General features: G+C 38.3%; 2 protein-coding genes across 5 annotated transcripts; both read left to right on the top strand.

The window, feature by feature from the left end:
• The first annotated feature begins 6,004 nt into the window (after window positions 1-6,004).
• On the top strand, window positions 6,005-6,873 carry LOC105053710 (uncharacterized). The gene has a single exon (XM_010934967.3). It carries the CDS (start codon window positions 6,087-6,089, stop codon window positions 6,687-6,689), a length of 603 nt encoding a protein of 200 aa, XP_010933269.1. The 5' UTR covers window positions 6,005-6,086; the 3' UTR covers window positions 6,690-6,873.
• A 25,635-nt stretch (window positions 6,874-32,508) lies between these two features.
• Window positions 32,509-56,483, top strand: LOC105053711 (protein RETICULATA-RELATED 1, chloroplastic). 4 transcript variants are annotated; one of them, XR_833499.4, is made up of 8 exons: window positions 32,510-33,071; window positions 33,150-33,248; window positions 33,340-33,560; window positions 34,628-34,697; window positions 34,836-34,915; window positions 41,194-41,258; window positions 42,833-43,036; window positions 56,107-56,244. XR_833499.4 is itself a non-coding variant. In XM_010934969.4 (8 exons), exons 1-7 carry the CDS (start codon window positions 32,562-32,564, stop codon window positions 43,032-43,034), a joined length of 1,239 nt encoding a protein of 412 aa, XP_010933271.1. In that variant the 5' UTR covers window positions 32,511-32,561; the 3' UTR covers window positions 43,035-43,036; window positions 56,107-56,483. The 4 variants fall into 4 exon arrangements, 3 of the variants coding, with proteins under 3 accessions (XP_010933273.1, XP_010933272.1, XP_010933271.1); XM_010934969.4 differs by having other exon boundaries at window positions 32,511-33,071; window positions 42,841-43,036; window positions 56,107-56,483; XM_010934971.4 differs by lacking the exon at window positions 33,150-33,248 and having other exon boundaries at window positions 32,509-33,071; window positions 42,841-43,036.
• The last annotated feature ends 15,606 nt before the right edge of the window (window positions 56,484-72,089 follow it).

Below are 72,089 nucleotides of genomic sequence, written 5' to 3'. Positions count from 1 at the left end.
GTCAACGAACGACAATATCGGTGCTACGCGCGGACAAGGTAACACAAAGAGCTTTTTCCTCATTTCCGATATATGTACTACAGGACCAGGACAGCCAGAGAAAGAGGGACAAAACGACAAGAAAAAAGAAAAAGGGGCAGCTACAAAAAGGGGTGACTACAAAAGAACTCTAAGGAGGTCCTGCTCCCTCTAACCTAGGGTGATCACCTCCATCCCCCAACCAGGACTGCCTCAGGCTCTCCACCGTTTCCTCTAGTTCTTCCTTCTTTTGCAGCATATCCTGGAGCGCCTGACGAAGTCGCCGGCTCTCAGCCTCCGCTTCCCGATGCCACTTCCGCAAAACTTCGGACTCCGCCTCTGCGTCCGCGACGGCCTTCCGCTCAAGCCCCAGTTGAATTTTTACTTGTTGCAGCTCAGCTGTCTTCTCCCCAAGGGAGACAGAAATCCCCTCGACGGTGCCTCTCAGGGCGTGGAGCTCTTCGGTATCTTGGGAGTTAGTAAGCTGCGCCCTAGTAACCAGCTGCCTCTGGAGACGAACGACCTCGTCCGCCGCTTGACGGAATCTCCTTTTATACTCTTCTACCTGCCGGCGCCAGCTGGCACGCTGCACATCATGGCTCATCTCAGCATCTTGAAGCTGCTTCTGAAGGTCAGAAACTTTTTGTGACCATATCTGCTCATCCCGCGCTGTGAGCCGGGATGAGTTCCCTTCCAGCTAGTCGATCCTCCTCTTCGCAGCTGACAGCTCCACCTTAAGGGCACTGATACTGGCTTCTTGAGCCCAAGTTCGGTCGCTGGGCTCTTCGTGCATTCCTCGAGCTCCTTTGCGAAGTTCGCCTTCCTCCGACTGTAGTCCATGATTGCCTTCACTTGGAGACTCCGGAAGTGGGCGGCCTCAGCGGCGGCCTCGGAATAGCATTTTTTCGACTTGCGGAGCTCGTCCTCTGACTTTTTCAACTTCTTCGTCAGGTGGAGGACCTCCTTTTTGAGCCGTTGGATAGTTGACTTCAGCGGAACCCCGAGGGGCAAGGGGAGTGCTTCGGCGGGACGCTGCCATCGGAAGATGCAAACGTCAAAGACCAAGCTCATTACGAGAAAAAAGGCAGAGAAGAAGGAGCAGGGGGAAGGAAAGACCATCCACAATAAGAAATTCGACTTTATTGATTAATTTTGAAGACAAGCGGAAAGAAAATATGGCGACGAAAGAAAGATACAAGATCGGAGGTCTCAGACCTCGAGGGTGGGGGGTGGAGAGCTCGGCGCGGGGGGTGCGACTGCGGTAGCAACGGACGAAGGGGCGGCCTCGTCGTCAGATTCCTCCAAAAAGTCGAGATCAAGGTCAGGGTATCTACTGGCCACCCTCTCTCGGCAGAGCTCGAACCCCTTGGTAAACGCCTCCAGGCCGAATTGGACGTTCAGCTCCCTCATCTCCGCGGAGGCCTTGAACTCCACCGCAAGAGTCCTGGCCTCCGAGATCAGAACCGGAGTTTGCTCGGCCAGATGGGCGACCTCGACCTCGCCTTCCTTGCCAACTCCTCCAGGCTTCGCCTCTCCTCCTCCCGGGCTCGTCTTTCCTCTTCCCGGTCTTGTCTCTCCCTCTCCAGGGCCTCCCGGAGGGCGGCCACCTCGGCCGTCTTCGCTTGAAGACGAGCAACCTCGTCTTGACAGCGCTCCTCCGCCCGCAGAAGATCCCTTCTCATGCGGCCCGACGCCTCGATATAGGCGAAGAGCTGGTGCCCGATCTGCAAGGACAGATAGAGAATCACAACGAAGATCGAGCAACTGTGCCAGTAAAAATCCGCTTACCTCAAGAAAGGACCCCAAGGTGTCCCAGGCCCGCTGCTCGGGATCGGCACGGTCGATCCTCTCCACGACATCGGACAGAATGCAACCATCGAGCAGCCGACGGATCAGAGCCTTGTCGTTGAAGGGGTTCTCCGATCCCCCCTCGGAGCAGATGGACTCGTCTGCGGCGGCTCGGTGGCTGCTCGGCCTGTGGGCCACCGACTTTCTCCTCCTCCCCGCGACGGGCGCCTCTGCGGGGCGGACCTCCGAAATGGGGACCCCGGTCGGCGGGCTCCTTGGGGGAGCCCGGGGGGCCGCTGGCTCGGCATCCGAAGGAATGTCGATTGCCGGGGTCGCCTGGACGGGCGCAGCCAAGCTCGTCTCCTCCATCCTGGCCCTCTTCGCCGAGCCAGAGGTCATCGCGCCCTTCTTTTTCTGGGCTCTCATAGCCTTGGCGAGCATCCATGTGGCGTCGGCGTCCATTGCTAAAAAAAAAAAAAAAAAAAAAAAGAGAGAAAGAAAAGAAGAAGGAAAAAGCGGCACCGATCAGTCCAGAGTCAAAAAAAAAAAAAAAAAAGAGAAAGAGAAGAAGAAAAAGAAAAGAAAGAGGAAAGAGGAAAAAAGAGAGAGGAAGAAAGAGAGGGAAGAAGAAGGCAAGAAAAGGAAAGATATATACTTGCTGGATCCTGAGGGCTCAGGCCGATGTTAAAAAGAAGCTGCTCCCTCAGTAGGTTTGGAAGGGAAGGAGCGGGGTAGCTCAGGAGCTTCTGGACGGCCTGAAGGTCGTTCTCTCCCAGGCTGGGAGCCCGGCGGACGGAATCCCTCAGAGACCCCCAAGGGGGCAGGCCCAGTTCCAAGGTCGGATAGTAAATGAAGAGAAATTTCCCCTTCCAGTTGTGAATCGAAGAAGGGGCGCCCTTCAGCAACCCCTTCTTATCGAACTGGGGGGAAAAGTACCACCAGTCCTTCGCTGAAGGATGGCGTTTGAAGGTGTAGAAATGTCTGAACAGGGAGAGGGAAGGCTGGACCTCGGCTATATAACAGAGGGAGAGAAACCCTATCAAAAATCTAAAGGAATTCGGGGCGACAGAGGCGAGAGAAATGTCTAAGAAACGAAAGAAGGTGGCAACAAAAGCAGGAAGCGGAAGCCGGAGTCCGGCACGGAATGCCTCCTGGTACAAACAAAAGCAACCAGGAGGGGGAGCGCTGGCCCGATCAGAGGGGCCAGGAAGCTCCAGATCGTACTCTGAAGGGACCCCGTACCGAGCCCTTATCAGGAGAAGTTCGTTCGGAGTCGACGAACAAGGAATGGCGCCCGGAGCGAAAACCGGGCGAGGCCCTGCCCCGAACGCGGGTTCGTCCGCAGAGACAGGGGCCTGGGGGTTTGAAGCAGAAGAACTCCCAGAACTTACGGGGGCAGAAGAATCGGAAGACATTTTTCTTTGGGGGAGAACCTAAAGGGCCCTAGAAAAGCAAGCCGAGAAGGGAGGGAGACGCCGGAGGTCAACCCAGGAGAAGACATAAAAGAAGTGAAAAGAGGAGAGGACCCTAGGCGGTAAGAAGAAGAAGGTGGGCACTAACCTATCTTGCTCTGGGGACCTGGGGAGCGAGAAACGGAAGGCGCCTACGGCTCGAGAGGGCGTTCGCTAGAGCAGACTCTCGGGGAGATGACAGACGTCAGCAAGAAATCAGAAACGGAGTGGGGCGCCTGAAGGGGGGAGGACGGGTTTAAATAGGCCCTGGGACCCAGCGCCATAATGATCTCGAATCCCCCCAGGCCAGTCCGCATCCGACGCGTGTCCCACTCCCCGTGGCAGACGGCTGAAGGCGGCTGGCGGTTGGCAGGGTCATAATTGCGCCGTACCTAGGCCAGCGTACCTGCGGGGTCTTCGAAGCATCCTCTCGTACCGCCCCAATTCGAAAAGACTCCGGCACGCGCTCATTTAATGCCAAAATATCTGGAAGCGGCGGGGCGCGGGATTCGAAGGGACGATTCTAGCTGTACTTCTGTGTACTTCCTTCGTTTGAAATTCAAAACTCGGATGTAGGGGGACTGGTGTTGGGTATAAAATACCCACAGCCGGAACCCACGGCGGAACCGCCATCAGCAGGTGCAGCTCCGCCCGGACTCCTACGGGAGCCGGGCTCCACCGCCATCAGCAGGTGCAGCTCCGCCCGGACTCCTACGGGAGCCGGGCTCCATCGTCATCAGCAAGTGCAGCTCCGCCCGGACTCCTACGGGAGCCGGGCTCTACCGCCATCAGCAAGTGCAGCTCCGCCCGGACTTCTACGGGAGCCGGACTCCACCACCATCAGCAAGTGCAGTTCCGCCCGGACTCCTACGGGAGCCGGGCTCCATCGCCATCAGCAGGTGCAGCTCCGCCCGGACTCCTACGGGAGCCGGGCTCCACCGCCATCAGCAAGTGCAGCTCCGCCCAGACTCCTACGGGAGCCGGGCTCCACCGCCATCAGCAAGTGCAGCTCCGCCCGAACTCCTACGGGAGCGGGGCTCCACCGCCATCAGCAAGTGCAGCTCCGCCCGGACTCCTACGGGAGCCGGGCTCCACCGCCATCAGCAAGTGCAGTTCCGCCCGGACTCCTACGGGAGCCGGGCTCCACCGCCATCAGCAAGTGCAGCTCCGCCCGGACTCCTACGGGAGCCGAGCTCCACTGTCGACATCAGCGCAGCTCCGCCGGACTCCCACGGGAGCCGGGCTCCGCTCTCAGTATCAACGGCTGGTAAGCTCAATCCGGACTCCTATCAGAGCCGGATTTCACCCTTAACTTTGTTTGCAGTGCAGCTCCGCCCGGACTCCTATGGGAGCCGGGCTCCACCGCCATCAGCAAGTGCAGCTCCGCCCGGACTCATACGGGAGCCGGGCTCCACCGCCATCAGCAAGTGCAGCTCCGTCCGGACTCCTACGGGAGCCGAGCTCCACTGTCGACATCAGCGCAGCTCCGCCCGGACTCCCACGGGAGCCGGGCTCCGCTCTCAGTATCAACGGATGGTAAGCTCAATCCAGACTCCTATCAGAGCCGGATTTCACCCTTAACTTTGTTTGCAGTGCAGCTCCGCCCGGACTCCTACGGGAGCCGGGCTCCACCGCCATCAGCAAGTGCAGCTCCGCCCGGACTCCTACGGGAGCCGAGCTTCACTGTCGACATCAGCGCAGCTCCGCCCGGACTCCCATGGGAGCTGGGCTCCGCTCTCGGTATCAACTGCTGCTCCGCCAGGACTCCTACAGAAACCGGGCTCCGGCCGTTACCGAGCTCCAATCGACAGATCCACGCCTCCTGACAGGCCCCCAAAATGGCCACGACCCTGCTCCACTTCCTGTGGCGGATTCCGTGCGGTACCATCATTCCCTGACAAGCCGCAGTAGCCATAGCCGCCCTGCTCCACTTCCTGTGGCGGACTTCGCGCAGCTCCACTATCCCCTGGCAGGCCACAGTGACGGCCACGAACCTGCTCCACCTCCTGCGACGGATACCACGCGATTCTCCTGACGACGGACGCTGCTCCACCCCTCATAACAGATTCCACGTGGCGAGTCGAGGTGATGCCCATGTATCTGCTCCATTATATTTCGCAATCAATTCCCCTGACCATGGGCGGCCCACTACCAGGCGGTTACAAACGTCGCCATCAGTCCGTTGCCTCCCCCGCCTATAAAAGGGGGACTCAGATACGTTATTCTTTAAGCTCTTTTGTCTTATCCCAAAACTCTGCTAAACTCTCCGTTCGAGCACTCCATTCTTGTTGAGGCAGAGAACTGACTTGAGCGTCGGAGGATCTTGTCGGAGCAACCCCACCTCCGGTTTAGACTTTCCTTGCAGGTCCCGACGGCGACCGCGGCTTTCTCAACTCCAGCTTCTCTGGCGCAGACGGATTTTTGCACCAACAGAGTGAAAAAGGGATTAGAGATTTCAAAACTATGAATTTTGAGCTGAGTTGTTATCCAATGTTTGACCCATTTTGGAGTCATATAAGGCTGCATTAGCTAAGGGAAAGGCATCACATAGATCCAATCTATGTTTTCAAGGCCAGACTCTCATGGGCCTAAAAACTTGAGAGGATCGGAGTTAAATTTGGTCAACACGGCACGTTTCTCAAAGCGATCCGAACTCCGTCGGAAGGTGAATCCTTCTTTCGCTCAAAGACCCGATAAAACGCGGCGTGGAGCGGAACACGGGATTAATCGTGGAGAACGCGAGTCAATTCGGCCCCGCTATTTAAACACCGTCATCGGTGGTGGTGGATAACCATCTACCCATCCCTTCTGGCGCTCCCCCATCTCGCGATGGCCGCCTCCGCTGCTGCCCTCCTCCTCGCCGTCCTCTCCCTCCTCTCCGCCGCCGCCACCGCGAGGCCCGGCGCCCACTTCCACCCCTGCAACACCCTCCTTATATCCTACACCATCTCCTCCTCCTCCTCCTCCTCCTCCGGAGGCTCCCTTGTCGGCGAGCCGGCCAAGACCCACCCCACCGGCTTCTTTGCCGTCTACCGCATAGTCACCCCCTTCCCTCCCCTCTTTGCCGCCTCCTCCTTCGGCGATCTCTACATCCGCCCTGCCCAGATCCGCCGCCCCGACCTCCCCCGCCGGGCTGCCGCCCTCCCCACCGAGCCCATCGCCACCGCCTTCGGTTTCAGCTCTCTCCAGGAGCGCGCCAAGGACATCCTCGTGGTCGTCGTCGGCCTTCTCTTCGGGGTCGGGTGCGGCGCCCTCACCGCCGCCACTATGTACCTCATCTGGTCCCTCGTCACCAACCGCTACGAGATCTGCGGCGCCGATGGGTACTCCGAGGATGAGGAGGAGGTCGACGAGAGCCCCAAGAAGTCCGGGTATGTCAAGATCCCCGCTACCGAGCCGGCCCCGGCTAAAGAAGGGCTTGAGGGAAATTAAGATTAGGGGCTTCCATGAATAGTGGCGGGGGTGCTTACATATATATATATATATATATATGATACATAAATTTGCATAGTCTCGTGGTTTGTGTTAATTTGTGTGATGTCAAGTGGCTCTCCTCTTTGAGGTTTGACTTGAAATGTTGCATTCTTAATACTTATGTCTGGAATTTAGTGTTTAATTCGCTGTGATTGTGATTTGCAGGACTCTTCTATTCCTTGGAAATTGATAGGTTTAAGTTGGTGGAATTTGGTTGGCTTTATTCTTGGATTTTACTTGTTTAACGTTTGGGCGTTCTCTCCTTTTGATGATTGTATTACAACGGTAGTATATTACATGCATTTACAAATGATTATTATCAATCTGGATTAAAAGAGAGCAAATTGATATAAATATGGTTCCAATATATAATGAGTTTAAGGAGCCTTTGTTGGGGATATACTGATGGAGACTTGTATCCCTATCCCTCAAAGCATAGTACATCTTTTAGTAAGCTAGAGAGAGGACAGTAATAATCTCCTTAGCAGTTGAATTTTGTTGATTTGATGTTATTCGCTCTAGTTTTGTTAGGGGCTTGCAATGCCATTGACGTCATGCTTCTTGGGGCAATGAGTTAATTAGGATTTTGTTGGCTAAATAGAGCATATGCTACATTAAGAGTTCAATGAGACTAGAGAAACAAAGATATAAGTGTTACGATGCAATATGGATTGGTATAGATCGGGATATTTTAGGTCATATATTTTATTTGTCGGATGTTGTGTTTCATTTGGTCCTTTGATTTATTGATGCCTTTAAGTTATAACCAATAAGGTGGATTTTCCTACCTACTGAACACCAATTGGCCATGTCTTAGCTGCTGGAAGCAGGAGCAGTGCTTGAGTCATTTTGATGCAGGTTGCATTAGTAGAAGTGCTAGGCTACTAGAGACCATATATGTTTCATGGCAAGTCCTTTCTTTCCTTGATTTGCCTTGACCAGGAATTTGGCACCAATGTATAGAGGGATCATAACAGGTTGACAACTGGTTGTGAAATCTGTTAGTCTATTGAGACATCTCAACTGTGAGTCATGCTTTGTGCCCAATCAATGTTTGTTGGCAAAAGCTTGGTGATGATGGTATGCGTTACTTTGTTATATATTATTTAGTTCATATTAAGGCTGGAAATATGATGATTCTTGAAGTATCTTACCTTAGACTTAGGTATTGGTTGGCTAGGAAAATCAACATTTAGTTTCACTGGCAATTTATTTTGTAAATATATGTTAGGATTTTAGTTGCTAGCTTATAGGTGCCGCTCTTGTACAGGGTTGAGGTAAGATCACAATAGTGTCACTTGAAGATAGATTTTCGACCCGAAATTTTGGCATGGTTGATTGCACATCTCTTGATCTCTCCTCATTGTTGCACACTCCTTTTCTCTAAATGGAAAACAAACACATATGGAATTCAATTATTATAATTGTTTCTCATGAAATTGCATCAAAGAAAGTGGACCAACACCATGGAGGCTTGTCTTGAAATTGTTACAAAGAGGCATGAAGAACTATGCACGGAGTTTGATCTTCAGAAAAGATGATGTGGATTTTTTTATTTAGATGATCTTGTTGTTGGTGACTGTGAAAAGGCCAGTCATTTAGTCTGGTAGAAGAAGCTTGTGGTGGAGTCAATCTGATGGGTTAAAGGTCTCATAAGAAAATTTAATTCCGGTGATACTAACAGATTTTTCTGTTGCTTCATCCAATGTCAGCATTAATCATTATGGTCAAAGGATGCCAAGATCTACTGCTTTGACCGCCTAAGGGATTGATGTCGGATTCCATTATTGGATCATGGATATTTAACAATGGACATAAACTTATCCATTAGCATGATATTATGGCAAGATTGATCTTTACAAGCTTAGCTGGATAGCTTTGAATATTTGATTAAGACAGTCAATGTTACTCAAACTGCGATTTCTATTTTTGTTATATTTATGTTGAAAGTGTCTTAGGCGTCATGTTGGATGGAGAAAGTGTTGGGTTTGTTAGGGTTGTGTTATGAAGCCGATTAAATGCTTTAATTTTAAGGCTGAGGGGAGGTCTGAAGTTATAATATGAAGACAGGTGACTATGTGCTGGATGGAAAAAAATATTTTCTTGTGATAGATTCCATATCCTCTCTTATTTCTTGTCTTCTTTGACTCGAAACTTTAAATACAAAATTGAAACCTCCAAGGACTTGTGTGTGGGCTTTGATTTTTTCATCCATTAGCAGCAGAAGATGATTGTAAAATCCTGTTGAATTAGATAAAAAAAAATACAGAATATGATTTGTTGGGGTTATGAAAACATGTGGCTTATGCATAGACTCATATTTAGTTTGTGAATGGTCTTAATGATGCTAATGATCAATGGTGCTTTGAGTAATATTCTTGGGGTGAATTTGGGAAAATGAAACACTGCACGAACATGAGAATCTTTTCTGTGCAAGTGTATGCCAATGCTTTTGATCATCTATTGTTTCTTTGGTGTTGAATGGAAATTCGTTTGACTTGACTTGTAACCAGTTTTTTCTGCATACCTGAATGAATTAAAGGTTAACATCACTTTTAGTGAGAAGCCTGTAAGGTTGATAAGCTTTTACTGGTGCATATTCAAAGAAAAAATATTCCATATTTTGCTATGCAGAATTTATTGATGGAATTCCTAATTAACTTTTCTTCAAGCTTTCCAGTTTTGATGGGTCCACCATGTCAAGTGGAAAAGGTGGAAGGTTGCTTGTATATGGATAATAGGACTTAGAACTCCATAAGCATAATTGTTTGTTGAGCCCAACTTTATAGGCTTTTGGTCTTTCTATGTCAATATAAGCTTATGGTAAAGTAGAAGATTGGGAGAGCAAGATTCGGGAACTGTGGAGTCATAGAAAGTAGTTTCTTATCATAGTTTAGATGATTTTGGATGGATGTGATTTGCTCATATTTTAGTTTTACCTTGCCACCTAAATTCATGCTTTTCTGCAATGGATTCTATTACGATCTAGGGGAGCCCCAACTTTGTCCCACAAATATGATGGAAAATAAAGTGTAGCCGCTGTATATGCTTTATGATTGTTATGACAACTTCATGCAACACTAGTGGGTATCATTTTTTGAGATTAACTAAATGCTTGAGTAGAGTATGCAGGAATTTTTTGAGGCAAGGGCCTAAAACCCTGTAGAAAGATCGTATAGTGTAAAAAATGTAATTTCATTGGAAATGCAAATGGGAATTGAAAATGAGAACTGATTTGAAATTGCTGTGCCAAGAGATGCCTTAGTTTTATTGACTGCTACCATGGATTTATCATACAAAAGAAAGGAGATATGCTTGAAAAGATAGGTCTCAGATTCAGAGTTTGGAGTGTGAAATGGAGAAGTATTTTTTCAGGGTGTCATTGTAAGCAATGCATCTGCTGATGACTAAAGAATCTATGACATCATAACATGGTCCACAACTTCAACTTCATATGGTTTAGGAATGATGGCAAATGAAGTGGGGCCAGACAAACAAGAAGACTAAGTCTGGATATATTGGCCAGACAAACAAGAAGACAGTCCAGATATATCAGATAAAGATGTTAAATTTAGGAGATATAGGGTTAGAAATATTTGTATGGTAGAGGAGCTGTAGGAGTTGCACCAAGTGAGAAGAAAGTGATGGAAAATTGATTGATGTAGAATAGAAATATTCAGCAAAGATCTAAAAGGCCTTAATAGAGGTGCTTCATTTTATATTCAAGGGTCAAGTGAAAAGAGAGAAAATCATAAAGAAACCAGTATGCAAGTTGTGAGAAAAATCTTCGAAAAGCTTGTAGTGTTATTGTAAGATAGCCCTTAATAACAATGAAATTCTACAGCTTATGGCATGGCTTCAGGGTTATAGGTATGCTAGCATGCTTGCCAAAGCCTAATATAGGAACCAACTAGATCATAGTTGTCTGCTCTTTTTAGTTCTATTTTCTTGAATTTTTTGAATTTTTAATGAGCCTTGTAGATTTTGCATATTTCTCACAATTTGGATGTGATTGAAATAATTAAAAAAAGAAATTGCAAATATCTTATAATCATCATACACCCCCCTAAAAGGAAAGAGCAAAAACTGTTGAAATTGTCCAATGATGCTAAGTTCCAAGCTTTGCAATACCAGTTTTGGTACCCTTATCAGTAACCAATTAGTCCATTGTCGGTATGTTTTGGTTTTAGGTAGCAGCACTAGGTACATGGGGTGTGCCAAGTACCGATTAGCTACTGGTATGAGTTGGTATACTCGATATGGACCGGCTTGGTCTGGTACTGCAAACCATTCTGAGTTCTCAACCTTGGTTGACAATTGTAAGCTGCTAACAAATATTTTAAGAAATGAATTGAAAGTAAAAGCATAGAATAAATTTAGAAACAAACACAACTTGGCTGTTTATAGTATTATAGTTATTATTATTCTCTGATTGTTACTGTTATTTAATATTATTACTTTATTGAAGTAATTAAGATGTAAAAACTTGGCCATTTTATTTGCTATTTATTAACATGCAGTAATTAAAAAAAATGAAATGCTGTCTGGTTTCATGACTTGTAATTTATGGCTTGAGATGTAAGTGCCCTCTGAATCTTGCATTATTTCTCACCATTTTGAGTCTTTCAAGGTCTAGTAAATCATAGAGGTTTCGCTCTCTAATGGCATGATGTTAAACTACACAAGTAATATGGTATGTTTCTCGACCAGCTAATCGGCCTTTATTTCATGGCAAGCTACATACTCTTGTCAAAGTTCACTTTGGTTTGACACCAATTCCTAGTGTATTGGCATCAGTTGTAGAGCCAATGCTAACTCAGACATCTCGGCATTGTTGATGCTAAAGAGCAGTAGGCTTTATTTCTTTTGATAAATATGAATGTGTGAAACGTAAAGGATGCAATGAGAACCCCCTTGGAGATGTGTATCGAGTTGTAGGAGAGTTATGGATTTCTGTACATATTATGTATGTGGTTCTGAGGTTTAATTTGGTTTATCAAAAAGTATATGAAAAATGTAAAAAATAAAGTACTCATATCTGGCCCAAAAAAAAGGGGTGAAAACCTACCTTGGAATTGAAGTCAATATTATGAATGTTGTAGATTTCTTTAGTTGGTATTTAGGGGTTTTCTTTCTTTTTTTCTCTTTTTGAGTTGTGTCCTTTTTCTCTCATTTAGTAACACCAAGTAGGAATTCTTCTCTCAAAATTGAAATGATGTGAATTATTCTTAATATTTATGTTTGTTGGTTCTTATGAAATATTTTTGCTGATTTATCAATTTAGTCTTTGTTATCCAGACCCTCCAATTTTGCCGTGGAGTAGCACTTTGATACTTGGCATTGGTATGGGTGCAACTCCTGGTTTTGGTTCCAACAGGGCCGCTTGGTTTTTTTTTCCTTCCTTCTGGAGGAACAGGTCATGTCAGTATGTTTGATGCATATTAATTAGAGTAGAGCCTGAAGCTGCTTGAGTCACGCTGGTGTTGTTTTTGGAATTTTGTTTAAACTTGGAAACTTTAACAGGCTACTTGCATTCAGTACTTCGTTGTGGTTAATCTGCTGGCCCACTATGCTTATTGACAAAGAATGCAAAATTAAAGTTATCCTTTCTTTATGATAACCTGCTAAAAGTCATGGTGTGCTACATACAAGTTCTCATGCAGACAGGTCTCCAAATTTCTATTTTAATGCTGTGAATGCAGTAAGAGAACTCTGAAACCTTATTTTGGAAGAAACAATGTGGTTCGTCCTTAAGGTAGATAGAGAGAATAAACTAGGTAGTATGATAGGATGACGTATGCTTAGGCATTAATTAGCTTCTTCTGTTTCTGTTGTTCAAGTCGTTGTTCTTGACATGCGTTGCAATTTTTATACTGTATTCTGATTTTCTTTGCTTCCAGTCATGATGCCAGCATGTATTTAAACATGCCACATTGCATGCATCCATCAATGATCGATCTTGTTAATATGAATGAGTCTTATAGTCTACAGCAATAATTGTAAACGTAAAATTGCTAAAACGTAAAATTGCTAGGGCATAAAGATGTGGACGTACAGGGAGGCTACGAGTTGAAGGAACTGGATATGAGAAGCTTCCTGAGGCCTCATGTTATTTTAAGCGCAACCGCAAGGTATTTCTGCATTTCTTACTTGCTTGGACTCGTCGATGAGTGTTTATAGACTTCTGGCATCTGGTTCTGTAAAAACGCAAAAGAAGCTAATTTTGGCACTGTCGTGATGTTCACTGTGTTTGTTTGTTTTGTTTTGTCTTTTTTTGTTTTTGTTTTTTGTTTTTGTTTCTGTTTTTGGTTTTTTTTTGCTTTGCAGTTTCATTTTCACTATGCTGCTTGTGGGTCTCGTCTGATGATTTGTAACTTGGAAACGGCTTCAATTTCCTGATTATGCTCAATTCCAACATTATTCGGTTGCTAGTTGGGTTAGGGTTGTTCTTGGAGGACACAACGAGTCGAGAAATTTAGCATTCCTTTCTTTTTGGTAAGGAACCCCATAACCTGCTGGACAAACTAGGCAACGACAATTAGAGCCTTTGGAAATGCAGGAACCTCCAGATGAGGTGTTTTGAAAGTTCATTGATCGTATAGGCAGAATGAACAAGCCATATATTCCAGATTGGAACAAGCTCTTCAAAATTTTATGCATTTTTTCCTTTTCAAAGTCTATAAAGTAGCAACTTATTTCCACTCATGCAACTGGCGTCACCGTTATTTTCTTTTGTGGTGTTTAGCACTGGGTTTATTCTAGAGGTGAGATACATTAGTACCGGACTTGATGGAAATACCGTTGCTTTATTTTAAAGGTGCTGAATTTCTTTGGCATCAATTCCCAAAATTTCTTAATCTAATGCGGAAATTGATTCGACTTCTTGGATTGATTTGCAGCCTTAAGTGTGTGTGGCGAGGGGGGGGGGGGAGGTGGTGTTGGTGAAGTCTAAAACTGGAATACGAATGAATGATTTTTATTTCAATCATTTAATTAAGAAGAATTTTATTTTTATTTTGATTTTATAGTAAAATAAAAATGATTCAATCTATTTAAAATTTATTTTTTACTCTTTTATAAGAATTTAAATTTTTATTCCGATTCTGATTTTGATTCAGTCATGAACAAAATGTTTTGAAAAATTTGACCATTCTGATTCTGAATTCAAACTATTTTGATTTTCATTCTGATTCCAATTTTGATTGCAAAAAAGACACCTCCTTAAAATACTCAATAACTATTTACAAAAAATTTCTAGCTTTTGTTGCAGCTAACGGGTACACTCCCCCATTTGACATCGTAAAAGCATCCTAAAAGGCTTGATCGAGCCATCCTCCTTGATGGGCTGAAGACTCAACCAACCAACTAAGCCCCAAAGAAGTGTAATGACAATGAAATGTAACTAAATAAAAGCAAAATTCTTTGTACATCACCCGTCGTGTAGACAATCTAATGGAGAGTGCATCGCATCATCCAATTGATCCATATACCACTCTCGTGGCATGATGTAACAAATGTAGCTTCGCATCAAACCAAAATCTAAAGATATAAAGAAAATGGCTGCAATGTGCTGTCTCATCGCTGAATACATTATGTATGTCATAATCTATTTTTCAAATTAGACACGATGAAAATATCCTTTTCCTCCAAAATGAAGTATTTTATTATTTTGCAGTCTGGTTGGACATTATGAATACTATTCTCTTTCTTCTTCCTCATTTTGTTGAGCTTCTGTCTGAGTGTCTAGGTATTCGAGATTGTTGGCTAGTATTTAGATAATATTATCCTTTGAAGTAATATATCCCACCAATCAGGAAGTAAAATACCATGTGTGAATCCTTTATTATAATTTTTTTGTAATTCCTTTATTACAGCTGCTCCTTTAGTCGTTAAACGAAGTTAATTGTTAAGTAAGTTCAAATTGAGGTCTTTTTTTAGTTTTGAATACAATATATCATGTAAATTTTTTCGAGAAGTCATATAATAAGTCAGGATATTATTATTTCTATCCAAAATAGTTTTTGACAATATTATAACGTTCAAGGTCATAATTATAATATTATAGGTTCATATTATAGTATTATATATTAAAATTATGATATCCTGTATGTAAATGCCTTACTAAGATAGTTTTGACAATATTATGATGTTCTAAATCAAAATTATAATATTTTAGATTAAAATTATGACATCTTGGATCAAAATTATGATATTTTATATTAAAATTATGATATCTTACATATAAAATATCTTCTGAAGATAATTTTGATAATATTATGATATCATAGGTCATAATTATGATATTATAGATTAATATTATGATATTCTATAGGTAAAATATCTCTCAAATATATTTTTTAATATTTTTATGATATCCTAGATCAATATTATGATATGTTATATTAAAATTATGATATTATATATGTAAAATACTTTTCGAAGGTTGTTTTGACAATATTATGATATTTGAAATTAAAATTATGATATTATAAATTAATATTATGATATTTTATAGATAAAATATTTATCAAATATATTTTTTGATATTTTTATAACATCTTAGGTATATTCAATTTTAAAATTATGATATCCTGAAGGTAAAATATCTTGATAATATTATGATATTTTAGATAAAAAATATAATATTATAGGTTAATATTATGACATCATATAGGTAAAATACTTTTCAAATATATTTTTTGATATTTTTATAACATCCTAAGTTAAAATTATGATATTTTTTATTAAAATTATGATATTTTATAGATAAAATATCTTCCAAACATAATTTTGATAATATTATAATATTTTAAATTAAAATTATGATATTTTAAATTAATATTATGATATTTTATAAATAAAATATATCAAAATTAATATTTTTTGATAATTTTATGATATCTTAGATCAAAATTATGATATCTTATGAGTAAAATATCTTTCAAAGATATCTTTCATAATTTTATGATATTCTAGTTTAAAATTATGATATTATAAATATTATGATATCCTATCGATAAAATATCTCTTAAGTATATTTTTTGATATTTTTATGATATTCTGTATCAAAATTATTATATTTTATATTAAAATTATAATATCTTATAAGTAATATATCTTTCGAATAGAGTTTTGATAATATTATGATATTCTATATCAAAATTATGATATTTTAGGTTAATAGTATGTCATCCTATAAGTAAAACATCTCTTAAGTATACTTTTTGATATTTTTATAATAACTTGGATCAAAATTATGATATTCTATATTAAAATTATGACATCCTATGGATAAAATATTTTTTAAAGATAGTTTTGATAATATTATAATATTTTAGATCAAAATTATAATATTTTAGATTAATACTATAATATTATATAGATAAAATATCTCCAAATTGATACTTTTTAATAGTTTTATGACATCTTGAATCAAAATTATGATATTTTATGTTAAATTTATGATATCCTGTACATAAAATATATTTTAGAGATAGTCTTGACAATATTATGATATTTTAGATCAAAATTATGATATTTTAGATTAATATTATAATATTTTATAGATAAAATATCTTAAAATAGATATTTTTTAATATTTTTAGGATATTTTATATCAAAATTATGATATTCTATATTAAAATTATGATATCTTGTAGATAAAATATCTTTCAAAGATCATTTTGATAATATTATTATATTTTAAATTAAATTTATGATATTTTAAATTAATATTATAAGATTTTATTAAAAAAATATCTCTTAAAGATAATTTTAATAATATTATAATATTTTAAGTTAAAATTATGATAGTCTAGGTTAATATTATGATATTTTATAGGTAAAATACTTTAAAATTGATACTTTTAGATATTTTTATGATATTTAATGTTAAAATTATGATACTTTATATTAAAATAATGACATTCTATGGGCAAAATATAATTTAAAAATAATTTTGATAATATTATAATATTTTAGATCAAAATTATGATATTTTAGATTAATGTTATGATATTTTATAGATAAAATATCTCAAAATAAATATTTTTTGATATTTTTATGATATTTTAGATCAAAATTATAATATTTTAGATCAAAATTATAACATCTTATAGTTAAAATATATTTCGAAGATAGTTCTGATAATATAATAATATTCTATTTCAAAATTATAATATTATAAATTAATATTATGACATTCTATTAGTAAAATACCTCTCAAGTATATTTTTTAATATTTTTATGATATCTTAAATTAAAATTATGATATTTTATATTAAAATTATGACATCCTATTGATAATTTTTTGTTAAAAATAATTTTGATAATATTATGATATTTTAAATTAAAACTATAACATCTTAAATTAATATTATAATATCTTATAAATAAAATATCTTAAAATTGATATTTTTTGATAATTTCATGATATTCTAACTCAAAATTATGATATTTTATATTAAAATTATATATTTTTAAATTTTAAAAAACTTTCTGTATATCTTTTATAGAGATTCATATCAATGATCAGTTGGATGAAGCTTCATATGGTGGTTATCTTAAGAATCTATCATTTTCTAGTGCATCGTATGTAAATAACGATAACGTTAATCCTTATATTGAAATGGAGTTCAATTCAATAATCGATGTGTAAAATTTCTATAATGCTTATATGAAAAGAATCAAGTTTGAAATTACAATTATGTCTGGTAGGTCCAATAATAATAAAGAATTATAGTTTAAAAATCTAGCATACGAAGGAAAGGAGCATCAGAATGTCACTTTTTGTCATCATTGTAGAGCCATCAATAAAATAAAGGACCTTCTTCGTAGCTTCTAGAAGAAATGATTTATGATAAGAAAAAATCATAAGAGGAATGAGGGAGGAGAGGGCCAAGGATGAAATAACATGTTATAAATTTCTTACTGAATGTCATAATTTATAAATCGGATATTTCAATTTTATCAAAATATGAAATATGATGTAATGATGATTTAGAAAATCTATTATTTAATAAAAATATGATTTTAAATTTAAAATATATTGCATAGACTAATCATAATTATGTAATGCTTTTTGTTTTAAAAAAAATTTCTGCATCGGATATCATAATTTTAATCTATAATGATATTCTGATACTAAAAATATCTTTGAATGTAGTGCTTGCAAAAATATGCTATCTTATATCAAAATTATAAAATAATATATAAAAAAAAAATTGAAGCAGAAAGTATTACACAATTATGATTAGCCCATATAATATATTTTAAATTTAAGATCATATTTTTTTTAAAGTAATAAGTTGTTCAAACCATCTATTACAATATATTTCATATTTTGATGAAATTAAAATATTCGATTTATAAATTATGGCATCCAGTAAAAAATTTATAGCATAATATTTTTATCCTTAGCCCTCTCCTCCCTTGTTCCTCTTATCCTCCTTTTCTTACTATAAACCATTTCTTCTACAAGCTAAGAAGAAGATCATTTGGTCTGCTAGCAGTCCTATAGTAATAACGTAGAGTGACATCCCGACCCTCTTTTCCTCCAGTATGCTAAGTGTTTAAAGCATTTATTTTTTTTTGTTGTTGGATTTACGACACATGGTTGTGATTTCAAAACCAACTCTTCTCACATAAGTATTATAGAAATTATACACATCGATTACTGAATTGAACTCTATTCTAATATGAGAATCAACATTATCATTATTTGCATATGATGCATTAGAAAAAGATGGATTCTTAAGATAACTACTACATAAAGCCTCATCCAACTGATTATTTGTATGAACCTCTGTAGAAGATGTACAGAAGATTTTTTGAAATCAAAAAATATATAATTTTAACATAGAATATTTTGTGTCAGGAGGTCATAAAATTATCAAAATATATTAATTTTTATGAGATATTTTATTTATAAAATATCATAATATTAATTTAGAATATCATAATTTTGATCTAGAATGTTATAATATTATAAAAACTACCTTCAAAAAATATTTTACATACATGATGTCATAATTTTGATTTAAAGTATTATAAAAATATCAAAAAATATATTTAAAAGATATTTTATCTATAAGATATCATAATACTAATCTAAATTATCATAATTTGAACTTAAAATATCGTAATATTATCAAAATTATCTTTTAGAGGTATTTTACCTATAAGATGTTATAATTTTAATATAAAATATCATAATTTTGATCTAAAATATCAAAAAAATATCAAAAAATATATTTAAAATATATTTTACCTATAAGATATTTTAATATTAATATAGAATATTATAATTTTGATCTAAAATATTATAATATCATCAAAAATATTTTTAAAAAATATTTTATCTATAAAATATTATAATTTTAATATAAAATATCATAATTATAATTTTGGATGTCATAAAAGTATCAAAAAATATACTTAAAAGGTGTTTAACCTATAGGATATCGTAATATTAATCTAAATTATCATAATTTTGATCTAAGATATCATAATATTATCAAAACTATCTTAGAAAGATATTTTATCTATAAAATATTATAATATTAATATAAAATTTTATAATTTTGATCAACAATATCATAATATTGTCAAAACTATTTTTGAGACATATTTTATCTATAGAATATTATAATTTTAATATAAAATATCATAATTTTGATCCATGATATCATAATATTATCAAAAAAATATCAATTTTAAGATACTTTATCTATAGAATATTATAACATTAATCTAGAATACATAATTTTGATCTAAAATATTATGATATTATCAAAACTATCTTTAAAAGATATTTTATCTATAGAATGTCATAATTTTAACATAAAATATCATAATTTTGATTCAAAATATCATAAAAATATCAAAAAATATATTTGAGAGATATTTTATTTATAGAATCTTATAATATTAATCTAAAATATTATAATTTTGATCTAAGATATCATAATATTATCAAAATTATCTTTAAGATGTATTTTACTTATGTGATATCATAATTTTAAAATAAAATATTATAATTTTGATCTAAAATTTCATAAAAATATCAAAAATATTTATTTTAAAATATTTTAATTATAAAATATCTTAATATTAATTTAAAATATTATAATTTTGATCTATGTATCATAATATTGTCAAAACTATCTTTGAGATATATTTTACCTATAACATGTTATAATTTTAATATAGAATTGCATAATCTTGACTCAGGATACAATAAAATTATTAAAAAATTATCAATTTAAAGATATTTTATATATAAGATGTCATAATATTAATTTAGAATATCATAATTTTGATTTAAGATGTTATATTATTGTAAAAACTATCTTCGAGAGATATTTTATCGGTAGGATATTATAATTTTGATACAAAATATTATAAAAATATTATAAAAAATATACTTGAAAGATATTTTATCTATAGAATATCATAATATTAATTTAAAATATCATAATTTTAATTTAAAATATTATAATATTGTTAAAACTATTTTTGAAAGATATTTTACTTATAAGATATTATAATTTTGATATAAAATATAATAATTTTGAAATATGATATTATAAAAATATCAAAAAATATACTTATAAGATATTTTATTTATAAAATATCATAATACTAATTTATAATATCATAATTTTAAATTATGATATTATTATATTATCAAAACTATGTTCAAAAGATGTTTTACTTATAAGATGTCATAATTTTAAGATTGAATATCATAATTTTAATCTAAAATATCTTAAAAATATTAAAAAAATATATTTGATAGTATTTTATCTATAGAATATCATAATATTAATATATAATATCATAATTTTGATCTGTAATATTATAATATTATTAAAACTATCTTTGAAAGATATTTTATCTATATAATATTATAATTTTAATATAGCATATCATAATTTTATTTCAAGATATCATAAAAATATCAAAAATTATATTTAAATGATATTTTACCTACAGAATATTATAATATTAATCTATAATGGCATAATTATAATAAAAAATATCATAATATTGTCAAAACTATTTTCAAAAGATATTTTATATATAAAATACTATAATTTTAATATAAAATATCATAATTTTATATTTAAAAGATATTTTATCTATAAGATATCATAATATGAATTTAAGATATCATAATTTTGATCTAAGATATTTTAATATTATCAAAACTATCTTCAAAAAATATTTTACATATAGGATATCATAATTTTAACTTATAATGTCATAATATGAATCTATAATACCATAATTATGATATTAAATATCATAATATTAGCAAAAACAATCTTGAATAGAAATAATGATATCCTAACTTATTATATGACTTTTCAAAAAAAATTATATGATATACTGTATCAAAACTAAAAAAGAACTTAATTTAAACCTACCTAACAATTAACTTCATCTGATGTAATAAAGGAACTATTAAAAAATTATAATAAAGGATATACAAATGGCATTTTACCTCCTGATGGGTGCGATCTATTGCTTTATAGGATAATATTATCTAGATGCTACTCAACAACCTTGGACACCCAGACGCTCAGGTAGAAACTCAACAAAATGAGAAAGAAAAGAGAGAAGAGCAACATTCATAATGGTTAATTAGATTGTAAAATAATAAAAATACTTCATTTTGAAGAAAAAGGACATTTTTATTATATTTAATTTAAAAAATAAATTATAATGTGTATTAAATATATTTAGTGATGGGACAGCAGAAATGCCTCCATTTTTTTATGTCTTCAGATGTTCGATTTGATGCAAAGCTACATCCATCACATCATGCCATGAGGGTGCTATATGGATCGATCGGATGATATAGTACACTTCACATCAGATTTTCTACATTGCAGGTGGTGTACAAAGAATTTTGCTTGAATAAAATACTTTGCTAGATGGTGAGTGATTACTATTTACCCCCATTTGAGGATAATTTTTTTCTTAGGATAGATTATCTTGATTTTTTACTTAAAAATAAAAAAATAAAAATCTATTTTTTACCTCTATTTAGTATTGCAAAAAAATTAGGGGTGACAATTTGATCCGATCCGTTGGATACCTGATCCGACCCGACTTGAATGAGATCGGTTTTATTCGATCTAATTAAAATCTGGAGCATGTATAGGTTTTAGAAAAAAAAATCTGAAGCAAATATGAATCGGGTACAGGTAATACAATATCTTGCTTTGAACCCGATCCGATATACACACACACACCCCCAATATCCAACACAAAACCCTAGCTATCTGAGCTTCCTGTATTTGGCCACTCTACTCCCCTAAGCTTCCATATTCGGCCACCCCAAGCCTCCCACCTGATTAGGACTCCCGAAGATGGAAAAAACCAAGAAAAATTAGGGAAAAAGACTCCACCTAAGCTTCTCTATTTGGCCACTCCAAGCCTCCCATTCAATTGGGACTTTTGAGGATGAAGAAAAATAAAGGAAAACTTGAAAGAAAATGATGGAAAAATCAAAGAAAACAAAAAAAAAGGAAAAATTTGAAAGGTAAGACCTTTTCCACATAGATTGTTATTTTTTTTTCCTTTCAATTCCTTTTTCTTTTCATTTCATTCTCTTTTTTCAAAAATCTATGGGAGAGAGAGCACCTGTGGGGGATCAAAGGGGTTTTTAAGTCCCGATGGGATTTTTTCCCTGTTTGGTTACTCCAACCCTCCCATCTAATTAGGACTCTTAAGGATGAAAAAAAATATAGAGGGAAAATTAGGAGAAAATGAAGGAAATATCAAGAAAAACAAAGAAAAAGTGAAAAAAATTAAGAGGTAAGACCTTTTCCCACGTAGATTATCATTTTTTTTCTTTTCGCTTCTTTTTTCTTTTCATTTCATTCTCCTTTTTTAGAAATTTATAGAAAAGGAGAGTGCCTTCGGAGATTGGAGAGATTGGAGCGATTTCTTAAATTCTAATTGGATCTTTTAAGGGGGTGATTTGGTTCTTGAGGTTTTGAGAGTTTAATCTTAGTAGAAGCATAATTATTTATTAGATTTAGGAATTTTTTACGACTCAACCCGATCCGATCCGATCTGATTTGAGTTGATTGAGGTAAGATGGATATATCTGATCCGATTTAATATCTATCTTCTATTTTATTCAATTCAGCTCGATCTGAGATGGGTACCAGGTGGATATGGGTATAGATTTTTTCATGATTGGGTTGATGCGAGCATTAGTCGACTCATTGCCACCCCTAGAAAAAAATGCACAATCAAAAAAATAATAATATCAAAACTTCTTTTTTCTCTTTGTGTAATTAAATAGGATATCACTGTAATTCACCAAGAAATAAGAATTTTCAATAATGTTCTTAGGTAATTAATAAACAAAATGATTAAGTAACCCAGAAATAAGAGACACCACAAATTTAATATGAAAATTCTTTTGATATGAATTTTTTACTATTTAAAATAATCAGATTACTATAAGTTTTTTTAAATCAACTAAAGGCTACATAAATATATCATCAAAATTAAATATTAGCTTCCAGAATAAAAATAATCATCATCAATAAAGTGAATTTTAACAATAAACCAAAATAGAGAATAGATTTCATCAAATATGGATGCCTAAAATAATTAATGGAGAAGACTTTTGAAAGATTAAAATCATTCAATTTGTAGCTCTCGATATCAAAAATAACATATTAAAATTTCATCAAAATCAAAATAGAATCAGCTCTCTGATCATCCAATAAAGTAGCACCATTTTTCTTCTTCTCCATTCTCATTCTTGAGGACTCTCAGTTGTCGTCATTTTTTTTATGTGAGGACTCTCTTGCTGTAGAAGTCTTTTCACCATCACCTCTATTCTTGTATCGCACTACTCTTTTTCAAAAAGATTAGGGCCACATGATTTCTTTTTTTGTTTAAAATATGTGAGCCCCATATGATGGGGGACCATTTAATAAATCTCCTCCTTCTGACTCATGTGAGGGCCTCCACCAAGCCCGCTTTCTCTTTACAAGTAATCAACCTTTCAATGGACAAGAATTTAGTCATCATATTCAACCCATTATCATCAATATGTATTTTGTTAAGATAAAGTAACCTTACTTTCAAAATATCCTAAACTCAATAATATCTTACATCAATGTTCTAGATTTTGAATGAAATATTAGGTTCTTCAAAAGAGAGATGACACTTTGACTATCATAATAAGATATATATGTCTCTTTTTTAAGGCCCAACTCTTATAGAAAATTTTTCATATATAAAAGTTCTTTGCAAGCTTCTATAACTGTAATATACTTGATCTGAAAAAATTAATACATTTTTGTAACTTAGACTGTCATGATACTGCTCCTTTTGAAAAGTCATCAAATATCTCGATGTAGACTTTTTAGAATCTATATCACTAGTTATGCTTTCTGTTTTATAAATTTTTTGACCATATGTCTGGCCTTATATTGCTCAACAGTATGATCAAATTTGCATTTGACCTTATATAACCATTTGCAACCGATGGGTTGATCAAATTTGTATTTGACCTTATACAACCATTTGCAACCGATGGGTTGTTTTTCAGGAAATAGAATGGTAATATCTATAAATGATTTACTTCAAGAGCTTGAGTTTCTTTCTTTATTGTCTCTTGCCACTATGGAGATTTGATAGTCTACGAAAAGGTTTTAAGCTTGAGAATAGACATAGGGGTAGCAAGACAAGCATGATAAGAGAAAAAAAAATTTATCATATCTTAGATAGTTGGTGTAAATGATGTATCTAAGAATGAAATCATCAAAGATGAGGATTGTTAGTGTAAGAGCTTGGAGGCATTGACAATGGAACAATAATAATCATTTAAGTAGAAAGGTCACTTGATAGGTCGAGTAGAGCTACGGAAAAGGATAGATTGAGGTGATATAGACAAATTACTAGGAGAAGATGATAGATTTGAGGTTGATGAGGATAGGGATAGGGATGTAGATGTGGTAGAGAAAAACTCACTATTAAAGAATGAAGTTATGCTGTCATTTGAAATAGTAGACTATATAGGAGGTGGTGTAGAGAAAGTGGAGTCCAGAGCAAGATCACTCACAAAAAGGTGTAGAACTGGGCCAAAGCAAGGAAACTTGATAGAACATATTGAAAAGAAAATATATCCTCAAAGAATCGACATCCCTAATTGTGAATATTTGTTTCATTTGTATGTCATATATATGATAGCCTTTTTGTCCAAAGGGATAACCCACAAAATTATCAAAAATAGTATGAGTATCAAATTTGTATTTCTTATCGATATTAGATGCAAAGCATTAACAATCAAAAATTCTAAGATGAGCATAAGTAGGTTGAATACCGAACAAAATCTCTATGGAGAACGGTTAGATAAAATTGGAGTGGAAATATGGTCAATCGAGTAAGTTGCTGTAAGAACACATTCACCCTAAAAATCAAGAGGATGATGTGCTTGAAATTGCAAAGTATGAGCAACCTCAAGTAATGCCTGTGCTTATGCTCCATAACATCATTTTGTTGGGAAGTCCCAACACAACTATGTTTATGAATATTACCCTCAAGAAGCAAATGTTGGAATTTATGATGAATAAATTTGAGACAATTATCGATCCTTATTCTTTTAAGGTGTGCTGTGTTTCAACAAGTGAGATGAAATTTTGGATAAAATATTGAATTTGAGATTTATATTATATTAGATAACCTATATAGAATGCGAATAGTTATCAACTAAAGTTAAGAAATAAATGCATCACAATAAGATTTTAACACTATAAAGACCCCAAATATCAAGATGGAACAGATGAAATGTAACTTAAAGAAAAAAATAATCTTATTTATTTAGCAATAGAGCAAACTTGATATAAATATTTATTTGAAAATAAAATATCAAAAATAGTTTTTGATAAATGAAGTAGTCGAGATGAAAATGGATGGCCGAAACGATAATGCCAAAGCTTGAAAAACTGAAGAGATATTGAAAGGGTAGTAATAAAGCTAAAATTAGGTTGAAAAATGTAGAGACCTCTTTGCTCTTTATCCAAACCAATCTCCATCTTCATTGATAGCTCCTACAAAATACATTTATCAGGATAGAAAATAATGCCACGTTTAAAGATTTTGTGAGCTTACTAACGGCAAGAAGGTTATGTTGAAATGATAGAATGTAAAGGATATCGTTTATGGACAAAGAAGAATTAAGGGTTGTTATTCCTATGCATATAATATCAGCTTTTTTGCCATCAGAGAGGGCTACCTCTTTTAGGAGGATTTAAGATAGAAGAAGAGGTTAGAAGTGAGGAAGCGGACACCATATGATCAGTGGCTCTACTATCGATCACCCATAGTTTAGAAAAGATAGAAAAATGAACTAGAAGCATACCTATGATATTGGTCGTTGGTGTTCGAGTATCTAAAGAAATCAACATGAGTAGCTTCACATGTTGCTTAGATGTAAAGAGTGGCTTAGATGTAAAGAGTGGAATAATGATAGTGGAAGAATCATGAGAGCCATTTTGATCAACTTGTGTGGTAGTAGAAGAGCCAAGGGTGGTAGAAGGTGCAGAACTTTCTACTACCCTTGATCGTTAGTGTTGGAGTAGTTGGAGAAATCAAAGTGAGTATGTTAGCATATTGCTCAGTTATAAAAGTTAGGATAACAGTAATAAACAGAAACTGTGAATAATAAATATAAACTCTATACAAATAAATAGAAACTATGAATAATAAATACAAATTTTGCATTGATAAATAGAAATAAATACAAACTCATGGTTCAAAGTTGAGTGATCCTAGGTCCACCCATGACAAACAACAAGAATAAATATTAAATCCTACGAAAATAAATACAAACTCATAGTAGATAAATATAAATTTTAAATAATAAATATAAACTATGAATAATAAATACAAACTCTATACAGATAAACAGAAACTGTGAAAAATAAATACAAACTATTGATGGATAAATATAAACTCTAAATAATAAATAAAAATTATGAACAATAAATATAAATTTTATGCAGATAAATAGAAACTATGAAATACAAACTCTATGTCGATAAACTTTTCAAGATAAATACAAACTTGTGGTTCAAAATTAAGTGATGCTAGGTCCATCTATGATAAATAATAAGAATAAATATTAAATTCTATAAAAATAAATATAAATTTTAAATAATAAATAAAAAATTATGAATAATAAATACAAACTTTGTACAGATAAATAGAAACTGTGAATAATAAATATAAACTCTATACCAATAAATAAAAAATAAATATAAACTCATGGTTTAAAATTGAGTGATCCTAGGTCCACCCATGATAAATAATATAAATAAATATTAAGTCCTATGAAAATAAACACAGACTATCAGAGGATAAACATAAATCTCAAATAATAAATAGAAACTATGAATAATAAGCATAAACTCTATGCCGATAAATAGAAACTATGAAATACAAACTCTATGTCGATAAACTTTCTAAGATAAATACAAACTTATGATTTTAAATTGAGTGATCCTAGGTCCACCTACAAGAAATAACAAAAGAAATATTAAATCCTACAAAAATAAATACAAACTATTAGAGGATAAACACAAACTCCAAATAATAAATAGAAACTATGAATAATAAATACAAACTCTATGCAAATAAATAAAAAAGTTATGAATAATAAATATAAATTCTATATCGATAAACAAAAAATAAATATCTACTCATGATTTAAAATTGAATGATCCTAAATGCATCCACAACAAACAATACGAATAAATATTAAGTCCTGTAAAAATAAATACAAACTATTGAAGAATAAACATAAACTCCAAATAAACAAAAATTATGAATAAATATAAACTTTATATCAATAAATAAAAATTATGAATAATAAATACAAACTCTGTGTCGATAAATAAAAATTTTTCAAGATAAACACAAGCTCACGGTTCAAAAATTGAGTGATCGTAAGATCAATCCATGATAAACAATAAAAGAAGAGGATAAATACTAAGTCCTACAGATATAAATATAAACTATCAGATATAAATATAAATTTTAAATAATAAATAGAAACTGTAAATAATAAATATAATCTCTGTAGATAATAAAAATTATGTATAATAAATACAAACTCTATCTCGATAGACAGAAACTAATAAATACAAACTCAAGTTTAAAAATTGAGATTATCGCTCTAGTGTTTCTGTTTGTCTTGAAAAATTTTTATTTATCATCTCAGAGTTTCAATTTATTATTCAAAATTTTTATTTATTATTTAGAGTTTGTATTTATTCTAAAGTACTTTATATTTATCTGGAGCCTATTTATATTTATTATTTATAATTTATGTTTATCTTCTAATAGTTTGTGTTTATTTATTCTTGGTTGTACCTCGAGTTTGTGTTTATCCGATGTGATTTTTATTTATCGCATAAGTTTGAATACAAAAAAATTATCGACAAACAATAATTACAGCAACTTCTGAAGCTTTACATTTATAGAACCTATCAATATTCATTGCAACAATCATAGATAACACAAAGTAAATTATGATAATCCCATCTTGCGACCCTTCATGATCACCTATACATCACACTGGCATGTAACTTTGGCATTAGTTAGCACAGAGTAAATATCTGAACTTTATAATCATCAATGTCAAATTAGATGTACAAAATGTAACAAAGCAAATATATTGTTTGTTCTGTAGGAGTCATACATTCATTTAGAAATAGGTACAACTATATATCTTTACATATTAACGATAGAACAAATCATGCATATCATTTACAAATAACATCTATCCAAGTCAAAACACAAACCCTCATAATAAAATTATAATCATGGGCTTTAAAATGCTAGTGAGCCATATGGGTCGTCAAAATCCTCTTCCTCAAATGAATCGCTACTGATGTAGGCTTCAAAATCATCTACTTGCATAAAGTACAACCATCTAGTAAGCCATAGAAAAAAAATTTACTAAAATAAAATAAATATAATATAATTATCAGCTGTTACTGACATTTGTCTTGCATGTTAAAATACTATGATCCTTTTCATGATATTTCTTACATGTCCGTTATTTTTTTGCTGCAACCTCTATTGGATGCTTGAATCTATTGAGCTTTTTATGATATTTACAATTAGAAACTAGAGGATCTTTAAATATCATAGAATTATCATTCTTTTTTCTTGTTTAGCTACACTATGTCCGCTATCGGAATCTGAGTATAGCTCTCATCTGTTATACTTTGTTCTGCCCATAGATTTTTCTTCAGTGAGCAAACTTTTTCAATGGTAGACTCCACATCATTCATGATAAGATCATATCATAGAATTATCATTCTTTTTTCTTGTTTGGCTACACTGTGTCCGCTATCGAAATCTGAGTACAGCTCTCATCTGTTATACTTTGTTCTGCCCATAGATTCTTCTTCAGTGAACAAACTTTTTCAACGGTAGACTCCACATCATTCATGATAAGATCATATGTTTCTCAAAGAATACAACTATCATATGCTAATTTCAAAAGTTTTTTACATAGCTCATTGAATCTTGTAGTTCTCAACATTATATCCTCCTGAACTTCACATACACCATATCCTGTATCAGCACCTCCTTTTTAGCATATTTCATTTAGCATTTTAATATGTAATGTATAGGGATACGGCGAATTCATAAAGTAATGAGAACTTTTAATACATGAGCACACAGAATGCCACTGAATTCAAACATTAGATATGAGCAAAAAAAATTTTCCTTGAACATAATTCATGTTACATGATTTGCTATTCTTTGTTGTACATTTCTATTAGAGATCTCAATCTCAATTATATCATATAATTTATACTTCTCCACCTCTTCTATAACATATATGATCGTCATTTTAAGTTGCTTCCTAAAGAGCCTAAAAATAATTCTTGTATACATTTCAAGAGCATATTATTCGATTGGATACTTCGATCACAAATTTATTTGAACATGGTATGTTTGGAAGACTTTTTCATTCTCTCGATCATATCTATTCTCCAAGACCGTCTCGAACTATGTAACAAATCTGAAAGCATTCATATGATTATCCACATAACCCTTAAACAATAAGTATATACTTTTCATTATGCTATGTTGTAAACATAGAAACAAAGAATATATATCTAAAATATGTAGGTATCCATTGGTCTCGTATACTGAATAAGTGATCAAGATAGGCATTGGACTCCAAGGGATATTTCTTGATAAACTCATCCCAATGATGCTCAAATTAGTTTGAAGAAATAAAAGCATTGATACAATGGTGAAGATCCTCCTTCAGTCTATCTTTTATATTAAAAAGAATAGATAGATGTTTTTTGATATTCTTCAGGACATATAACTTATAAAATTGATGGATAGTATTAGAAAAAAAAAATGCTCAATTGTCTTTTTCATTGCTAGATCTTGACCAATTAATATGCATTTCGGATGCTTGCCATAATGTGCCTCCAAAAAAGATTGAAAGATCCAAATAAATGATTCTGTAGATTCAACTCGAACTAATACATAATCGAATAGAATTGACTGCATGTGGTGGTTGACATCAATAAATGATGCAAAAAGTATGCTATATTTATTCATTATGTATGTATTGTCAAATGTCACAACATCACCAAAATATTGGTAAGACAATCTTGATCTTCTATCAATCCAAAAAATATTCTGGATATTATTGTCAGCATCTAATTAGATGGCATAAAAGAAAGCTAGATTCTTGACTTGCCGAGTTTGAAAATGATAAATTATTATTTGCATATCAATATTGAATAACTATTTTCGGAGGTTGCTTCTAAGGTTGCTCAAATCCTTCTTAGTGAAGCTTACATTTCATATATCTCTATGTAATTATGAGATGGCATTTATGATTTATGGAGTTGAAATATTTTGATCATGTAAACTTCCTATAAACTTCTTTATCTTCTGAGGTGATCTTTCTATATAATTGGAGAAAGTGAGTTTTTGATGGGCTATGAATGAGCTTATGATTATGAACATCATGAAGTACGAAAATCTCTCACTTGCCAACTTTAGTCTTTCTAATGTGCATTTTGGCTTTACATCCAGTGCAAATGCTTTATCTTTCTTTGCATGGCATAATTTATACTGCATGATCTTATCCATCAACTGCAATATTGTTCTTAAGCTTATATACTCTTTCTTTACAACATGTAAATTCTTATCTATTGATCTCCTTATTTTTGGAGGATCAATAAGATGATCTCTTTCAAATACTAAAATCTTTCTTATATGTATATTGGTTGTAGGCTTTCATTATTTCTTCTTGAGTTTCAAAGACTATATCTTCATGCAATGCTCAACCTTCAGCATTTCTTGAGTCTAGACTGTGCTTAATACAATCTTATCTCTCAAAAGCCCTCTTTATATGATCATTAGTGAATGAGTTTGGAGTGTCATCGAGTAAAATATGATCATATATATTGCTTTCTCTCCTTATAAAAGTAGTTGGTGTGTTAAAGATAGCTGTCATGTTGTCATCGTATATTCTTTCTACATCCATAATATGTGTGATTCAATTTACTGATAATGAAATACAGTGAGTATAAGTGGCATTCATTCAAATGCATAGCTCAATTTAGCTCAATTTTACTGATGCATATCAAATTGAGACTGTATTAAATATCAATTTTTAAAATGATGCTATTCTATTAAAAAGAAGTGCTCTAGTAAGTTATAACTAGGCATCTAAAACTATAGCTCATGATAAAAATTAATCATTTATTATTCACATAAGCATAATCATTGAATGTTAAAATTTTTTTTAATTAGTAAGTTGATTGATAATATTTAATTAATTTTATCAAAGGATAGTGATTGAACGGTCTTTATATTTTTTATATCATAAATTTTTTACAATATCACATATATATTTAATACATCTATTGAAATATTTAGCCTGTAATGAAGTAATAATAGTATAAAAAGATACCTTGCACTCAATTATTATACCCCGAACAATTCCAACAGATGGTTGTATAGAGAGAAAGGGAGGGAGGGAGAGAAGTAAATGCCGATTTGAAGTTTGCACCTAAGAGAGAGTTCGCAACATGTTTGCATCGAAGAGATAGCTAGCGACTTATTTGCGATGGAGAAAAAAAATCGGCGATGTATTTGCATCGAAAAGAGATTGTCAACGATATTTTTACGATGGAAAGAGCCGGCGACATACTTGCATCAGAGAGAGAGAGCTGGCTATATATTTATGATGAAAAGAGAGATAGGCGGGACTCTTTATATCGGAGAGAGGTGGAGAAGAAGTTTCTTTCAAGAAGAAACAGAGAGAGGAAGAAAGGAGATTTTGCCGACGAGGGGAAGAAAAAAGTTTCATTTCAAACGAGAAAATCAACTCTCTTTCTCATTTCCAATCTTATCCCCATTAAAATAGTATCATAGCCTTAAGCGGAGAAGAGATGCCAAGGAGGAAATGATGTCTCAATTTCATTTAATTCTTTTGGCTTATTTTTTTTAAGCAACGCCAGTTCAGCGAGATGAGAGAAATTCTCTATTTGTCCAAACATCTGTTTTGGAGATGCACGCTAATCCAATGGAGGGAGATTCAACTGGATGGGAGCTCGGATCTGATCAATCAGATCTAGTATATGTATATATATAATATATATATATAAAAGATTAGATCAACGATTTAGAAAATTTTTTGAATTATCAAAAAAAAAAAAAAAAACACTAGGGTTTTCTTCCGCTGCACCAGTGTAACGGCAGACTTTTTCAGTAGTAAAAAGAACTTTTCGTCTCAGCTCGACAATGGCCTTCTCCAGCGCCACCTTCAGAGCCTGCGATCCCTCCTTCCTCCCCCCAAACCCCGCCAGCCCCTCTATCGACTCCGCTGCTCTCGCCCGAAACACTCTCTTCTTCGAGTTCAGGGGTTTCGGATCGCGTTCCAATCACAAATCCGGATTCGCTGCGGCCTCCAAAGAAACCTTTAATCCTGTCTCTTCTCTCGCGAGCGACAGCAGACTTTTCGCCAGGAATGGCAATTGGAGTTTCCATGCAGAGCACGATCATGGGAGTGGAGTCGGCGGCGGCAGTGGCGGCGGCGGCGGAGGTGGTGGTGGTGGTGGTGGTAATGGTGACCGCGAAGGGGATGATGGCGAAGATGATGGTGAGGAGGCTGAGTTCGGGCCGTTGTTGAAGTTTGAGGAGGTGATCCGAGAGTTGGAGGCCTGTGGGGCGAGCCTGCCTTCTGACATGTTGGAGGCGGCGAAAACCATGGGGATCCGAAGGGATTTTCTCTTCAGATACTTAGACCTACAGGTATTCCTTCTCGAATTGTACCCAAAATCTTAACTTTTCCAGAAAGTTCACGCCTTTTGTGTTTCTTACTTAAAAAAGGCGGCACCTTGGCCACTGGGTGCTTTGATGAGGTGCTGCTCGATATTTCGGGATCGAATGCTCGCTGACCCGTCATTTCTTTTTAAAGTTGGAACGGAGGTCTGCTGATTTTGGTTACTTTGAATGTTCTTGAGGTTGAATATTAGAAGTTTTTTTTTTTTCATTTCAATTGACTTATAGAACAATGCAGATTGTTATCGATTCTTGTTGTGCAACATTTGCTGAAATTAAAAAGAGGGGGAAAGATTTTTGGGCAGAATTTGAGTTGTATGCTGCAGACCTTTTGGTTGGGATAGTTGTCGACATTGCTTTAGTGGGTTTGTTAGCACCTTATGCACGTATTGGGCAGCCATCGGCATCGACAGGCATTTTTGGAAGCTTGACACGTGCTTGTGGAGCTCTGCCTAGCAGGTAAGCAGCTTAAGATCTCAAATTGGATGCATATGAAAAAAATTGAGTATCTTCAATTTGGTTCTCTTTGAGAAAATAGATGTTCGAGGTTTTTTCTGATCTGCTTTAGTGCATTCTTTAGATTTTTAGTAATGTCAGTTGCATGATTTTGTTGTATTTTGATTTGCCATTGTTGATTGAGTTGATGGTATTAGTGCCCCCCATTGCTCACCTTACTGATTTTTTTTCCCCCATAATCTGAACATAAATAATTTCTTAATGATTCAATGATCTGAGAACCAGCCATGATTAATGTCCTTACAAGTTTCACAGAGAGCATTATGCATAATATTATTTATACATAATGATGAACGAAAAAGCGTTCTTAGCTATGTATTCCACAATTAACTTGAGCATTTTTTCACCATTCCTAGTGAGAGGTTTTTCTGCCATGATTGGCACTTCAAGGACTAACGTTTAATCATCTGTCAGGATGTGTTTGCGGAATACATATAGCGCACTTATTTTGTAAAAGAAAGATAGCATTGGCGTCAACATCATGAACCTTATTTTATCTACTAATTTCCATGTGAATTTTCAGCTGTGATGGTGATTATTGTAATTAATAATAACTTCCTGTTATGTGAACTATTGACTTGTGAGTTTGTTTGAAGTTCCATGGGGACTTCTCTTTGTTATGAATTGCTTTCTTTATTCAGTTCAGTTCATTATCCATTTCTTTTCACCTCACATTTTCAAATATGCTTGTCAATCACTTTTGGCATAAAATGCACCCGGAGATTGTTGTTTTCAGTTCAGTTGGTTATGTTATTCCTTTGTTGGGCAATCATGGGATCATTGGTTGGAAACTTCTTGTCAGTCACTTTTGTGCATAGGATTGAACACAGGGATTATGATTTGATTGATATCATTGCCTTATATAGATTATATATATGGATAATTACTTAATCAGTAGGCATACAATCATGCATCTCACACTATGTTGGGGCTGTCCTTTCCTATTTCTTCTTTGCTAATCTTTGAGATAGCTCTTTTTTGCCTGAAGTTTCTTGGAATTCTTGATGTAGCATTTTTGAAGCTGAAAGGCCAAGCTGCAAATTTACAATTCAACAAAGGATTGGAGCATACTTCTATAAGGTAGCTTAGAGCACATTGTCATCATCCATGAAGTTTTATCTTTTCACACCTTTTGTGCTGATGTCATTTACTTATAATTTATCTCATGAACATAAATTTTTAGCCTTCCAACACCTCTTATGCATGTCATGGATGCAGGGAGTATTATATGGTTCGGTTGGATTTATATGTGGCATTGTAGGCCAAGGGATTGCCAATTTGATAATGACTGCCAAAAGGTACAATCTTCAATCTTAGCATACATATCTCATGATTTTATGGATGCATTTGAACAAGATACCTTCTAGAGGAGATCTGCTAGTGGTGCTTTTCACATCATTCTCAATGTGGGAGCATTTGATGTTCCTGCTTTTCAAATTTGTACCTTTGTGTTGCTTTAGTGGGTTATGATATTGTGATCCATTGGATATTGAGAATTTGTGGTCCATCTCCATTTTGAACAAGTTTATACACGTTCCTGGTCTATGCCCTTGTATGTTGACTGTCTACTATCATGCTATCGTTGGACTTGCCTTGACATATTGTGGGGATTGCACAAGAAACTTGCAAATAGGTACATGCATAAAAACATGAAATTATATTCTCCTCTCTAATTTATGCTTCAGTAGCTGAATTGCTGATGGCAAAGGAAAATATAATGCCATGTGATCAATGTCTAAGTCATTATGCCAACACTGTGTTGGATGCCAAATATTTCTGCTCATCCAGAATACTTGGCGTTTGATATTTGGGGTGGATATACTTCTGAAAACAAATATGCAATCATGCAACTATCTATATATGTGATCATTATTGGGGGTCTTTTGGTGAAATAGGATTTATATAATTGGAATCATAGAATCTGAATAAAACAAAATTGTCACAGTTTGTAACATTTAATGCTCAACAGAATAAAACTGATAATTGGTTTTCATCCTTAATGTCATCTAGCATGAAGCATCTAGGTCGACTTTCTTTAATAGAAATGCCTGTGTTCATGTACCTCGCACTGTTTTATCGGCTTTTCAGTCATGGGAATTATAATTTTTCACCTCATCGCAATTCTTTCTTGAATCTGTGCATTCACATTCCGATTGGGGAATGCTGCAGATACTTTGGCTTATATTATTTTAAATTGTTATTGTTATGTGCTGTTGAGCTTCTTATTTAATTCTAATTCTGGTTCAATTTTGACATATGATATGAGGTTTTACTTGCAAATTTTTGCAAGGTGTTGCTTAAAATGTTACATACTATAATAACACAAATTCCTTGGAGAGGGGTCCGCTTTCTGCGTATCTTCACCCTTTTGCTGTCCTATCTCCACCCATTTCATGGATACATATCTGAAAAGGAGAACGCTTATTACAGTGCAAATTCCTTAGCATGTTTTCACCTGCTTCTTCACATTTTGCCTTTCTTTTCAAATGGTTCAGCTCTCTGTTTCTCTAAGAGATGAGAACTGCACCAGATAGAAGAGGAATTATATTTATTTACATACTATGAAAAAAAATTCCAGTCATTAAGAGGATGCCGTTGTTGCATGAAGAGCATCCAATAAGGGTAGCAGATTTGTGATAGTTATTCAAGACAATCTTGAAAAATCTCGGCAAAACTTTCCAATTCAAAGTCATGCATTTGGCTATATGTGCTTATAGGTGGACTATGTTAGGTGCATCTGCCACATAATACATGTAGGAGGTGGTTGCCTGCCCATGCACTTTCTTGAATTGATTATTGTTAGGAAAGCCATTCTTCACTCTCATATAGTGGGATAATCTACAAATAATATAGGTAAAAGAAGGTGCTCATTATTTGTTGCCTTTGTGCAACAAAAGTATCTGGGAATGTAGGGAATGCTTGTAGATGATGAAAAAAAATGTTGCTTAGAGGGCTTAATGGGAAGGGCACCGAAGATCTAGGAAAGTAGTTACTCTTTCAAAGTTTCAAGAAGGTGTGTGAAGAAGAAGAAAGGTCCAAGCCTTTGAGGGTAAAAAAGAAAGTTGAGCTCAAGGCTAAAGGCTAATGAACACATATGAAAGAAAAAATGCCAAGCAATGGAAAAATGAAAATAGTCATCCTAAGGAAGAGTTAAATCATTTTCTGATATTGCTAATTTGTGTTTTTAGATGAAGGGTTAAAATCAAGATTTGTCGTATCGTATCGAATTGGGTAGTATAGGGTGTACAATATTGTTCCAGTCTAGTACCAATATGCAATACAGGGGGCATACCAACATAGCAACACTTAGTATGCGATCGGGCCCTTATCAACATGATAACAAATTGGCACTAGTACGGGGCCTGGTACCAACATGACAAACCTTGGTTAAAATGAAAGCTAAACCTACTGCTGCAATTTATATTTGAAAATACACAACCTATGTGATTGAGAAAAACTTTAGGTTATTCTCTAGGAAGAAGAATCAAGGATAGGCATATGAAAGTGCCAACTATCTACTATGAGAGGATCAGAAAGTAGACCCTATATAGGATGTACACCTATGCTAAAACAAATGAGTGCAGTTGATTATTGGTTGATATGGGAATGGGGATGAAAAACAAGAAATACTTTTTCTATAAATGTGGACAAATGGAAGTTTAACTTCTAAGGAAGCATTTGCGCGAAAAATTACTTCAACTTTGAAGTAGTGATGCATAGAAGTAGAGATTGTGAGTGCAAGGGTACTGTAATGTGCGACCTTTTAGCAATAATATTTCAGGCAAGCATGTGATAATGCAGCTAAGATAAGGTTTTTGTGAGATGAAAATATCATGTATATCCTATGAAAAGATAGTTCCATTTAATCTTCTAAATAGGGAATGAACCATAATTGTGAAATGCTCTAGATGCAACAGGCATGAAGTTAGTGACACACTTTATAAAATTACCGAAGCTAAGTGAGAGTCACTAATAATGCATAATACGGAGACAATAGAATTGTCTTGCAATAGAAGGCAGAGGTGAAAATCCCAAATTTCTAAATGAACAAGGTCAAAAGGGGGAGCAGATTATCTGCTACTAAATGGAAAGGGAAGGTCAGGTGCATCACTTATGACTAGGGATCCAAGTGGGCTTGGGCTGGCCTGAGGCCTATTAGGTTTGGGCTATGGGCTGGCCTAAGGCCTGTCGGGTTTGTTTTATGGGCTAGGCTCGTGTCAACTCGGTTCAGGTTTGAGCTTCAAATTAAAGCCTATAAATATTTTGAGCCAACTCGAGTAGACATTTCGCTTAGGCTAGACCTGGCGTGAGCCCAAGCTCGGACCTAGCCTGAATTCAAGCATGGTGTCAGTCCATATTCAGCTTGATATCTAGCTCAAGGTCAATTTCTGAATTCAGTTCATTGGGTTTGGTCTAAATGACCAATAGTTCGACTAAGGTCATGGCTGCTAGGTTTGCTAGGCTCTACTTCTCTCAAAGAGTCTTGATTGGCCAATGCCAATCCATTCAGCTAGGATTCTTGAAGAGCCCCGATCAGCCACTGCCTCCTTCGCCCATTGCTTCTTTCAAGCAGTAAGTGCTTGGTGGCTGGCCAAGTTGTCGCGGTAGCAGACATCATTGTGGGGCCTCCACAAGGAGCCTAGCAGCTTGCAATCCTAGAGAATGGAGTTGTATAGGAGCTAGTCGAGGTCTTGGAGTTAATTTGGGAAAGCCCAGATGGCCTCGAGGAGGTAAGCACAAGAGCAAATGGTTGGATGGGCGTCGGGTTGAAGGTGAGGGAGCAGTTACAAATAGCGATGGCATCAGCAAGGCAGCTGGTGGTGTGGTAGGTGGCGGCATGGCCAATGAAGCAAGGAGAGAGACGGAGAAGAGAGGACAAGAAGGGAGAGGGAGAGAGAAAGATAGGTGGGGTAGAAGACAAGAAGAAACATCAAGACTTCCAAGTTGTCAGCGGGGAACTCATCGTTGATGGCCCAAAGATGAAAGTAGATGGCAACTCCCAAAAAGAGAGTCATGACAAACCTAGAGGAGGGTTCTATTCCACATGCCCCTCCGAGCTGAGAATTTGATCTCCTGGAGCCACTGATGAGGGTCGGCCCAGTTGAGTTTTGGGTTGGGATCAGGCTTGGGCTCAGCCACTCAGGTCAAGTTGGGCTTGTATATTTTTACAAAAAAAGTTTAGTCCTAAGCCTCGCCTGAAGTCTCAAAAAAATTCAGGCTAGGCTTGGGTAGAGACATGGCCTAGCCAATCCAACCTAGCCTAGTTACAACCCTGCTTATGATACTATAAAGAAACAAAATTATATGGTAGGAGGGTAAAGACATGGCCAATAAGTTAATGCCTTGTAAATTTTAGAGAGGTTGATGATATGAAGCTAGACATAAGGAAAAAGAAGTTGCTAATGGAGGCATGTAGATTTCCAACTCTACTAGCACTTCTAATCCTTCAAGATTTATGACAATCTTCTAGAAATAAGAATAAAGTAGATGAAATGATGAATTTGGTAGTTATGGGTTGAGTATTGGAATCTAAATTCGTTTATGAATAGGGAGATAAAAAAACTTTAGGAAGTTTCAATCAAGTAATAATAGTAGAGGGAATACATTTATCATCTGAAATTTTTAAATTCAATACATTTATCTTAACATATTTATTTTCGTTACACCACCTTTCTTCTTAACCCTTTTTATTGTCCAACACTCTAAGCCTTACAAACATTGCAATATCATGTCTCTACAAAGTTCCCTTAAGTTGTCAAGGTTATCTTTAATCACATAATACCCTTGAGCAAAGATTGTCAAACCATGCCGAACTAGTCTGTTCGGGGCATACTGAACCGGATTGATCAATTACCACTATGATTTAGCTGATCGAAATGGATAATAAAAGGCTAGGCCTATTCAACTTCGAAGTCTCGATTGCTCACTAGTGTCGCTTGATCTGTTCGATGTCCTAATCTCATTTGAAGCCATCCATGGACGACGATGTACAATGATTATGACATATGAGCCTCTCTCTCCTTCTCTTCCCCCTCCCAGCTCTCTCTTGGTTTGTCGCTGGTCTGGGGCTCATGAAGCTCTCTATTGATGATTGAAGCTCTCGGCCTATCTCTTTCTCGCTCCCTTTCCCTCTCCCCCCTCTCTTTTTGGTTTGTCACCAAATTTTGGGCTCTTGAAGCTCCCTATCAACGGTTGAAGCTTCTTGGCCCACCTCTCTCCCTCCCTCCCTCTCCTTCCTCTCCCCCGCTCCCTCTTCCTCCCTCTCTCTACCTTCCTCTCCTTTTCCCTCTCCCCCTCCCTCTCCTTATTTCAGTATGCTCCAACATGGTACAATATGAATGACTGGTTGCTGGTTGGTATATGCGTTAGTTTTGGTTTGGCAAACTTTGCCCTAGAGGCACCTTTCCTTTCCATACAATCAGCTATATACTGGTATGTTCTTGTATAAGTATGAAAGTGAACACTTCAATATTTTTATTGTTTTCATATATTCTCATTTATTTCGAACTTTCTACTTATTTATATATATTTTTCATGAACCTTACTTTACTTCATACCAACTGCATACATGCTCATGTATTCATGTGCATAGCACATATGCACTTCGTGGTAGCCTAATCATCTGCATACTGAGCTACTTTTTAAAACTTTAAAGTTTAAACCGTATAGTTATGAACCATCTTTGTTTGCACTAGAAGACAAGGATGTATTAGAAGAAAAAGACATTTATGTAAGTTATTGGTAAATGATCAACAAAATGTGTCCCTCCTAGTCCTTATAATAAAACCCTCCTTCATAATCTTCTCCACTAATCCTTGGTGAATGTTAGTAGTTTGTACATGCATATCTAGTAGAAACATAAATATCAAAAGAATAATGCTCCCACTAAGACCAACCATGTTAGAATATCCAGTTGCTAAAGTCACTAATGCACCTGAACGGGAATTACTAAGGAAGGGAATGATGTTCACTTCATATATGATGATACATTTGACTCTGTAACCTAATGGATTGACCTACAGGAGATGAAGCATCGATTACCTAAACGAGCAAGAGCATCTGATGTTGATGGAGAATTGGATGTTTTTACAAACATTCAGTGAAAGTGCATTTCTATCTTTTGGGAAGAATAAGCATTGGAAGTTGAAACTGGAGCTCATAGTGCTTGTTGTTAACCTTTCTAAGATGGAGCCTAAGTTGACCTCCCATGGAGATATCTTCATAGTTTAATCTATGATTAAATAAATCACCATCAGTTACTTTTACTTCCATATCCTCTAGGGAAGTCTTGACCAGCACATCTACTGTGACTTGTTACTTGTCCTCCACCTTCTCAAGGATTCTGTTTTTCTCCTAGCATAAAGGCAAATCTTTCATTCACATTTTGGACTTGATAATTTATCATATTAATTTCTGAGATTTTTGTGTCTCATGCTGCTGAATAGAACATTGAATAATAAATAATTTACTTTTGCAAGCAAACAACTGCTAGATTTGTCTCCATACTGTCTTTTTAGTTATTTCACCGTTCATTTTAGCTATTTATGTTCATTACTGAACTTTTTATTATGTCCAGGAGTGTAAAAAAATCAGAAGAAGATGTACCTGTTCCACCGCTTCTGAAAAGTGCAGTTCTTTGGGGTATGCCTAGAACTATTAGGAATGTTTACTCAACTTGTTATTTTTCTTTTAAATTTCTTTTATCTTTATTCAACAATAAAGTTTGGAGTTGCCTCATATTTTGCCGTTTCTGTTTGAATCATCTTGTTTTGGCAGGTTTCAGTTAACCTACTGGAATTTTTTTTAAATATATAAATTACGAGTAGGAATTCAACATGAATACATCATGTTAACAGCCAGTTCTGTTAATCATAAAACATTCAAAACATTCCCTAACTTCATTGGCTCTTCCTTTGATCTGTAGTTAGCCAATCAAGATTTTAAAGGAATTTTGTTATTGTTGTCGCCTTGTGAAAAACAATGCAGTTGCAGTTTCATTTGATCTCTTTCTTTTGTATGGGACCATCTGTTTGATCCACCGTTTGCTATTGGGTCTTCTCTGTTGCTGTCTCTCTTCCTTCCCATATCAATTTACTGTACCTTGCTCAGGAGGCCCTCCGCTTCTTTTTGGTGTTGCCATGATCCTCCAGTCCTCTCTTTTCATAAGCCTTGGTTTCTCGCCCCATTTGTTCTTTAAGTACCAGCTTGCTCCTAAACCACTTCAATGTAAATCCTCGAGTAGGTTATTGAAAACAAAACAATAGGAACAGCAAGGAGTGCAGCAGATTAAAGGAAGGCTCATTGACACATCTCTGCTGTTTGCAGCATGAGAGATCTGTAAAAAGAGGGTAAAAGAAGATAAAAGCAATGCATTAAAGAAAAAATTATGAATCTATGCTGCTTATGATCAATGAACTAGAATTTTGATTGTCTCGAGGGTGAAAAAGTACTAAATTAGGGTTACTCGGGGTTATGCCATAGTTTTGTCTCAGCTCTCAAAGGCTAGAGCTGGTAGTGAAGTCTGGCTTCTTGCATAACCTGTCTTACCAGCATTTGCTCCTTATGCTTTTATATTATCATTAAACATGCTCATTATGGGCTAGTTTTTTTGCTAATGACCTGGCCAAGAGTGCTTTTGATAGGGTTTAGTTTGTTACTTTATTGTGACAGGATTTCACTGACCTGTCTTTCCAATTGATCCTATCTTATGCTTGTCCACTAATCAAGCACTTGTATTAAAAAAAAAGGAAAAAAAAAAACTAAAAAAAGTGTGCCACCCAGATAACAGATCATCATGCATGACTTAACAATGCCAAAGCTCAGAATGATTGTTATTACATCAGAAGAAGTTCATTTAGGTTAATCAAGTGACACTTGAAGATGCATGTTTATTGATTGTTTTTTGATTAAAAATGGTTTCCAATGATAATGCCACCAGAAATGATAATCAGTGTAAATTAGGGAATGATGGTTATGATGGATGATTGCTGTTGCAGTTCCACTAAATCTATTTACCAATATGTCGCATTTGTGAAGTATGTAGCAGGATCATGCATATGTGCAACTATTGCAAAATTTTGCTCATTGGTGCTATTCTGTTTAAACGTATCCAATAGTAGTGCAGTATCTATGACAAATATACATGTACAATTTATACATACCATGAATTACACTTTCTTGCAACCAGCCCTTTTAGTCTAACTAGTAAACATCAGAGATTCAGGTGTGTTTCTCGCGGTTTCTTCCAACACCCGTTACCAGATCATTAATGGCTTGGAACGTGTGGTCGAGGCATCACCTGTAGCCAAACGCATTCCACCTGTAGCGATGGCTTTCACAGTTGGTGTGCGTTTTGCCAACAATGTTTATGGTGGCATGCAATTTGTGGATTGGGCTCGGTGGGGTGGTGTTCAATGATGGTATATATTCTATGCTTTTACTGTTGTTTCTTTACAATCCAATACTGTGAAAACATTGTACGATATGTGAGTTAGATGTTTATGTTAGATTTGTTTTTGTATTTATATCAAGTTTGATGTGTATAACAAGTATTCATATTTTATAGTAGGAAATGTCAGCTTCAAGACGAACCTTTCACTCATGAGCTCAAATTCATTTTGCCCATCAGATAGAAAACCTAGCTATTTCTTGTGCATTCATATCATCCAAGCAAAATTTGCCTTCTACTTGAATTCTTTTAGTAGGTAGTATAATCCTGTTCCACTACCTGGCTGCACCTTTTACAGCAAGCAAACTAGTTGCCTTGCATGACCAATCCATTGATTGGAACATGAGATCATTTTAATGGTAACCTCCCATTTAATTTATTGGATTGGATAATGAGCTTCAGAATATTATATATTAAATTGACTGATTGTTGAATAATTGCTTTGTTGTAAATTAAGAGATAGTGATCAAATAAATTCAATAGCCTGTTGGAATCATACTATACTTAACAATAAAGTTATTCAAACATATGCTTGTCTAGAATCATGGGTTTCAGTTTGCTTCTTTTACCTTCTATTGACATCTGACCTTCATAATAGTCGGGAAACTATCCTGTGTGCATTTCAGAATATTCAATACCACAACCTGCATTTGGTTGTTTATATCATTTGTATCAACTTGGTCGTAGCAATCTGTGATTCCTTTAATGGCTAAATCAAAGTTGAAAATGATATTCCAAATTGAAAGTCACGAGAGATTCAGCCTAGTGATTTTTTTCTTTAAAGCTATGACTATGCAGCATTTTTGGTTTAACTATTTCTTGACATGATTATATGTTTATACCTTTTATCTTCTATTCTGATGTTAACTTAAAAAGTTCGAGTTATGCCTTTGGAGGGATGGGCAAGCATGGCCCTTAATGTTGGACTTAGATAAATGGTGGAGGCATAGATTTTTAAGACAAGTGTTGGAAAGAGTTGTAGAAGTTTTGAGGATTATAATTAGCTTGGTTAGAGCCTATAAGATCCAAGCATATTTTGCTTAAAGTAGCAGATTTGCAAATAGCATGTTTGTGAGGCAACAAGTATAGGTGGTGTTAGAATCCCTAAAATAGCTCAACTTACTTACCCAGAGTAGTGCTAATTTGGCTTTGATCTATTTGTTAATTGATAGTTATTTTATTTCCTTATTTATTGGGATTTGATCATCTAAATGCGGTCGTCCCTTATTCTTTGGGATTAGAATTTGATCCTCTAAATATGGTCATCTCTTATTTTTTGGGATATGATCCTTTAAATATGATCATCCCCTATGTATTTATGCAGCTATTATGTCATTGTAAATGACAAGAAAAAACAATTATCTTTTTCCTCATGGTATCAGAGCAAGGTCCTTGGACACCAGATTTTTTTTAAGGCCTTCATTACCTTCAATCCTATCTCTCCGGCCTTTATTGCCGTTACTGGCTATCGCTCGTCCCATTCTCCTTTATCGTTGAACCATGTTAGAAGCCACTACTCCGGCCTCTGAAACTGCGGCTAGTAATTCTACTGGACCGATTTTTGGCAATCCCACTACTTCGAGTGAAGAACTCCAAAGTATGACTCCCTCCTACCGGTTGGATGGAAAAAACTATCTCCGGTGGTCGCAGATTGTCAAGATATTTTTCAAGGGGTGTGGCAAAATTCGTCACTTGACTGAAATAGGATCAAGTTCTACCGATCCCAAGTTTCCAGCATGGGATGAGGACTCCATGATTATGTCATGGCTTTGGAATTCCATGCAACTAGATATCAGTAAGAATCTAATGTTTTTGCCTACTGCTTGGGATATTTGGGACACTGTTCGCCTAACATACTCCAAAATGCAAGATGCTGCTGTTATCTATGAAATCAAGACCAAAATCTCGACCACCAAGCAAGGTAATCTCTCTGTTACAGAATATTACAATCTCATGAATGGATTTTGGCTTGAGTTGGATTACCACTAAGATATTAAGATACATTGCAGTGAAGATGCTAAGGCCCTTGTTAATTTGGTGGAAAAGAATCGTATTTTTCAAGTTCTTATAGGACTGAAATTTGATCCACTCCATGTACAAATTCTTAGGAAGGATCGGTTGCCTCCATTGAATGAAGTTCTCTTCCTTATTCGTGCTAAAGAAAGTCGAAGGTTTATTATGTTAGAAACTTAGACCACCAAAAGTTCAGCAATGATCTCTACCAAGATTCTGGATGGAGGAGGCAAGCCAACTTCTCTTGGCCAAAGCCGTGGTGACAAATCAAATGATAGCTCCTCTCCAAAACAATCCACCCGAGACAATCTTTGGTGTACCTATTGTAAAAAGCCACACCACACGAAGGAGAATTGCTTTAAACTTCATGGCAAAGCCTAAGTTCTCAAACGAAGGAGAATTGCTTTAAACTTCATGGCAAAGCCTAAGTTCTCAATTGCCATGGTGGATTTAAGGGTCAACAAAGGGGACAAGTCAATTTCACAAATAAGGAGGGACCTCCATCCAAATAAACTAGCTTTGAAAAAAGAAGAAATCCGAGATTTCAGCAAAGATGAGATTGAAAAATTGCATGGTTTACTCATTTCCCTTTCTAATTCCTCTAGCTCATCTTCATTGGCCCAATCTGGTAAGTGTCTCATTTTTGAAATTTTTAATGCCAACCCTGTGAACAATTTCGGCTCCTCGATCATTGATTCAGGAGCTACTGACCATATGACCAATATTTCCACCAGATTTAATACCTGTAAGCCAAGGCTAGGCAACAAGAAAATTACTGTTGTTGATGGCACTCCAATAACTATTGCAGGATAGAAAACCATCAAATTAACATCTTCTCTTTCCCTACAAAATGTCCTCCATGTTCCCAAGCGGTCCACCAACCTCATTTCTATTCATCAGCTTACAAAAGACTTAAATTGCCAAGTGACATTCTTTCCTACTCATTTTGTGTTTCTGGAATCAGATTCAGGGAAGATGATTGGATTTGCTAAGGAATGGCCTCTATCTTCTTAAAGGTGTGAGTGGTTCTATAGATGAAGGGGCTCGATTGACTCTCTTGTGCTCCTCCAAAAATATCCTCTTTAACCCTTCCACATCATCCAACAAATCTGAAATTAGGCTTCATCACCTTCATTTTGGACATCCACCATTTCAATTATTAAAGAAAATATTTTCTTTACTCTTTAAAATATTTCTACTGATAGTTTCCATTGTGATACTTGTGCAATTGCAAAACATCATCGTGTGTCATTTTCTTTAAGTAATACAAAGTCATTCTATCTTTTTTTCTTGGTACATACTGATGTTTGGGGATCATCTAAAATACCTAATATCACTGGTGCTAGGTGGTTTGTTTCATTTATTGATGATTGTACGAAAACAACTTGGTTGTTCCTCGTAAAAGAGAAGTTTGAAGTGCCACATCTTTTCTATTTTCTACAAAATGATAAAGACATAATTTAGGGTTCCTATTAAAAGGATTCGATCAAATAGTGCTAGGGACTATTTCAACCTAACTCTATCCAGCTTCTTACAAAATAAAGGCATTATCCATGAGTCTTCTTGTGTTGACAAACCCCAACAAAATGGAGTGGCTGAACGAAAAAATATATACTTAATGTCACTCAAGCCCTCTTATTTCAGTCCAATGCTCTTAAAAAATTTTGGGGGGAGGCTGTTCTAGCAACAACCTATTTAATAAACTAAGTGCCTTCACGACTTGATTACAAGAGTCCTATACAGCTCCTATCCGACTTCTATCCAGATTTTCATTATTCAAACACTCCACTTAGAGTGTTCAGTTGTGTCCTTTGTCCATATTCACCAACAACATAGGAGTAAGTTGACCCTAGAGCCCTCAAATGCATGTTTGTAGGCTACTCAAACACACAAAAAGGGTACACATGTTATTTATTCTCTATCCGAAAAGTCTTCATTTCCATAGATGTCTCTTTTCAAGAAAATGAATCATTTTTCCAACCTTCCCATTCCTATCGTTAGGGGGAGAAGACTAATACAGATATGGAATGGGGTATTCCTTTTGATAATTCAGTACCTCTTATCCCTCCTTCCTTGTCTCCATTGGCCTCTCCTCGCAGGTCTCTTCCTCTCCTTCTCCATCAGTACCTCCATTGGAATTATAAGAGGAACAGCACCAGCAGCCGAGCTCCAAATCACCAGTAAAACTACTAACATATTCGAGAAGGTAGAAGTTCAAGCCAGAGCTGAGACATTCATGAATCTAAGCCGGATCCAGATAATAAAATTCCTCTTTCTCTTACTACTATTGAGTTTGATTCTATAGAGTCTACACCCTAAGATTTGAACTTACCAATAGCCTTGAGAAAAGGAACTAAAAATTGCACTTATCATCCAATTTCATAATTTATTACTTTTCATAGATTATCCCCATAGTACAAAAGTCTTCTTACCACTATAAACTCAATTGACAGTTCCAAAACCATGCAAGAGGCATTAAAAAGTAAGAATTAGATACAAGTCATGAAAGAGAAAATGAATGCACTAGAGGGGAATAAGATTTAGGAGGTTGTCACTCTCCCTAAAGGAAAACAATCGGTGGGATGTAAATGGATTTATATATTGAAATATAAGGCTGAAAAGAAGTACAAGGCGAGATTAGTCGTGAAAGGATATACTCAAACTTATGGAGTGGATTGCTAAGAAATTTTTGCACTTGTAGTAAAGGTGAATATTGTGCACATTTTATTATCTATTGCCGCTATGTTTGATTGGTGTTTGTAGCAGTTTGATGTCAAGAATGCATTCCTACATGGAGACTTAGAGGAGGTCTTCATGGAACCTCCACCCAGATTTGACGGGAGTTTTGGGGCCAATAAGGTATGTCATTTAAAAAAGGCACTTTATGGCTTGAAACAATCACCCAGGATATGGTTTGGGAGATTTACAAAAGCCATGCTGAGAATAGGATATAAACAGCGTCAAGGGGATCATACATTGTTTATCAAGCACTCAATTAAAGATGGACTCACTACTCTATTGGTCTATGTAAATGATATTATTGTGACAGAAAATGATGAAGCTGAAAAGGAGTCCCTCAGGAAATACCTAGCTCGAGAATTTGAAATCAAAGAACTAGGAAAACTCAAGTACTTCTTAGGCATTGAAGTAGCATACTTAAAAAAGGGTATTTTCATCTCTCAAAGGAAATATGTGCTAGATCTACTCAAAAAGATAGGGAATCTCGGCAGCAAATCATCAAGCACACCTATTGATCCAAACCACAGAATAAGGACAGAAAAAGGCAACATAGTGGACAAAGGAAGATACCAAAGACTTGTTGGAAGATTGATCTACCTTTCTCATACATGGCTAGACATCGCATACTTAGTAAGCGTGGTAAGTCAAGTCATGCATAATCCAAAAGAGGACATTTGCAAGTGGTTCATAGATTCTTGCATTACCTCAAAGCAACATCAGGAAAGGAAATTTTATTTAAAAAGAGAAAAGGATTGACTCTAGAAGCCTACACAATGCAGATTATGTAGGATCCTAAACAAACAGGAGATCAACATTTGGCTATTGCATCTTTCTTGGAGGAGATTTGGTTACATGGAGAAGCAAGAAACAGAATGTGGTTGCGAGATCCAGTGCTGAAGTTGAATTTAGATCAATGGCTCATGGAGTGTATGAACTTTTGTGGCTAAAAATAATTTTGGATGATCTCAGAATTAAAAAGGAACTATGAAGTTGTATTGTGATAACAAGTCTGTTATAAATATTGTACATAATCTTGTTCAACATGGCAGGATGAAGCACATTGAGATAGATAGATATTTCATAAAAGAGAAGCTGGATAGTGGCTTGATTAGCACCTCTTATATGCCATTAGATTATCAGTTAGCCGATGTTTTAATAAAAGGACTACCTATAGCAAGATTTTAGGAACTCACAAGCAAGCTGGGAATGAAAGATATTTATTCAGCAGCTTGAGTGGGTGTTAGAATCCCTAAAATCTCTCAACTTATTTATCCAGAATAGTGCTAATTCGGCTTTGATCTATTTGTTAATTGGTTGTTATTTTGTTCCTTATTTGTTGGGATTTGATCCTCTAAATATGGTCTTTTGCTATGTATTTGTACAGCTTTATGCGATTGTAAATGATAAGGACAGACAATTATCTTTTTCCTTAGGTGGCATCGAAGAACATTACAGGGTATAGCAGTTTTTTTTTGTACAGCGGTACATATTCCATTCAAATCCTAGATTTTAGGGGTGCTACTGAGCCACAGCCTCTTTCTAGCCCAGCTATGGCGGAATGTGCTTGATAAACAAATCGCTATCCCTACTTTCATTGTTATTTTCCTTAATTTCTCATATCCAAACTTACAATATTGCATCTATGTTATTACTATCACTTTATGATATTACATGTTTCTGTGAAAGCTTGTGGTAAGGGTACCAATAAAAATAAATTGATATGCTTCAAGAAGGAAAATTATTCATATCGTAAATTGAATTTATAGAGAATATGTATGCTTAAACAGATACAAGTGTTAGTAGTAGTGTTGTATTTTTAGTCCTTTTTTTGGGGTCTTAAGCCCAGGAACAATTAATTTATTTTTTTAAGCTAATCATACATGTAGTTATTGCTAATATTTAGGAAGATGCATTATGGTGTATTATTTATTGATGATATAGTTGATTAATGAAAAAGATTAAACATAAATTGGATTTATGGAAGTCTTAGTGGATAAGGGCTTAAAAATCATAAGGACAAAAGTTGTTGGAATGCAATTTAAGTGAAAATAGGAACTCAATTGAAAATCACTGCTCTATATTGGATTGATGGACAAGCGGTATCTTAGAGATGATTTTTGTTGATTTAAAATCTATTGTACAAAATAGTGGTGAAATAGATGAGGACACATTATAAATGAAAGACTGGTTGGATGAAGTGGAGAGTTGTTTGTGGTATCGTGATAAATGAATACCATGGCAACCTAAAGGATAAATTTATATAATGGAAATAAGTTATAAAGTTGTAGGGTTTACTATGTTGGGCAATAAAGAGGATCCAAGAAAATATGTTGAAAATAGTAGAAATGAGAATGTTGTAATGGATATGTGGTAAAATTAGTAAAGCGAGAAATGATTGTAATATAGGAGCTATAGGAGTTGTATCAATTAAGAAAAAATGATGGAGAATCAATTAAGACAGTGACAATCAAGGTCGGTGGTATCGGTACCAGGACCCATGCTAGTTGCCTGACGGTGCAATTCTATGTTGTGCCGATTCGCCACGTATCGAGAAAGGGGATTCGTGGAGAGAAGGGAGGAGGGAGAAGAAAAGATAGGAAGAGAGAGAGAAGGGGGACTTAGAAGCCTAGTGTGTTGACTTCACTTAAAGAATGGCAAAAAAAATTTGGCTGAGTGAAATAGGGACTCTACTTAGTGGGGCCTGCGGATGAGCAGACAAAGAGAGGAGGGCTTCCGAGCCCCCTCTCTCTCCCTCTCCTGGCACCTCTCTTCCCCCCTCTCCCTCTCTTTCTTGCTCTCTTTGCTTCTCCCTTTCCCCTTCACCAATTTTTGGCACCAATGGGAAGAATCATGTTGGTCCACCCTAAATCAGGCAATTTAGAACAAAATTTTATGTCTCCGTGGGATAGAGGATTTTCTGGTTGTCCCATCCTATTCCTATAAAAAAATGGGACCGAGACGGATTCGGGACTTCGAAACTCATCCATACAGGGAGAGAAGAAAGAGGAAAGAAAAGCAAGGAAAGATGAAGAAAAAGAAAATATTGAAAGGAAAAAAAAAGAAAAAGTGAACAAAAGAAAGGAAGGGAGAATAAAGAAAAAGAAAAAAATAATAGAGGAAAAGAAAGAAATGAAGGAAGAAAGAACAAAAAGAAAAAAGAAAAGAAAGAAAAGAAGGGGAGAAAGATGGAAGATATTTACTAGGATGCATGACTAAAACTACTGTCAGGACGAAACGGGACAGCGGGATATTTCGTTCCACAAAGAAACCGGGACACCTTCGTCCGGGATTTAAAATCTTTGTTTAGAGCCATATAGTAAACTATGATCAACATTTGTATTAAAGATTTTTGGGAATATAGTAAAAGAGGATGCTTATAGTCTCTGTTGAAGAGAGTAGCAAGAGTAGGGGAAGATGAAGGTTACACTGATGAAAGTTGTGATGATAAATATGGAAAAAGTTTAAAAAGGCCTGTATGCTTAAAGAACCTGTTTGTGTAAGAAGGCTTCATTAGCAAGTCTGTATTGAAATGTCATGATAAGAGCAAGAAGTTTATTCTTTCTATGATAAGATAAATCACGTTGGAGTTGGAATCCATGATCTTTGATGACATGGGATATAGAGGAAGGATAAGTCACATGAATCTCTTCCCACTCCCATATTCTGTTGCCTTTTTAAACTAGAGCTCCAAGCCTCCAGCCTCATAGTTCTTTATTAGCTGACTAGTGTCTTCTAACATCCAAACATCATGAAAAAAAATGTCAGATGTGGTCCTAAATCGGAATGCTTGGTAAATGAGGGATAAAGTAAAACACAAGCAGTTAGGACAAGGTTATGGTTACGGTGGTCCAAGGGTTTGGGTGCTTGGGTTTTGGGCATGAATGGTTATACACTGGGGGTCAAGGATGATGAGAAAATAGGGGCGAGCATGGCTATTGACTGTAGAGAGGGGAGTTGGGCTTAGAATGGGGTCAGCCCCCTACCCCCCATCTCCCACACACCCTCCCCTCCTCCTTCCCCTTCTCCAACACCCCCCCCCCAACTTTTTTTTGGGGGGTGGGGGAGGTAAGTTTGGACTGGAGTTTCAAGTGGATAAAAGAAGAAAGAGCTTTTTTGACCTTGACATTAGATGTGAACAATGTGCCGAGCTCAGTATGCTGAAGCAAGGTCTCAATTCTTGGTATCATGCTCTACAACGGTACCTATAGGGCCATACAGGCACTGTATTGTATGCCCTGGTATTGGCATGTGGTATAGTGTTGGAGTTGGCATGACACATTTACCATGTGCCATCATGGAACTGGATCGAGCTGCAGCATTGTCTTGGTACTATTCTAGGTTCATACCATACACTCTATAGTGGCCAGTACGATTCAATACTTAAAACCTTGGGTTGAAGTATAGGTCCTATAGGATAAGTGTTTTGGGACCTTGTTTTGAGTTGGCTGGGCCCGATTTGTTGACACCGAGGCTTCCTCAAAAGTACCTTATTATTGCTATACCATGTATTTAGTTGCCAAAATTGAGGCCTTCAAGGAACTTGGTATGATGCAGCAGCAGGTTCGGGGAAGCAGATACTCAAAATAAAGAAGTGCTTAGGAAGCTGGTGTGGTTTAAGTTTTCACCAAGTTTCCAAAGCAGATGTGTTACCTAGGTAGGAGTATTAGCATACACTCTATTGAGGGTGGTCATTCTTAATGCTATAAAAAAAACATGCACTCTTCAGTCTCACAATGTTTAGCAAAGATGGCTTTCAGACTTGTGGGTGAAATAACTTGTCAACCATTTAAATCTTCTGGTGACTCATCACATTGGGCTAAACCATGAGTGATGACAAGTCTTAAATGATAACATCTTAGGTAACTCGGTTAAGAGTTAAGGTCACTTCAGTTAAGGTATCTCCTTAAATACCTTTACATTCAATTGTTACTTTTTATAAAAAAGTTTATTGACATTTTCCATTCATCAACTTTTTTCAGGAAATGTCCTCTTTATTTTATAAATGTTTTCTGCAGGTTGACAGGAACCAATAGCTCCATACAATACTTTTACTAACAAACTCCATACAAGTCAAGCTTAGGATGCAAATATTTGTTGATTTTGAAAATTGTCGGGATTGGAAGATGAGAAAAAGGACTCTCGTAGGCATGACATGTTGGAGTTTTATGGTTTCATGCATGCATGATTTTGCAAAAAGAATATGCAGTGGAATTTAAAAATTTTTCAGATTAAATCTAATTTAATCTAAGCATGCACAAGATCATATCTTCAAACCATAATCAGAATAATCATATGTGAGATAAGATTCAGATACAGAAATCAAATAGAGAAAAATAAATAAAAACATACCTAGACATGGATCAATCTTCAACGTGAACAGATAATCATGGATGTCTTCCGAAGGTTTCTTCTAGCCGCACAAGCGTCCGGCCTCTACGGATATCCACACGAGACTCTGATCTGATCAGAAGCCTTTTGATCTCATTGGGGTACTAGCTCCCTTGCAGAAATCGCATCTTGATGGTTGAAAATCTTTTTTTCTCCTAAGACACTCTTAGAGAATAAGAAGATGTAAGAGGATCTTGATCTCTATGCTAGAGATCATGAGAAGAACCCTTCTCTTTTTTTCTTAAAATTTCATGTACCAAATCTCTATAATAGAGATATAATAAATTTTGTCCAACTTTTGGACAAAGAAAGGAGGAGACATCCATATCTTTGCGCCCCTACAAGTTCATGCCGTCCCTCTTTTTTTTTTCTTTTGGTTTTCCACGGTAAACCTCTGGTTTTTAGCATCTAAAACCTGGTGTTCTCATCCCTTTACACGTCCCAAGTGGTGGGGGTATTTATAGGCTAAAGGGAATTATAAGTTAAATAGGAAATAGAAGTCCAAACCTATTAGGACTCTCACTTAATTTTGTGCCGCCCATCACAAGGATTCCACGCCCAGGTTTTTCACGGGATTAAAGGGGTTTTCTCTTCTTTCTTACACGTTAATAAGGAGGGGAAAAGTGGCGTCAAATCTGGTTGGATGAGGCATCCAAAACAGGTTGTGGCGTGGGACTTTTGGGCGCATAGATTGGAGGAGTTTCAATCACATGGGACTTTTCTTTAAATTATTGTTTTAAATCCAATTAAAACATCAATAAATCCTAATCATATTAGGACTTGATTAGACTCAAATAGATGGAAAACCAAATCTGATTTGGAGTCTAATTAATTTAGATTGGATGTCTCCTAATTAGAAGAGTCTTAGTCCAATTGGACTCTTTCTTGATGCTTGAGTCAAACTCAATTTTAATCTTAATCCCATTAGGATTTGGTGCACCATGAAAAGAAGATTCCTAGTCCCATTAAGAACACATATATCCTAGTCTAATTAGGAATTGGATCAAACCCAAATCCTAATTCAACTGGGTTTCATCATCTAGTCCTTTTGGGGTTATCTTATAACCCTATAGGGTTGATCAAATCAAATCCAAAATTAGTCAAATTAAATTCAATCAAATTGGGCTTGATACAAGCCCTAATGCTCAATCAAATTGAGCTAATTAGCAATCCTATTGCCAATTAATCCTCCTATAACTTACTAACTCTTTAGCGAGTTATATAATGCAACATTTGCATTAGATCAATTATCAATCAAATTGATAATCAAATCTTGTTACGATTCACAATCATAATTCAACCATCTAATCAGTCAAAAGCCTCTTTTGTGTGTGACCTCATAGGTTCTATTCTGTCTGGTAGTGAGATATATTGTGATCTCTATCACAATATCATTAAAATTTTTTTCAATGGATTGGAACAATTCCAACTCTGTCCACCAAGGCTCATTGATCATCAAGATGATGCTTGTGAGTCTCACAATCCATCAGTGACACCTAGCAGTATGTAGTGGCAACCCAGTAGAATAAAAGATGAACTTCTAGGTACAGTTAGTGCATGATACAGTCCCTCTATCGTGAGTCCCGACCAGATGGCAGGTCATGGATAAATCGTCAAACCTCAACATCGGTCATATGATAGATTTAATCAGTTTGAGTCCATATGTGATTTTATGAAAACTCTTTTTCATTAATCACAATACTATGGTCATAGACTTAAGGACAGCTTCTTAAATCCCATAGGACTACTTCCTTCTACTAGGGTCAATAGATTCCATCTTGATGCACACTCTACTCCTACAGTGGATCAACTATGGCCAACGTCCACTACAAGGGCTCATTGAGATCCATATTGATGTGTCAGTCAAACTCCAACAGCCTCACTGCGAGTAGTAATGCCACCTCAGGTCAAAGGACTAGTCATACAACTGCAGCATCGAGAAAGTCACTGAGTGAGCAGACATCCATGTGACTTCTCGTGTTGGTCACGCTCAGTGCTAGTTCTCTAACAATACCAGCACTCTCGCTCCAGTATCTCTATACTGCAGACTCGAGACTCATTTATCCGAAGAAAGCGATCCGTGCACTGGTCTATTCGGATCAATCACCTTCTTCATGATGATCCTGTGATTAGGAGCAATTTAGGAATCAACCATCAACGATACATGTCTCAAATTCTCAACTCTTTGAGAATGTGTCATTATCTTGTTAATTCTTTGGATGATTCATAGACACATAAATATGAATGATACTATAACTGCCCAATAAGTACAAAATTATGTCCTAGAGATATGAAATGTGTCAGTCAAAATTGGCTTTTAGGACATACATCCAACATGACATTGTTTTGCTAAATTTTTATGGCTGATAACCGAGAATCGTCGTGAATCATGGAAGTCTTAGATATCATAAACTTGAGTTAGACAGACCTGGATGGATGAATCATGTTAAAGTTCTTTTATATTAATGTTGAAATGTGAAACTGTTATAAATTGTTAATGATTTATATGATTGCCTAAATTAAATGGTATGAGGTCTAATACAAGTTGGTTAGAAAAAACCATGTTACAATTTTACGTACATTAGAAGAGGATGCAAAATAAATAATTAAAAAGCAATAGAACCACTAAATGGATTCCTACCTCCAAGCGACCTATAATATACTACTTTGCTATCATTAAATTACGCTGCAGTTATTACTTATTTGGAAGGAGTTCTGATCATTCAGATTAGTGTTAAGAATCATGTACTACTAAACTTCAATAAAAACTTCTGTATCATTTGTCGGCAAATGCTCATGTCAGCTGTGTGGCCTTCCTGTTACCCATTGCTTCTCTTCCTTTCTTCTAGCTCCTCAACTTCCAAACATTTTTTTTTTTTAAAATTTGTCTAACTTTTGCAGGGACCATGCAAGATAAAATGTCCACTGACAAGGTGTCTGAAGCATTTTGTGTCTGGAGGTGTCCATGTTTTGGCATTGCCTTTTCCTTTGTTGATATTGATGCGATACAAGCAAAGCACCAGCACTTTAGAGATTAATTTAACAGAAAATTCTCTTTCACTAGGAAGGGAAATTGATTGAGTTCTAATATATGTTAAATTACGTAAGTATTTTTCTGAAAGGTGCTTTTGCTGTATGTAACATTGCATACAAGAAGGAAATTTTGCCTGATTCAGCTAAAGCTATTGTTGTAATCAGGAAGTAACAGGGTATTCCATTGCTTAGCAATTTATTTTTCTGTAAATGATGCATATTTTTAAGAGCTCAGTCTTGCTTTAGTTGCAGAGTTACATGTTAGAAGTACTTGGCTTGTACAAGCTAGTTACAGTATTTGCGAATTAAGCTTATTTTATCTAATCTTGCTCTTTTGTCATAAGGAAATCAAAAATGCTCACTGGGGGGCATCACCGTGTCATTCTCAGTCTTCAATTCCAAATGAGTCCTAGAATTTTGCGATATTTATTATGTTTCCTAACATAATAAATCGTTTGCAGTGTTAAAGATTATTTTGATCAGCTACTAATGGCCTTGCTTCTTTTGTCGCTCTTTATGGGGGCAGGTGGTTTAGGAATCATCACTTGCCTACAGAGTTTTCTGAGTTTGTACATTAAGATAGGTCAGCATGTATTTTACCATGGAGTGATATAACTCTCATCACTAAGACAGGTCAGTAAGAAAAAAAGAAGTGTGGTCTGGCCTAGCAATTAAGGATCAAGTTCCTTGTTACTCCAACCGAAGGATTGACATTTTTAAGGGGTGGTTCAGTAAGGGAGAAAGAGGGGATGAGTTCAAGGCATCCCAATCTCATCTGTTGGAAGATAGACTATACGTTGCATTAAGATGTCCTCCTATAAGCCAGGGAACTGGCACCAAACTTCTTACCACAATAATTTCTGCCTTGAATGCTCTTTAGGACCTTTCATTCTAGTGAAAACACCATTTCTTTCTAAGTTTCAGATCTTTGAAATGATTGAGAAAAATATTGACAGCCAAACACACCATAAATCGTTTCTACAACTTCAGAATAGCCTTCAAACAGTTTAATAATAAAAAACTGCTCTGCTCCAAAACAGCTTTTGATCTCAAATGTAGCTTCGTTTTTTTATTTTTATTTATTTTTTTGAAGGGAACAGGAGGTAGTTTGCCCACCCCTTTTTGTTGGAAAATGTAGCTTTGCTAACACTGCCTTTTATTCGAAAGCTACAGCATCCCACCTTCGTAGGCTCCTGATCAGCTACAATATCATATTTAAAAGATTTGATAAGATCCTTCAAATCACTAGCAAGGGAGATTCTAAGTAGCAAGATCCAGATTCGCAGCAACAGGAAAGTTGATGGAGATAGCCCTTGCATCTGGTACTGGATTTGGCTTTACGTTTAAAAGAATCTCCCGTTTAGGCTTTCATTCTCTAGGACAAAGCCACATAAGTTTCCAAAGGCTTCTCACTGCGTACTTCAGTCACCATTGAGTTGTTGTCCTGAGCCTTTTCCTTTCCCAACATTAACTCTGACAGACTTCCTTGCTGTTTCGGCTCGTAGGGAGTAGAAACCTGCGCAGCCTAGGATACGTCTCGATGGAGAGAGAAAGAAGATGCAAAAAAAAAAAAAAAAAAAAAAAAAAACAAAAAACAAAAGAAGAATTTTTTTTTCTAAAGTTTTGATTCAATATCATGAAAATAAATTAAAACTTTAATTACAACATTAACCTAAGGGGTTTTATTTATAGAGTAGTCTTAACCTAATAACAAAAGGAATCTGAAACAAAATAGGAAAATGACTAACATAAGGATTAAAATTCTCAATTTGACTAGGATTCTTCCAGACTTTCGTTGGTCTGTCAAACAATAAAATTCAGTTCTGAAATTGGATGTGATGGCAAAGTGGTCGACCCATAGAGTACAAAAAGTGCTTTTCGAAATGGGGTTATAATAGCGATTCTGACATCAGATGAGGAAGTTATGGCCGTTCTAGTATGACAGTATGAAAATTAATATGGTCAACTGCAATCAGCCTAATTTCTTGATCTTTCAGGTTCGATTATACAAATCATGATTTGTACCAACTAAAACATTTGCATCATACACCCTAGACTGGAAAGAACTCGTCATCGAGTTAGGAGTTTCCATTGCTTTCTCCAGGTAAGAAACTTTTGTCAGAAGATTGATGTTGGTCTTTGGATCCGATTGAGGTAGATCCTCCTTTTTCATCGGCACCAAAGTAATCTTCTGACGGTCCTTCCAAAATGAATAAGTATTCCTATGACCATCATAAGTGACCTTGTGATCATACAGTCATGGTCTACCTAAAAATAGATGGCATGCATTCATGGTAACAACGTCGCACCAAACTTCATTGAAATACTTCTGCCTGATATAAAATGAGACAAGACAGTGACTATTAACAACCACCTTGCTCCCTTTCCAAAAGCATGATAGCTTGTATGACTGAGGATGCTTTCTGTGATCAGGTTCAGCTTAGAGATAATCTCTTGAGAGATGATATTTTTATAGCTATCTCCATTGATGATGATTTTGTAGATCTTGCCTTTAATAGTACAGCAAGTATGGAAGATATTGGTCCGCCTTCAGTCATCTTTCTCTTTTTTTGGAGCAAACAGACTCTTTTGAATAACTAGAACCTCTCCTCTATCTCCAAACAGTAGGAAATCATCCTCCTCATCACCTTCATCATAGGTAGGCTTTTGATCCTCGTCGGAAGATTTGTCTTCTTCTATCAGCAACTACTTCTCGGACCATCCAGTAGGCTTCATGCACTTACTTTACGCGTATCCAATCTCGCCATAATTATAGCACCATAGAGTTCACGATCTAGCTGGAGTTGGCTTCGATGATCTTGCTTCAATAATAGCACGAACAGGAGGGGTAGAAGTTGGGTTGCACCACATATCCTCCTGATTCTTGGCATTTGATTGCTCTGCAGGAGACGATCAGATCTGGACATAGGCTTTCATCGCAGCTGCTCCTCAGCAACCATGGCTCGATGGTATGCTTCTTTGACCATCCACAGGGACTTTGGCCTTAAGGCATCTTGGATCGACTATCTTAATCCATTCAGATATCTTGCTACCATTTGCTCCTCGCTCTCCAATAGGTCGTTTCTGGTGATCAGTTGGTAGAACTCTTCTATGTATTCATCTATATATTTAGGCCTTTGTCGAAGATTTTGTAAGCGTTGATACAGGAACTTGTATATAGTTGAAAGGAAAAAAATGTTCCTTTAACACCATGTTCATCTTTTTCCAATCCTGAATCTTCAGCTTGCCTCTGCGCTTTCTGGTCTTCTTCAATTGTTGCCACCATGTAGAAGCCCATCCTGTCAACTTCAAGATGACAAGCTTCACCTTTTTGTCGTTGGGCACCTCTTTGTACTCGAAGATGCACTTGATTTGATCTGATCAATCGAAAAATATCTATATTTGTAGACTACTTGAATATTCAGGTAGATCTACTCTAATGGTATTATACCAATAGATTGATCGTTCGAACAAATCGTCTCAACCTTCATGTTGATGGATGAGAATATCTTGGTAGAAGAGGTTCTTGAAATTTGAAGCTTCTCCATCAGATCTATGATCTTCTGGTTCCATCTCAGATCTCGCATCCCGATTTTTTAACTGCATAAGATACATAGTTAGTTCTACCATCTATCTCCTCAAATCTTTGCACTCTATCATTAGATCCTGCTCCTATTGCATGATTTCTTTAGGAGCTACCACCGCTTGGTTTGTTGTTTGGTTTTGCTTGCGGCCACAACCACTGTTAAAAAAATGAGTAAGCAGCATGTGTAGATTTCAAAATTTGAAAACAGGCAGCGAAAAACAAAACACCCACATGCTAGATACTAGGTCTAAATCTATCCAAGCCGAAGGAAAGCACATATTATCAATTTGAAATTTAAAAAAAAATTATGAGATCAGATCTCATTACCTTGGCACAGATAGAAATTCACCGCTATTGATGATCTTGGATTCGTAGAAGTTTAAGCCGCACACGTGTCCGACCTCTATGGATATCCACTGGAATCGATCTTGAACTTTTCTTCTCGTATGAGATTCTTCTTCTCAAGAAGAACTTTGATCTTGAAGACTTTGATCAACTCATTTGATCTTAACTGCGAGATTAACTCCTTGATCTGCAACTTTCTTCTTCTCGATCCTTGATCTCTAAGTCACCAGAATTTCTTCTAGGCATGTGGAAGAGAGAGCACCCAACTTTTGGGCATAGAAAGAAAGAAAATGATGAGAGAAGGTGTGGAGATGGAGAGAGTGAGAGTTTTGTTGATCAAAAATTTATTCTATGAAACTCTAGAGACCACCCTTTATATATAGACACTATCCTGACACATATTAGGAACCCAATTATCTTAAAAAGGTTGATTCTTATCTCATAAGAATCTTCTATCTTTTTAATCTGATTTATACCAAATAAAATCATATATAAGTGATAATTAATTAGCCCCTTTAAGCATGTACAAGAGGTATCATGAGAATATATATCAGGTAGTTGGGACGCCAACTCTTGATACCCCACAAAGAGATCTCTAGCCATAAAAGATGGGACATGGACCCCACTCTCTCCTGCATGCCATGACACATAAGAGGGGGTAGGCCCCTCAAGGATTTGGAGTCCAAAATTTTTCAAAAAGAAAAAGATGCGCCCCTCAATCTTCCATCTATTCCTCATGCACACTTAGAGATAATTAGGAGATAAAGAAGAGATAATGTTAGGATAATTATACCAACTAATTGACTTAATCAAATTCTCTTGGGCTCACAATTAAGAGTCTAATTAAATCCAAATGGATTTAGGTTAAGTTCAAAGCTATGGACTTGATCGAATCGAAATCTCGAAAAGAATTAGATTTAACCATGTGCTAGCATGATTCTCATAAACCTAATAAGATTTTAATAAACACTAATCCAATTAGAACTTTATAAGCCCAATTGGTAAATTCGAGATTAAATCTCTTAATGTATGACCCCATAGGTTCCATTCTATCTGGTAGTAAGATATATTATGATCTCTATCACAATATCATCGAAACTTCTTTCGATGGATTAGAACATTTTTAATTCTATCCTTCGAGGGCCATCGATTATCAAGATGACGCTCGATGAGTCTCATAATCTACCAGTGACATGTAGCAGTATATAGTGACAATCCAATAGAATAAAAATACGAACCCCTAGATGTAGTTATCGTATGATTCAGTCATTCTATCATGAGTACCGACTTGACAGAGGTTATAGAGAACTCGTCAAACCCCATCATCAGTCACATGCTAGATTGGCTCGATTTGAGTTCATTTGTGAATTCCATGGAAACTCTTTTCTAGTATTCACACTTGCTTTGGTCAAAAATTTTCTGAACTCAGTCTCACAAATCGCATAGGACTTTTCTTTTTCTACCAAGATCGATAGATCCTATCTAGGTGCATCCTACTTCAAATAGCAAATTTGAACCTACTGAAGCCAACATACATAGCAAAGACCTAAATGGCTAGGGATCAAGAAAATGTATAGTTAAACTTAGTAGCCTCGTTGTGAATAACCAATGACACCGTTGGTTAAAGGACCACTCACACCACTGCAGCATTGAGAAGACCACTGACGAGTGAGTAGACATCTATGTGATTCTCGTGTTGGTCACGCTCAGTGTATGTTCTTCTCTAATAACTATCTGTACCTTCATTTAGTGTCTCTATGCCGCAGACCCGAGGCTCATCTGCTTACAAGGGAGGTGAACCGTGCACCGATCTCAAATAGATTGATCACTATCCTCCATGACGATCCTTTGATTGGGAGCATATAAAAATTAACCACTAGTTAATGTATGTCTCAAATTCTTAACTCTTTAAGAATATACAAAAAATCATCTTTGTTAATTTTTAAGACAAATCATGGATACATAAACATGATTGGAATGAAAAAATTCTTTATTGATAATAAAAAGATTATAAGTATAAGTATAGGCCCTAGAATTACATAATGTATCAGTCAATAATTGGCTTCTAGGGCACAAATCCAACAAACTTCCACTTGATCTAAAGTCAATTGGCCATGTACCTAAGATCTATCTTCTCAAGGCGAGCTTCGGTCTTCTGCTGACTGAGAGGCTTGGTCAGCAGATCCGCAACATTCAGTGCGGAGTCGACTCTTTGCACCTCGATGAACTTCTTTTCAAGGTGTTGGGTATAAAATACCCTCAACCGAAGTTCACAGTGGGATTGGCCCTTGCGGGCTCCGTCCCCGACTTCAACCGCAAGAAGAACTCCGCCCGGGCTCCTACGGGAGCCGGGCTCCATCCCTGACTCCAGCTGCAGGAAGATTCTACCCGGACTCCTACAAGAGCCGGGCTCCGTCGCCAACTCCAACCGCTGGTAGACTCCGCCAAGACTCCTACGGGAGTCGGGCTCCGTCGCCAACTTCAACTGCTGGTAAGCTCCGTCCGGACTCCTACGGGAGCCGGACTTCGCACCTGTCTTTAACTGCAGGAAGATTCCGCCTGGACTCCTACGGGAGCCGGGCTCCGTCCCCGACTTCAACCGCAAGAAGAACTCCGTCCGGGCTCCTACGGGAGCCGGGCTCCGTCCCTGACTCCAGCTGCAGGAAGATTCTGCCCGGACTCCTACGGGAGTCGGGCTCCGTCCACGACTCCAACCGCTGGTAGACTCCGCCCGGACTCCTACGGGAGCCGGGCTCCGTCACCAACTCCAACCGCTGGTAGACTCCGCCTGGACTCCTACGGGAGCCGGGCTCCGTCGCCAATTTCAACTGCTGGTAAGCCCCACCCGGACTCCTACGAAAGCCGGACTTCGCACCTATCTTTAACTGCAGGAAGATTCCGTCCGGACTCCTACGGGAGCCGGGCTCCGTCTCCGACTTCAACCGCAAGAAGAACTCCGCCCGGGCTCCTACGGGAGTCGGGCTCCGTCCCTGACTCTAGCTGCAGGAAGATTCTGTCCGGACTCCTACGGGAGCCGGGCTCCGTCCACGACTCCAACTGCTGGTAGACTCCGCCCGGACTCTTACGGGAGTCGGGCTCCGTCGCCAACTCCAACCGCTGGTAGACTCCGCCCGGACTCCTACGGGAGCCGAGTTCCGTCGCCAACTTCAACTGCTGGTAAGCTTCGTCCGGGCTCCAACGGGAGCCGGACTTCGCACCTGACTTCAACTGTAGGAAGACTCCGCCCGGATCCCTACGGGAGCCGGGCTCCATCCTCGACTTCAATCGCAAGAAGGACTCCGCCCGGCTCCCGCAGGAGTCCGGGCTCCGTCGCCAACTTCAACTGCTGGTAAGCCCCGCCCGGACTCCTACGGGAGCCGGACTTCGCACCTGTCTTTAACTGCAGGAAGATTCCGCCCGGACTCCTACGGGAGCTGGGCTCCGTCCCCGACTTCAACCGCAAGAAGAACTCCACCCGGGCTCCTACGGGAGCCGGGCTCCGTCCCTGACTCCAGCTGTAGGAAGATTCCGCCCGGACTCCTACGGGAGCCGGGCTCCGTCCATGACTCCAACCGCTGGTAGACTCCGCCCGGACTCCTACGGGAGCCGAGCTCCGTCGCCAACTTCAACTGCTGGTAAGCTCCGTCCGGGCTCCAACGGGAGCCGGACTTCGCACCTGACTTCAACTGCAGGAAGACTCCGCCCGGACTCCTACGGGAGTCGGGCTCTGTCCACGACTCCAACCGCTGGTAGACTCCGCCCGGACTCCTACGGGAGCCGGGCTCCGTCGCCAACTCCAACCGCTGGTAGACTCCGCCCGGACTCCTACGGGAGCCGAGCTCCGTCGCCAACTTCAACTACTGGCAAGCTCCGTCCGGGCTCCAACGGGAGCCGGACTTCACACCTGACTTCAACTGCAGGAAGACTCCGCCCGGACCCCTACGGGAGCCGGACTCTGTCCCCGACTTCAACCGCAAGAAGGACTCCGCTCGGACTCCTGCGGGAGCCGGGCACCGTCGCCAACTTCAACTGCTGGTAAGCCCCGCCCGGACTCCTACGGGAGCTGGACTTCGCACCTGTCATTAACTGCAGGAAGATTCCGCCCGGACTCCTACGGGAGCCGGGCTCCGTCCCCGACATCAACCGCAAGAACTCCGTCGGGCTCTTACGGGAGCCGGGCTCCGTCCCTGACTCGAGCTACAGGAAGATTCCGCCCGGACTCCTACGGGAGCCGGGCTCCGTCCATGACTCCAACCGCTGGTAGACTCCACCCGGACTCCTACGGGAGCCGAGCTCCGTCGCCAACTCCAACCGCTGGTAGACTCCGCCCGGACTCCTACGGGAGCCGAGCTCCGTCGCCAACTTCAACTGCTGGTAAGCTCCGTCCGGGCTCCAACGGGAGCCGGACTTCGCACCTGACTTCAACTGCAGGAAGACTCCGCCCGGACCCCTACGGGAGCCGGGCTCCGTCCCCGACTTCAACCGCAAGAAGGACTCCGCCCGGACTCCTGTGGGAGCCGGGCTCCGTCGCCAACTTCAACTGCTGGTAAGCCCCGTCCGGACTCCTACGGAAGCCGGACTTCGCACCTGTCTTTAACTGTAGGAAGATTTCTCCCGGACTCCTACGGGAGCCGGGCTCTATCCCTGACTTCAACCGCAAGAAGAACTCCGCCCGGGCTCCTATGGGAGCCGGGCTCCGTCCCTAACTCCAGCTGCAGGAAGATTCCGCTCGGACTCCTACGGAAGTCGGGCTCCATCCACGACTCCAACCACTGGTAGACTCTGCCCGGACTCCTACGGGAGCCGGGCTCTGTCGCCAACTCCAACCGCTGGTAGACTCCGCCCGGACTCCTACGGGAGCCAAGCTCCGTCGCCAACTTCAACTGCTGGTAAGCTCCGTCCGGGCTCCAACGGGAGCCGGACTTCGCACCTGACTTCAACTGCAGGAAGACTCCGCCCGGACTCCTATGGGAGCCGGGCTCCATCCACGACTCCAACCGCTGGTAGACTCCGCCCGGACTCCTACGAAAGCCGGGCTCCGTCGCCAACTCCAACCGCTGGTAGACTCCGCCCAAACTCCTACGAGAGCCGAGCTCCGTCGCCCACTTCAACTGCTGGTAAGCTCCGTCCAGGCTCCAACAGGAGTCGGACTTCGCACCTGACTTCAACTGCAGGAAGACTCTGCCCGGACCCCTACGGGAGCCGGGCTCCGTCCCCGACTTCAACCGCAAGAAGGACTCCGCCCGGACTCCTACGGGAGCCGAGCTCCATCGCCAACTTCAACTGCTGGTAAGCCCCGCCCGGACTCCTACGGGAGCCAGACTTCGCACCTGTCTTTAACTGCAGGAAGATTCCGCCCGGACTTCTACGGGAGCCGGGCTCCGTCCCCGACTTCAACCACAAGAAGAACTCCGCCCGGGCTCCTACGGGAGCCGGGCTCCATCCCTGACTCCAGCTGCAGGAAGATTCCGCCCGGACTCCTATGGGAGCCGGGCTCCGTCCATGACTCCAACCGCTGGTAGATTCCGTCCGAACTCCTACGGGAGCCGGGCTTTGTCGCCAACTCCAACCGCTGGTAGACTTCGCCCGGACTCCTATGGGAGCCGAGCTCCGTTGCCAACTTCAACTGCTGGTAAGCTCCGTCCGGGCTCCAACGGGAGCCAAACTTCGCACCTGACTTCAACTGCAGGAAGACTCCGCCCGGACCCCTACGGGAGCCGGGCTCTGTCCCCGACTTCAACCGCAAGAAGGACTCCGCCCGGACTCCTGCGGGAGCCGGGCTCCATCGCCAACTTCAACTGCTGGTAAGCCCCACCCAGACTCCTACGGGAGCCGGACTTCGCACCTGTCTTTAACTGCAGGAAGATTCCGCCCAGACTCCTACGGGAGTCGGGCTCTGTCCCCGACTTCAACCGCAAGAAGGACTCCGCCCGGGCTCCTACGGGAGCCGGGCTCCGTCCCTAACTCCAGCTGCAGGAAGATTCCGTCCGGACTCCTACGGGAGCCGGGCTCTGTCCACGACTCCAACCGCTGGTAGACTCCGCCCGGACTCCTACGAGAGCCGGGCTCCGTTGCCAACTCCAACCGCTGGTAGACTCCGCCTGGACTCCTACAGGAGCCGAGCTCCGTCGCTAACTTCAACTGCTGGTAAGCTCCGTCCGGGCTCCAACGGGAGCCAGACTTTGCACTTGACTTCAACTGCAGAAAGACTCCGCCCGGACCCCTACGGGAGCCGGGCTCCGTCCCCGACTTCAACCGCAAGAAGGACTCCACCCGGACTCCTACGGGAGCCGGACTCCACCCCCGGCTGTGACTGAAGGAAGACTCCATCCGAACTCTTGCGAAAGCTGGATTTCGAGCTCCTCTTGGACAGATGGCTATCTACCTCTCTCCGCCAGACACTCCAACCGGACTTCAGTCGGCAGACCTTCAACCCCTAGTGCATTGCAGTAACGGCCGCGATTCTGCTCCATTCCCTGCGGCAGATTCCACGCGGCTCCATCACCCCGCGATTCTGCTCTATTCCCTGCGGCAGATTCTACGCGGCTCCATCACCCCACGACCCTGCTCCACCTCCTGCGATGGATTCCACGCGGCTCCATCACCCCCTGGCAGGCCGTAATAATGGCCACGGCCCTGCTCTACTTTCTGTGATGGATACCGCATGATTCTTCTGTCCTCTGGCACGTCGCGACAACGGATGCCACTCCGCTTCTCGTGGCAGACTCCACGTGGCACACCTCGATAATAGCCACGGGTCCACCCCACTACTCTCCGCAACAAACTTTTCCTGACTCTGGGCGGCCCACTGCCAGACGGTAACAGGCATCATTATCAATTTGTTGCCCCCTCGTCTATAAAAGGGGAACCCCAGATACGTTATTCTATAAGCTCTCGTTCTTTACCTAGAAACTCTGCTAAAATTTTCGTTCGAGCACTCCATTCTTGTTGAGGCAGAGAACTGACTTGAGCGTCGGAGGGTCTTGTCGGAGCAACCCCACCTCCGGTTTAGACTTCTTTTGCAGGTCCCGACGGCGACCACGACTCCCTCGACTCCAGCTTCTCCGGTGCTAGCAGATTTTTGTACCAACAGGATTGGTGCTAGAGGAAGGGGCTGTGTCTTCGCAGTACCTTTGTTCTTAAAGGAGCGCTCAACGGGACTGCCCCCGGGTGTTTCTCTCGGCGTCCCCTCCTCCTTTCTCCACTTGGTCCTTGCTCGATGCCTCCCCGCAAGGCGTCCACGCGACGATCCACGGCCTCCGCGGCCAGATCTCAGGCTCCGGCCTCACCTCCTGTTTCCCAACCTCCTCCTCCTCCAGTGATGGCGGTCGGCACGGAGCAGTTTGATCTGCTAGCGCAGCAGGTCAGTGGCCTCACTGAAGCTGTGCAGGCTATGCAGCAGCAGCAGCAGCCGCAGGCATCAGTGCACCTGGAAGGGGTGTCGCCGGAACCCAGAATCCGGCGGCAGGGCGGGCCACTTGGGCCAGCCGTCCCGTCTTTCCTGGGAAAATGAACCCGAGGGTGGAAAGCCCTCAATCGGATCATGACTCCACCCCTGGAAGATCCCTGCCCCCATTCTGTCAGAGGACCCTCGAGACTCGAAGTCGGGAGGATTTCCTAGACTGGAGACTCCAAGAGATGAACCGGCGGATTGAAGAACTCCGCCATGCCCCCCCGCTTATGGTGAGGATATTTGCACTGACCCTCCCTTTTCTCAAATGATTATGTAGGAACCGATCCCGCCAAACTTCAAGCTCCCCCAGTTCGAAAGCTACGACGGGACTTCGGACTCGGTTGATCATCTGGAAGCCTTCCGGATGATGATGCTGCTGCATGGCGCTCCCGACGTCATTCTATGCCGAGCCTTCCAATCCACCTTGAAGGGAGCGACGAGAAACTGGTACTCGGCTCTGAAGTCGGGTACCATCTTTTTCTTCGATCAGATGAGCCACCAATTCGTGGCCCATTTTGTCAGCAGCCGGTGCCCTTGGAAGGGTTCGGAGTCCCTCATCAATATCAAGCAGAGAGAAGGGGAGTCCATTCGGGCCTACATCAACCATTTCAACGTCGCGATGCTGGAGGTCCGGAACTTGGACCAGTCCGTCGCAATGGCCGCTCTGAAGGGCGGCCTTCAGAAGAATGACCTTTTGTTCTCCTTGGAGAAGAAGTACCCCAGAGATTTTGCTGATTTGTTGGCTCGGGCTGAAGGGTACGCCCGAGCGGAAGAAGCCTTCAAGATGAAGGATGAGGAGACCACGAGAGAGCGGCAGGCGGGAGACTCGAGTAAGCCCACAGTCGAAAAAAGGTCGAGAGAAGCTCGGCCGCGTTCTCGATCCCCTCCTGGGCACAAGCACGCCCATACTCTGCCCCGGGTATGCAGGTAGAGGAGTCCGGATTGCGGGGTTCGGCGGGGTTCTCCACCGAGAAGGTTCCGCAACTACGCCCCCCTCAATGCCTCGAAGACTCAGGTACTGATGGAGGTTAGGGAGCAGCTCCCTAGGCCAGAGAGGATGCGCACACATCCCGGGAAGTGCAACCCCAACAAGTTCTGTCTTTACCACCGCGACCATGGCCACGACACGGAGGAATGCATCCAGCTCCGAGACGAGATCGAGGAGCTCATCCAGCGAAGTCGACTCGACAGGTTCATCTGACGCTGGCCTGAGGGTAGAGAAGATCGGCCAAGGGCCCTGCCGCAACCTGAACCGCCAAGGAGGGAGGAGCAGCCCGAAGATCGGCTTCCAATCGGGACCATCGACTCCATCGCCGGAGGGCCTCAAGGAGGAGCAGACCTTCGACAACCATGAAACTCGAAAAATCTGTAAATGTATCGCTTACGATTTCGTCTTGAATCTAAATTCCTTTCGACTTGGCATGCTCCTCCCATTTGGCATGGATTTGTCACGACTGGGTATAACCCCTTCAAACAATTAAAACAAAGTTATGTTAGGGACGGAAGGAGAACCTCATCTTAACATAACTAAAATGAAAGTCCGATTATCTTGAGATCGGATTGGGGGAGAGGCCTTACAACGCCCTAATGTGCCCCCACGGCCTTGTCAGGAATAGGAGGAGAACCTCGCCCTGACATGAGCAAAGTCAAAGGCCCGGTTCCTTTAGACCAGATGGGGGGAGAGGCCTTACAACGCCCTAATTTTATTGATGGTATTAAGCGTTCCATGCATATCGCCATTAATTTTCCTTCACCATCCCTTTGTTCAACTTTTGAAGCGAGCTTGTTGAAAGATTTAATTGATCAATTGTTTAGAATATGTTACAAAATAATGGTTGCCAAGTCACTTAATTCACTAGCATTAGTTAAGATGCCATGAAGAAATGGAACAAAATAAAATGTTACCATCATATTAATTGGATTTTAGAAACTCTTATGAAAACGATGCAATATATAGCAGCTGGCTATTTAAGGAGACAAAATCTCTTTAGCCGACAATAATTGCTCCCCAAAACAAACATCTTGGATAAATATAAATTTGAACCCTTGGTGCATACTCTCAAACTAGATCCAGAAGTTCGACATGGCTTTCTTTTCCTCTTCCACTACCAATAAGTGGCCATCATAGTTCTTTCTATGTTCTGCACTTATGGTATACATCTTCTTCCATTTTGATGGAGAAAATAGGAAGAACATGTAGATATGAAGGCCTCTAAACATTATTCTTTTATATTCAACATATTCATATTGCACACCTTAGTTATTCTCAAATTCTAGCCAACTTTTTGTGCATGCTAGCGTGAATGTGCATTCTAATTCAAAAATTATTTTGTTGTCACAGCAAAAGAAGCTTATGATTGTCTTGGATTATGTGAAGATATTTCATGATGCAACATGGCATGCCATAATCTTGGATTTAGAAGAGGAGGAAAATGTGTGCCACCTATTAGTGAACTTTATTGCTGTAATAAATATCCTTCTTACTAGTGGAAAAAAGCCATGTCACACCTATATTTCTACCTTTATTTCCTACTTGAGGGTGCATTATAAAACATAATTAATGTATTACAAAATGTCACGAGGACATATATGAAACATCTATATAGATTCCAAATAATAATAGACATATCATAATTATTTTTAACTTTTGTTATTATTTTACTAAGGAAATTTATCAATGGCCAAAAAGTGTGATGGGATTTGGTTTCATTGGTATTATATCCTATCTGGACATATAATTAGAAAAGATTGTTTTTCATTTATATTGATTTAAGAAAAGTTAGCATATTGAATCATTTTATCTTCAGGAAAGTATGCATTTGTGATTGTATGTCGACAACTAGCAGGTATGTCAATGGCCAAATGGTGTGTTGAGATTCAGCTTCATCAATGTCGTATCTAGTTTGGACATATAATTAGAATGGATAGTATTTCATTTATCTTGATTTAAGAAATGCTAGCATATTATATGATTTTTATTTTAATGATACTAGTTGATGGTTTGGATTTATGATACAAAAGATCAAATCTATTAAAAACAATCTAAGGCATAAGTTTGTATGTAAGGAGGAAAAATGAGCTTAAAAAAAGTGTTATTATGCTTGCAAAATTACAACTATGCACGTCACTACAGCCTTGCCCCAATATTTCTTATGGGGAGTGAGGGAGAGAGAATGTTTGTTGTGGGGAGGAAGTGAGAGAGAGAGAATACATGGATATTTCATTAGAATGTTTCTTGTGTAGAAATAGAGAGAGACATACACTGGGATATTTAATTTGGATGGATGAGAAAACACATACGAGCAGGAATATATATGCAATCTATGTTGGACAGTAAAGCATGCAAACAGATAGTGCATACGGGAAAAAGACCTAATTTATCATTATTAGAGCTGGAGCCCAAGATGAACAGAGACTTTTAGACATCCATTTTTCCAAAATTATAGTCAGAACACATGCAAGTAACAAGCCCTCATCTCTTTAGATGACCTTCTTTTAGCCAATTTATGAATATGATAAGCTTCAAATATGATGAAATCCAGGATAACAGGAAGGATGTGTTTCTTATAACAGTAGGTTCAACAAACTGGATGTGCTGATATCCTTCGTGAAATATTTTTGCATATACAACTCAACTGTTGCTTAGTCCAGCATCTTTCTTAAGATAGATGTCACATGAAAGAAGAACAAAGCAACAGAACTAGAACTAGCATTAATAGGTACTGTAATCTGTGGGAAATCTATTTTCTATCTCAACTTGTTTGGCAAATTTATTTCCCATCAGTTCTCCATCACTAACAAAACCATACATTAACTGATCCATATCCTTGTGATTCTAGTTACTTGCAAATAGTATGATTTCTGAGTTCAAAAAAAATATAAATAAATAAATAACCTTTGACTGCCCAAAAAGCAGTTGAGATTCGCTAAACCATGTAAGTCTTGCCAATTTACTGTAAATTTGTTTGGGGAACAGTCAATGTTGTTATCGCTCTCCTATTATTCCTTCTCAAGAATGCGTAGCAGTAATTTATGATCAGTTTCTTGAGAAACCAAGAGTCCTTTCCTACACTAATATCACCATGACCAAGGAGACACGTAGACAACTCCTGACTCTTTAGCCTTGTTTATGAATGAAATCTACTGCTCAAGATTCTGCATAGCATCTGGCATGGCTTCATCTCAGGTCTCATGAGATGAAGTGCTTGCTTTAGAGTTTGGCCTCCCATTGCAGTTGTAAGCAGCCAAAAGAGGGACATCAAGTTAATACATACTGCTATTTGGAGCTATGAGAATTCTTGGATGTGATACTGCTTTTTCGGCATCTGAATCACTATCTCCATCACTCTTGGATAAGTGTTCTTGGGCATCTCGATGAATGAACTTTTAAAGACTCTCAAGAAGTAGCTGTTCAAATATTTAGTGATGCTCTTTCCATACATCCTTATAGCCATAACTGTAATTAAG

Source organism: Elaeis guineensis, chromosome 11 (assembly GCF_000442705.2).
Source record: "Elaeis guineensis isolate ETL-2024a chromosome 11, EG11, whole genome shotgun sequence".
NCBI classification, from domain to species: Eukaryota; Viridiplantae; Streptophyta; class Magnoliopsida; order Arecales; family Arecaceae; genus Elaeis; species Elaeis guineensis.
This window is presented reverse-complemented; position numbering and strand designations above follow the sequence as displayed.

What these genes read in the sequence shown, in the direction of transcription:
- LOC105053711 (XM_010934969.4), top strand. Translation starts at nt 32,562, where the DNA reads ATGGCCTTCTCCAGCGCCACCTTCAGAGCCTGCGATCCCTCCTTCCTC. An exon ending in TTTTTAAAGTTGGAACGGAG is followed by an intron (nt 33,249 to 33,339) that starts GTCTGCTGATTT and finishes AGAACAATGCAG; the next exon opens with ATTGTTATCGATTCTTGTTG. An exon ending in GAAAAGTGCAGTTCTTTGGG is followed by an intron (nt 41,259 to 42,840) that starts GTATGCCTAGAA and finishes TCAGAGATTCAG; the next exon opens with GTGTGTTTCTCGCGGTTTCT.
- LOC105053710 (XM_010934967.3), top strand. Translation starts at nt 6,087, where the DNA reads ATGGCCGCCTCCGCTGCTGCCCTCCTCCTCGCCGTCCTCTCCCTCCTC.